At 53.9% G+C, this 69,663-nt stretch overlaps 3 protein-coding genes across 6 annotated transcripts in view; 2 read left to right on the top strand and 1 right to left on the bottom strand.

The window, feature by feature from the left end:
• Positions 1-4,539: 4,539 nt before the first annotated feature.
• UHRF1 (ubiquitin like with PHD and ring finger domains 1) lies at positions 4,540-35,530 on the bottom strand. Of its 3 annotated transcripts, none has more exons than XM_025861068.2 (17): positions 35,408-35,530; positions 33,946-34,112; positions 25,207-25,470; positions 24,546-24,706; positions 22,383-22,598; positions 17,236-17,336; positions 16,938-17,124; positions 16,462-16,585; positions 16,266-16,373; positions 15,861-15,965; positions 14,944-15,050; positions 12,860-13,022; positions 12,636-12,773; positions 11,102-11,243; positions 10,860-11,014; positions 9,021-9,125; positions 4,540-6,014 (listed from the first exon to the last, which is right to left on the bottom strand). In XM_025861068.2, exons 2-17 carry the CDS (start codon positions 34,096-34,098, stop codon positions 5,868-5,870), a joined length of 2,376 nt encoding a protein of 791 aa, XP_025716853.1. In that variant the 5' UTR covers positions 34,099-34,112; positions 35,408-35,530; the 3' UTR covers positions 4,540-5,867. The 3 variants fall into 3 exon arrangements, with proteins under 3 accessions (XP_025716853.1, XP_025716854.1, XP_073743384.1); XM_025861069.2 differs by lacking the exon at positions 35,408-35,530 and adding an exon at positions 34,774-34,891; XM_073887283.1 differs by lacking the exon at positions 35,408-35,530 and adding an exon at positions 34,542-34,680.
• Positions 35,531-36,808: 1,278 nt separating this feature from the next.
• ARRDC5 (arrestin domain containing 5) lies at positions 36,809-49,168 on the top strand. Its single transcript, XM_025861071.2, has 3 exons — positions 36,809-39,231; positions 41,090-41,295; positions 48,600-49,168. Exons 1-3 carry the CDS (start codon positions 38,880-38,882, stop codon positions 49,125-49,127), a joined length of 1,086 nt encoding a protein of 361 aa, XP_025716856.1. The 5' UTR covers positions 36,809-38,879; the 3' UTR covers positions 49,128-49,168.
• A 12,103-nt stretch (positions 49,169-61,271) lies between these two features.
• The window catches only part of PLIN3 (perilipin 3), a 21,307-nt gene continuing 12,915 nt past the window's right edge, over positions 61,272-69,663 (top strand). For both annotated transcript variants that reach the window (XM_025861395.1, XM_025861396.1), the window contains exons 1-4: positions 61,272-61,344; positions 63,771-63,851; positions 67,665-67,863; positions 68,026-68,108. In XM_025861395.1, coding sequence (XP_025717180.1) covers positions 63,789-63,851; positions 67,665-67,863; positions 68,026-68,108 — 345 coding nt within the window. In that variant the 5' untranslated portion in view covers positions 61,272-61,344; positions 63,771-63,788. The remainder of the gene's footprint in view (positions 61,345-63,770; positions 63,852-67,664; positions 67,864-68,025; positions 68,109-69,663) is intronic.

A 69,663-nucleotide genomic window follows, 5' to 3' on the forward strand; every position in this document is an offset into this window, starting at 1 on the left:
ACCAACCCGACGGTGGCTGGGCCTCGGATTGACAAGGGCGCCTCGGGGACCGCCCAACGACCGCACGGGAGCAAGTGAGCATTGGCTTACGGGGTGAGCCCGAGGCGCGGACTGGCTGACGCGAATGCCAATCAGGGCCCGGGCCCCGCCCCGGTTATCAGGCTGCAACTGAGTACGTGAGACCCAGCACAACATCAGCACCAGGCCCTGGAGGCACGGGAAAGGGGTTCGAGACCGGTGGCCGGAACTTGGACGCAGAGTTCCCCAGTTCATTAAGTCCTGACGTGGGAAACAGCTCTGGTGCAACCCCTTTTGCAAAACAGGAGAACTAAGAACTGGAGAAATAAAAAGTCACGCAGCAAGCGTCCCTCCTCTGCCCCCCCCGCAAAAGCCAAATTTATTCCCATCACAATCAACAAAACTTTGCAAATCGGCAAGGCCCACCGGGTAGTTAAGTGCGCGCCCCCGAGTTCCCTAACACGAGGCAGTCCCTAACACCACGGTTCCAAGCTCAGCTGGGCCCCACGCCTCACTGGAACCTCGCTGGGCCTCAGTCTCCCCTGTGAAGTGGATAGGATGGTAACACACACACACAGCCGACCCTGCCGGCCCCTCCCCAAGGGATGTTGCAAGGATGAGTGGGACGCCACACACAAAGGGTTTGAGCTGGTGGCTTCATCCGAGTGGGTTCACCACTGTCTTCATCGTTAACTACTTGAGCAGTAGGCAACAGTGGGGTGCGCCCCGGGTAGCGGGCAGTCGTGTGAATCGGCAGCAGGGCGTTTCCCAGTAATATTTGTGTTATCCACATTGTACCCCCCAGGGAGGTCAGGCACCCCGAGTAACCCCCCGGAGCTCACGCCTGCAGCGCCAAAGGTGTTGCTCTACACACCCACTTTCAGGGTCCTGGCCAGCTAATCTGTGGCACAGGGCACTCTGCAGCACTTCGAACTGTGTAGCAGTTTAACAAGAGGGCAGTCTCCAAACACTGTCCTGGAATGATCCCCTGCACACATTCGTGAGCAGGCTGCAGAATGGTCCAGAATTCGGTGTCCAGTAACCTACGATATGGGGAAGACACACCGAGACCCGAGTCGTGTGGTCTCCAAGAGCATGCATCCGAGGCAATGCAGAGAAGGGCCACCGCGGAAGGGAGAAAAGGAAATCTTTGGAGGGAGGAGAGATCCACGTGGGTAGAAAGGGTAATCTGGGGCGCCTGGACGGTTCAGTCATTAAGCCTCTGCCTTCGGCTCGGGTCACGATCCCGGGTTCCTGGGATCGAGCCCCGCATCCGGCTCCCTGCTCAGTGGGGAGCCTGCTTCTCCCTCTCCCACTCCGTCTTTCTCTGTCAAGTAAATAAATAAAATCTTTAAAAAGAAAAAAAAGAAAGGGTAGTCTGTGGGGACTTGAATCTGTTCAGGGAGATTGTCCCTTCTCGTGGGACCATATTCACAGACTCCTCATGTAGTTAAAATTAAACTTTAAAAATGGGAAAGAACATCTGCCCCCAAGGAACTCCCTAAGCTGTGGGAGAGACAAATGGCATTTGATTTTGGTAACACAGTATCCAACGTGCAACAATGGAGGTTCCCCCACCCCCAAAAATACACACAGGCCTTCTGTTCTCCTGTAACACAGTGAGTTCCAGGTATTTGGATGACACAGGCTCAAAAAATTTAAAAAAATTTTAATTGCAGCACCTAAATAGGTTGTCAACTTATTTTGTCTGGGGAGATTTTTTTTAATGCCATCTATTATGTAAAAATTGAACATTAACAATTGTACAATAAGAATCCAGACAAAGGGTGTATTTGAGGGTTCACCATACAATTCAACTTTTCTGTTTGAAAGTTTGCATAATAAGGGGCGCCTGAGTGGCTCAGTTGGCTGAGCGACTGCCTTCGGCTCAGGTCACAATCCTGGAGTCCCGGGATCGAGTCCCGCATCGGGCTCCCTGCTCAGTGGGGAGCCTGCTTCTCACGTTTGTTTGCTAAGGTGCTAGACAAGGTGGTCACTTATAACATGAACTGAAATGAATAGAAAACTGTGGTAAGGCAGTATATATGGCACTGTCCTCACTTTGTGTTTAAATTTGTATACACCTACGTATGTGCCCTGGCTTTGCCACGTCTTTGGGTAAGCCACTTAACCTCCCTGTGTCTCAACTGCAAAATGGCTAGGAGTCAAAACTATATTGGAGGGCTCTGTTGAGGTCGAACACCGTGGTACCTATACATACAGGCGCACAGCAGGTATAAATAAAGCCTGAGGATGTGAACCAATTTTATAACCTGGAGTGGAGGAAAAGAAGGAACACACTTTACACTAAAAAGTCAACTGGGTCGGGGCACCTGGGTGGCTCAGTTGGTTAAACCGCTGCCTTCGGCTCAGGTCATGATCCCAGGGCCCTGGGATCGAGCCCTGCATCGGGCTCCCTACTCACGCGGGAAGCCTGCTTCTCCCTCTGCCTGCCGCTCCCCCTGCTTGTGCTCTCTCTCTCGCTATCTCTCTCTGTGTCAAATAAATAAATAAAATCTTAAAAAAAAAAAAAAAAGTCAACTGGGTGGATTTTAAAAGGTGGTTAATCCAGGGGTGCCTGGGTGGCTCAGTCGGCTGCACGTCTGCCTTCGGCTTGGGTCAAGATCCCAGGACCCTGGGATCCAGCCCCGCGCTGGGCTCCCTGCTCAGCAAGGGAGTCTGCTTCTCCCTCTCCATCTGTTCCTCCCTGCTCTGCTCCTGCTCTCTCTCTCAAATAAAGAAAATCTTTAAAAGAAATAATAAAAAGGTGGTTAATCCATAAAATGGAATATTATTCAGCCTTTAAAAGGAGTAAAACATGGACAAAGCTCAGGGAGGGAACCAGACACGGAAGGCCACACAGTGTGATTCCACGTGCGTGAAATGTCCAGAACAGGCTCATCCATGGACAGGAGGGGGGCTTGAAGGTGCGGGGTTGGGGGGCCAGGTGGGGGAGGACTGCTGATGGTGATGGGATTTCTTTCTAGGGCAATGAGAATGTTCTAGAACTAGAGGCGATGGTTGCTCAACTCTGAACGTACTAAAAACCAGTTAACTGTACGCTTTAAATGGGTGAACTTTAGGGCAATGTGAAGTGTATTTCAATAAAGCTGTTATAGAACAATAAAAACCAAACCCAACCCAACCCTACCAGGAAACAAACATGCCTAATATTGTGATTTTTTTGCATAGCAATTCCAGGTACACTTTCCTGAGTTTTGCTAATTTTTAACAATGACATTGTTCTTAACTTTCCAAATGAGAGAAACATCCAAAAAACCCACAATCCCGAAGGCAGATATGCAGCCGACTGAGCCACCCAGGCACCCCTGGATTAACCACCTTTTTAAATCCACCCAGTTGACTTTTTTTTTTTTAAAGATTTTATTTATTTGACACAGAGAGAGAGATAGCAAGAGAGAGAGAGAGAGAGCACAAGCAGGGGGAGCGGCAGGCAGAGGGAGAAGCAGGCTTCCCGCATGAGTAGGGAGCCCGATGCGGGGCTCGATCCCAGGGCTCTGGAATCATGACCTGAGCCGAAGGCAGCGGTTTAACCAACTGAGCCACCCAGGCGCCCCGGTCTCAACAAGGGACCCACCCCCGTGTGTTCCGTTCCCGGGGTAGGGCCCGCCTGGGGACGTTCGTGGCATTTCCTCTGCTCCTCATGGCTGGGCATCATTCCTGTTTTTATTTCACGTTCACACTTGACATTTCTTTGAGACATAATTCATCTACCGTACAACTGACCCATTCAAGAAGTGTACAGCTCAAAGCATTTCGGTACATCCCCGTATGTGTGCAGCCATTAGCAGACCTAGAACATTCTTGTCCACCCCACGAAGCAGCGCCCCCCCCCCCCCACCCCACAGCATGCTTTCAACAGCACACTTGACACATTTGAAAGGACCCAGAGAGAGAGAACTTTTTCCTGGTTATCAAGTCAGATCTGCCCACATCGTTATTTAACCATCAATAAAAGGTGCAGGCAATAGGTGGATGTGAATAATGGCCTCTACAGAGCGTAGCTGCTCCCTTCCCTGGAGTCGACCGTTAAACCTGCCTCCTCCTTGGCCTCTGACCTCTGCGGAGCCAGCATTTCAGGTCGTCGGGACCCTCACCCCCTTGGTGCCCAAACATCCCCTGGCCTGCAGAGAGCTCTCCGGGATCATGTGACTCCTGGTTGCTGATTCAGGTCCATCTCCTAATGGAGATCATGGCTGTCTGTTTCCTCAAATATAAATGGGGAACAGCGCCACTCACCTAACGAGCATTAAGTGACCCCCATCCAAGATGGAAGGCTGGATTTGGCCCCTTGGCTCGGGTTTGTGGATCCTGCTAAGGTCAAAGCCTGGCGCCTCCCAAGTGGCACTTAGGGCCACGGCCCGTCACTCTGTCTTCAACCTGACCTGTCCTCCAAGCAGGACTGATGCCGCCCGCCAGGTCGGTGTCCCCAGGCTTTGGAGAAGAGGAACAGAGGTGCCACAAAACACCTCGCAAACAGAAGACACAACCCGATGCATCTGTAAAAGGCATTTATTCTGAGAATCTAAAATCTGGACAAAGAATACTGAACTTTTTAGAAAAAGCCTACACAGGATTTTGTTGTTTCTTCCTAATACATTAACAAACCTAATAAGGAGAAAAGAAAAACTTTTAAAACAGTATCGCTCCAGTTTGTCTGCAGTTATGGGATTCAAAATATTCCTGTTCTATTGAGGTAAAAGCTGCAAACTTTGGTAAAGTTAGAAAAAAAAAAAAAACCAACAAATCATTCCAAGAAAAAATACAAAACCAAAAAAGAAAAAACAAAAACACAACCAAACCCTAAGTTATAGCTTTCTTGGTACATATACAATAACTACAAAAAATTTCATTCAAAAAAGTACTTAAAACAAAAAAAATCCCCCTCTTAAAATTCTCAGTTGGTGAGCTGACAATTCAATTGAAAGGATCCACAGAAATGAAATCACCCCCAAACACTCACCCAGTATCAGGAAGAACTGGCTAGCCCCAGTTTTAGAATCTGGCTGGCGTTTTCAACAATTCAGTGCTAAAAGAGAGCCTCGTGTTTACAACAAAAGAAAGACCCCAAGGCACTTGAACATGGCTTCGAACGTGTGCTTCCATGGTGCGGCAGGCGGGCCGGCCCTTGGCCGCACGCCCAGCCCCGCGCAGAGCAGTCCGGTGGCGGCGGCGGCCCCCCACGCACCCGGGCAGAGGGCTCTGCGTGCGTAGCTGCAACACGAGAGCGGACTGGGGGGCATGGCTTCGGGACAGGCGTTTGAACCGGCCGGCCGGGACCTCTCGCCACCTTCCCGGCGGGCGACAGCAGGGCCAGGCACACCCGGGCCACCACCAGGCACCACCTTGCTGGCTTTTAGGCAGCAAAACGCCGTCAGGGAGATGCGCTCGCTTTCAACTTCGGGGGCCCAAGCCACACACCTTGAGGAGATGGTTCCGGGCAGCCGGGCGCCTCCTTGCTCGGCGGCGGCAGGAACTTCTGGGAACTTGGCGCTGGGAACACAAGCAGCCTTCGCGCCAAGGCGTTTTTAATTCCATCTTCAGAAAAAATTTTTTGTTTGTCTTTTGCTGATAAACTGCAGGCTTGGTATTTTTTTTAAAACCAAAATAAAAACACAGAGAAGTCCAACTTTCTTTCTTTGAGCATAATACAAACTCCTGAAAATTTATAGGTTAAAAAAAACAACAAAACAAAACCAGGAAGACAAGGCTTTTTAGGGAGTGCAGGAAAAACTACATGTTTAAGTTAAACCCACTAAAAACAAAAGAGGGGGCAGAGACCCCTGTGACACGTTTTTTAAAAACTGCCGGCGAGAAGTGCTTGAGGATCACCGCCCGCTGCCGTAGCCGGGGAAGAGCTGGTTGAGGATGGCCTGCAGCGGCTGGTTCACCTGCATGGCATAGCTCCGGCCCAGGTCGTAGCGGCAGGCCGGGCAGCTGAACACCTGGGCCCTGAAGGATCTGTCCAGGCAGTCCTGCAGGAGAGGGCTGAGTGAGAAGCACTGTCCCAGCCAGCCACCCACATCCCCCGGGCGCAGGGCGAGCAACGACCACCGACCCCCCCACTCCATCCCCCCAGATGCAGGGCGAGCAATGACCACCAACCCCGCATCCCCCCAGCATGTGGTGAGCAACAATCACCAACTTCTCACAGGGTCCAGAGGCCTTCTCTGACTGTCGGTCTCACTTTCTACCTCTAGGCTGACCTCCCTGGGGCTCCTCAAAGGCTCCAAGCCCATCCTGGCCTCTAGGCCTTGGCACTTGTAGCTCATGCCACCTAATAGGTTTGTCCTCTGGCTCTCCTGTCACTCATGCCTCGGCCCAAGTCACTTCCTCAGAGGACCCTTCCCTGATGACCCCAGAGTATCAGAAGCAGCCCTCACCCTACTTGTCTTAAAATAGCACCTTCCACCTTCTGGAATCACCTTGTACTAACGTCCTCGTATGAAGCAGGCCAGACACTGCCTGCCACTTGAAGAGGTCTTGCTGACCCGGCCAGCACCGAGCACCGGACCCTGACACACACATGTTCAACAAATACGCGCTAAGAAAGGACGGAAGGAAGGCAGGATCTCTCGCCTGCCTTCTGGGTTCATACACCACTCTGCACCACATGAGAGCTGGAGAAGCAAGTCAGGTGGGAACAGAGCTAAGGGGCAGACAAGCCCTGGACAGCCAGCTTCCCACTCACAGAAACAGGGAAGACGCCACCCGCAGACACAGGGCATGCACGTGCGCGAGCACCCGCGCAGGTGCACACACCTGAAGGATGGCGTCAGGCAAGCGGGTGAGGGGGGAAAGGTCAACAAGGCAGAAAGCCTGCTGATGCCACCGCACATCCAGCCACTGGACACGGGCTGTGGCTTCTGCTCCCATTTGGAAAAGTCCTCATTCCTTTTTCAATCATCTCCAGCCTTGATTCCAGAGACCAAAGGCAGTTCTTTCTGCTCAACACAACTAAGATTCAGGTCCACGTCCAAAAATCAGGTTCTGGACTGCTGCATTATTCACAACAGCCAAAAGATGGAAACACCCCAAGTGTCCATCCGCACACTGGAATGTTATTCAGCCTTAAAAAGAAAGGGAAGGGGCACCTGGGTGGCTCAGTCGGTTAAGCGTCAGACTCTTGGTCTCAGCTCAGGTCTTGATCTCAGGATTGTGAGTTCAAGCCCAATATTGGCCCCCACATTGGGAATGCAGCCTACTTAAAAAAAAAAAAAAAAGGCGGGGAGTGAGGACATCCTGACACCTGCCATGACGTGGAGAGACCCCGAGGACACCATGCTCAGTGAGAGGAGCCAGACCCAGAAGGACACATCCCGCAGGAGGACCCCACTCCCAGGAGGTCCCCAGAGGAGTCCCGTCCACACAGACAGAGAGGAGAGGGTGGGAGCCGGGGCTGGGGCAGGGGGTGGGGAGTCCGTGCTTCGTGGGGACAGAGTCTCCGTGTGGGGAGATGGAACGTTCTGGAGACGGAGGGTGGGGGTGGCTGCAGGACAGTGTGAGTGGGCTTCATGCCGCAGAGCTGTGCACTAAAAATGGTTACGATGGCAATTTTCACTGTGTGGGTATTTCACTACAATAAGTTTTTTAATAGAGTAAAAACAAAGTCAGGTGCTGGGATACGTAGGCCAAAGCCATTTTCCTAGGACGGCTCAGAGGCTGCGGTTCCAGCAGCGACCAGCGACAGACCAAACGCACAGGCCCTTCCCCGGCACCCGCGCTGGCTCTGCTGAGACGCTCTGAGGCGGCCTCCCCACAACCCGCCGGCCCCGCCGTCTGTCCCGTCTCTGCCTGCGTGCTGGCCCAGAAGCTGGCCGGGAGGGTGTCGCCCCCTTCCTCTGCACCAAGGCAACGGGGGGCTCAGAGGGCCTGGGTGGCTTTCCAAGGCCACACAACCAGGAGGGGCTGAGCCTCTGCTTGGGGCGCGCAGGCTTCTCTCCTGGGCCACACTGCCAAGGGGACTTAGCGGGCCGCATGGCAGGGTGGCAGGGTGGCAGGTTGGCAGGGCCCGAGGACAGAAAAGGGAAGGGCCTGACCTGCCACACGGCCTGATGGTCTCGGAGTCCCTCCCCTGGTGGGACAGCTAACACAGGAGCCTGAACCGAGATGACCCCAAGGCAAGAAAGGGGGCCAGCAGCTCAGAGAGCAAGGGTGGCTGGGAGGCAGGGACAGTCCCTTCCACCACAACTGCCTGCCTGCACTGCCCATAAGTTCCTACTGAGCGACTCTAACTAGAGGACACCGCCAAACAGCCGTTCCTGCTCACCAGCAGCACCCACCTGCGCAATCCTGCCTCCAGGGGACGCGGGGTGGTGTCGGGAACCTCTGCAGCTATCACAACTGGGGGTGATCCTGGCACGGAAGGGTCACTGCCCGCAGAGACGGACCCACCCCAGCGTCAGCACAGCTGCAGAGGAGACCGTCGCCACCCCCAGTCTCTCTTCCAGTCCAGCCCTCCTGATTGACCACTCTCCATGCCCACCTCCCAGCCCTCGTCCCCTACAGGCCCCAGCTGCTCCGCCCTGCCTGCCTGTCCAGGCTTCTGCAAACACCGCTCTGCCCACCTGAGCTGTCACCTCCGCTAGGAAGCCCTCCCTCCTGCTCCTCTAGGAGCCAAGCACCTCACACCTCACCGTCCCAGTCCACAGCATGCTCAATCAACATTTATTATAACCAGACCTCAGGCTGAGCCTGCCACCCATCCTCTCCTGCCTTGGACCCCCAGCCACCTACGAGGCTGGGGGAGAACGTTCCAGGGGAGGGAGAACCAGGGAATACTCCTAAAGCAGGTAGGCTATGGCCTGCGGGAGGGACAGGCGGAGGGCCAGGCGGAGGGCCAGTGCGCCTTAAAGTCACAGGGAGGGGGGCAGGGTGGCCCAGGTGCTGCGTTTTACTCTGCAGCACGGCGGGGGCACAGGAGGGGGAGGACAGTGTCCGCTGAGCAACCCCCGCCCCCGGCCCACAGCCGCCCTTCTCACCTTGCACACATTATGCTGGCACACAGTCGTGATGGGGCGAAACACCAGCTCCTGGCAGCAGATGCACTGGAACGCCTCCTCCACCTTACTCAGGAACTTCTGGAACTGCAGGAGCGCGCGTGAGAGTGGACCAGACCTCCTCCGACAGGGTCAGAACCGGCGCCCCCACCTGGGGGCCGGAGGCAGCTCTTGCCCCACGTGAGGACAAGAAAACAGAAGCCCAGAGAGGCAGGCCATGCCCAGAGTCAAGCCGAGGGGCACCCGCGGCCCAGAGCACACCCGGCTCAGAGTCAAGAGTGAGCTTATCAGCGGCTCTTCCCTCAGTACACGTGAGGCCTGGGCGTGGGGGCCCATCGGCAGGTAACACAGAAGAAACCCGGCCCACTTGGAGCATGGAGGCCAGCGGGGGAGACCGAAGACGAGACCGGTGGGAACAGAAACGTCTCGGCAGCGCTGGGGGCGTGGGGAAGACAGCAGGGAGCCGGGGGGGAGAGGGGGTCCCTGGAATGCCAGCGGTCAGGCAGCGCTCCGTGGAGGAGGTGACCTGGAGGACACATGGCTGGCTAGGTCATGGCCCCCAAGATGGCACCTCTGAACCCCGGGACTTGTACATGTCACCTCACGTGGCTCAAGGAACTTCACACAGATGGGATTAAGGGCCCTGAGATGGGACAATATCCTAAGCTACCCAGGGAGCCCACCATATGAGAGGGACAGAGGGAGGTCTGGCCCTCAGAGAGGCCCGTGTGACCACTGAGGCACAGTCTGCGAGGGTATGCCGGGGCCAGTGACGCAGCACCTCCAGAAACTGGGAAGCCTAGGAGCCTCTGGAAGGAACCGGCCCTGCCCACACCTGCACTGAGCCCCGAAAGACTCATTTTTGGCCTCTGCCCTCCAGAACTTTGAGAGAAGAAATCGGGTGTTGCTCGGAGCCACCAGATCTGTGGTCATTCGCCACCGGGGCCGCAGGGGACCCATGCAGGAGCACTGTGGGGGAGGGTACTCGGGGCCGAGGGGACCACGCGGGCCAAGGCCCCGAGACAAGATGACCAGGACCAAGAGCCCGGGAGAGGGCGTCAGAGTAACAGGCAGACTCCAAGGGGCCTGTGCAGGGGAAGGCACAGAGAGCCCGTTCCCACGAGGTCCGGGCGGTGGCCGGAGGACACCAAGCAGGCGGTGACCCATCTAGGTCACTCATCCTGCTCAGGGCAGGAGGATCGAAAAAAGACAGGCCTGGTTTAGCCGGTTCGCAGAGAGCTGAGCACAGACGGACCTTATGAGCCAGCAGTCCCGTGCCTGGGACTGTGCCCAGGAGAGGCAGAGCCGCGATGGTCACAGCAGAGCTGCAAGCCAGCCCGCGTCCCCCCACAGGTGCACGGACAAACCCGGTGCGGTCCACCCACGCGCTGGAATATTACTCGGCACTAGAAAGGAAGGGGCCCTGCCACCTGCCACGACGTGGACGGGCCCCGAGGACACCGGGCTCAGTGAGAGGAGCCAGACCCAGAAGGGCACATCCCGCAGGAGGACCCCACTCCCAGGAGGTCCCCAGAGGAGTCCCGTCCACACAAAGACAGAGAGGAGAGGGTGGGAGCCGGGGCTGGGGCAGGGGGTGGGGAGTCCGTGCTTCACGGGGACAGAGTCTCAGTTTGGGGAGATGAGAAAGTTCTGGAGACGGAGGGTGGGGGTGGCTGCAGAACAGGGTGAATGTGCTTCACGCCGCTGAGCTGTGCGCGTAGAGACGGTTACGACAGGGAATTACTTCTACATCACCACATAAACAAAGATGAGGGGAGAGGCCGCCCAGGCCGGGTCGGGGTGGGGGCGGTGGGCACTCACCGGCCCGTCTTTGAGCGACTTCAGGATCTCGCTCCACAGCTTAGTGTTGCTCTGATCCTCCTTGATGAGGCTGCTCTGTTGGGCCGTGAGGCTGTAGGGCTCCACCTTGCTCTTCTTCGGTGTCCCTCCCGGGGAGCCGATGCCAGCCTTGCCACCTACGGGGACAGAGCAGAGGGGGTGAGGGCAGGCGGCCGGACATGCTCACGGGGAGGCCCGGGGAGGCTGCCCGCAGAGACACGCACCCGCGGACTTGCTCTTGCGCTTGCCCTTCCTGGGGGACGTGAAGGCCCCCTCCTCTTCCATCTCCTGCTCCTCGGCCTCCCTCTGGCCGTTCTCCTTCTCCTTCTCCTTCCTGGCCCGGGCCTCCAGGTAGCCTTCCGGGTACTGCAGGAGAGTGGGATTGGCCGTAAGGAGCAACGGAGGGTCCGGGCGCCCTTCCTGCCCCCTCCCTCTACCCTCACCTCGTTGACAGTCTCTCCCCAGTCCCCACTGTCGCCTCCAGAGACTTGGGACTCCTTCTCCTGACTCAGCCTCCAGGGGATCGCTGGCAAATAAACCTCCACCCGGCAAACATACCAGAAATAAAAGGGCAAAGGGCACCATCTGCGCCCGACAAGGGAACAAGGGAATGCACAGAAAATGCTCACCATCAGATCTAGCAATAAGAGAGTCTAATCATTATCCTTATTTGTTCGTTCAGAGGCAGGCAAGCTTTCCCACGAGGGGCCAAGCCTCAGAGCTCTGCTGTAGCCCCAAAGCGGACAGGGCCCAGGGAGGAATGGATGGGCAAGGCTGGGCCTCCAGAGAACTTCCTTCACAAAGACATGGCCCCGAGGCCTTGGCTCGCCAACCCAATTTTGAGGAGTCTGGGGCTCCCCCGGGGTCTAAGAGGCATTATTTGATGATAACCCCATCTCTGAGGCACCTCCTATTACGTGGGATTTTCCAGTGTGTCATCTAGAAACCATCAAGTGTCTTCAGCAACACGAAGTCACAAATACTCCCACCAGATGCTGGTGGATCCTGTCCCACGACTATTTTTCTCCCCAGTTCCTCAAGCTTCTGAAATTCTCCGTGGTGCAAACATCATGTTCAAAAGACAACTTCATGACCCCCTGGGGGAGGCGCTATCTGATTCTCAGTAGCAATTAAGATTCCTTAAATAGTCCCACACTGAGTTATCAGCTGTAAAGAGACTCGCCATAATGAACAGAAACACCATAATTATGGTGCAGAAAAGGCACGCCGCGCACCGGGTGAACTCTGGGAGATACAGCTGCTGGGAGGAGGTGAGCAAGGGCTCTGAGGGAGCATTCCTCCCCACATCCCACCGGTTTTATGGGTTTGCCTGTGCGTGCTTGGAGGAGGCGTGAAGCCTAGCAAAAAGGAAGATCCCGGATTCCACGCTGATTTCACACAAACTCCTCCCTGAACACAACTCTAACAAGGAAGTCTGGCTCTCCACCCTCAAACTCTTGAGTGCAAAGACAACCACCAGCAGCCCACCGCCGAGATCTACTGGCTAAAGAATGTGAATGGCACAGCCAGCAAGGGGCGACCAGCTCGGTGCCTGGAAATCATGTAAGATCACAGAAACCCCGGAGAGCTTCTGGCCAAGAAAGCAGGCTCCCACAATCCCCAGTGACCGGCCAGGAAGACGAGGCTCAAAGCAGGCCAGCTCCTGGCCCGGGCTGTGCAGCACAAGGTGCCGGACGGGCCCGAGGAGCGCAGAGCTGGGCTCCCGGGCTGGCAGCGCCAGGCGTGGCCCGGACGCACCTGCATGGTCAGCCCCAGCTTCTTGATCCGGTCCTTCCCTTCCTTCGTCCAGGGGCCAGGTTCAGTGTCGTCCCTCCGCAGGAGATAGCGCCACACCAGGAAGCCGGACTTCCCCTTCTCCGGCCAGTACCTCACAACCTGCGGGGAAGCGTGGCGGAGGTCGGCGCCGTGCGGGGCCGGAGGGGGCCAGCAGGGGCCCGGCCGGGGCGAGGCCAGCCGCTCACCTTGTAGATGCCATCGTAGCGGTTGCCCTCGGAGGGCGCGTACTTGCTGTGCTTGCGACCCTTCACGTTCCGCACCACCCGCACCGGCTTCCCGGACCGCCAGTCCTTGGCCTCGGCCCCTTTGCGGTCGTTGATGGGGGCACTGCAGTTCAGAGCCAGCGCCCTGTGGGCAGAGCCGGGGCCCCACGAGGTGTAGGCCGGATCGCCTCCCCCTGCCCCCCCCCAGAGGAGAGGGTCCCACTCTCACCCCTAGAACCGGTGACTGTGACCTTTGAAAAGTGGGTGACCGCAGATGGGAGTCAAGGTCAGAGGAGACCAGGGGGGACTAGCGTGGTGTCCCTATCAGGGTAGTGGAGGCACGGGCACATGGGGAGAAGGCCCCGTGAAGGAGGCAGAGGCTGGAGGGACGCGTCCACAAGCCACAGGACACCAGAGACCAGCAGCGGCCACCAGAAGCTGGAAGCAGCAGGGAGGATCCCCCTCCGGAGGTTTCAGAGGGAGCACGGCCCTGCCCAGCCCTCAAGGTCAGAGTCTGGGCTCCAGAATTATGCGAGAATAAGTTCCACACCCCGGGTGGAGGTGTGTGAACCTGGGCAGGGCCATCCCACCGAGGGCCACAGAGGCCCGGGACAAGCAGACCGGGGCTCAGGCTCAGCACCTCCTTCAGGACGACTGCGGAGCTGTGTGCCCCTCTGGCACCCCTAATGTGAGCTCGGGGCAGTCCTCACTCACATCGGCCAGTGCTTCCCAACCGTGGGCTTTTAACAGCTACCGAAATTAAAATATTCCACTAGACAAATAACCGTACACTAACGTGAGCTCCCTGCCCCTTTCTGTTTCGTGTTTAGTTACTCTTGCCATTTTAGATAATGATAGAATACCACCACGTATAGAATTTTCATGCCCCCATATCTCCTGAACACATTCTGAAAGTCGATTCACAGGATCACGGGTAAGAACGTTTTGAAGGCTCTTCACACATAGAGGTAAAGAGCTTTCCGGAAAGACGGCACCTGTCTGTATTTCTACCAACAGTGGGACACTGGCCTGCGTCTTGGCATTTCTCAACATTTTGGAATTTGTGGCCGATTTTATTTTATTTTATTTTATTTTTTTAAAGATTTTATTTATTTATTTGAGAGACAGTGAGAGAGAGAGAGCAAGCACATGAGAGGGGGGAGGGTCAGAGGGAGAAGCAGACTCCCTGCTGAGCAGGGAGCCTGATGCGGGACTCGATCCTGGGACTCCAGGATCATGACCTGAGCCGAAGGCAGTCGATTAACCAACTGAGCCACCCAGGCGCCCCTGTGGCCGATTTTATAGGGGAAATAAACAGTATCTCACCATTGCTTCAATTTGTATTTCTTTGATGACCAGAGTTTAACTCAAGTTTTCCTGGTCACTGGAGATCTGCATTGTTCTTGTGAATGACCTATATGTCCTGTATGTCCTTTGCTTTTTCTCGATTAGTTTTTCTTATTGATTTGCAAAGCTCTTTATACAGAAGAACATTAACTATCATAGGTCATGTTTGTAGCAGACTCATCCCCCAAATGATCATTTGCCTGTTCATTTTACATATGGGTTCTATTGATATAACTTATAATATTTAGGTTATCAAATCTCTATCTTTTCCCTTTGGCTTTATGATGCTTTTTGTGCTTACAAACTCCGTCCCCAACCTGTGGTTTGGGGTCAACAATCTCTGGCCCACTGCTTGGTTTTGTAAACAAAGTTTTATTGGAACACAGCCATGCTCCTTCATTTATGTGGGCTCTGAGGCTGCTTTTATGCTATGCTAGCAGAGTTGAGTGCTTACAACAAAGGCCAGGTGCCCATAAAGCCAAAAATATTATCTGGCCTTTCAGGGAAGTTTTAACACATTCTGAACGACTCACAAGTCTTTAGCAAACAGAAGGCAAGAAACGGATGTTCGTCATCTCTACATTCCATCACACTCCTAACGGGACTCTAACTTCCTGGACGTACACCCCAAAAAAGAACCAACCCCCTTCCCATGTAGCTGCCAGAGGACGAGGCAGAAGCCCGCTGGTGAAGAAAGAAGAAAACCTGCTTCTGCAAACCTGTTGGTGTTGGTGAGCTTCTGGTCACAAGACTGTTCCGCAGTCCGCTTGTTGCCAGAAAGATCTCGACCACCACTGCCCGTGTAAGTGAAAGAGTTCCCGTGGTCCTGAAACAGACAAGCAGGGCAGGCTGAACCCTCCACACAGAGGAGAGGAGAGACTCAGGTGAAAACAACACCGCACACACCTGCCAGGAGGTCAACTGTCAAATACCCAGAATGAGGAGAACCTGGGCTGACACGTGCTAGCAGAAGGCGTGCAAGCTGGCGCAGCCACCATGGACAACGGCACGGAGGCTCCTCAAAACATTAAGAACAAATTACCATTTGCCCCAGCAGTCCCACTTCTGGGTCTATATCCAAAAGAAGTGAAAACAGGGTCTTGAAGAGACGTTTGCACACCCATGTTCACACTAGCATTATTCACAACAGCTAAACGTAGAAACAACCCCACTGTCCATTGACGGATGAACAATACACACAGTGCGGTCCATCCACGCACTGGAATACGATCCAGCCTTAGAACAGGACATCCTGCCACCTGCCACGACGTGGAGGGACCCCGAGGACACCGTGCTCAGCGAGAGGAGCCAGACCCAGAAGGACACATCCCGCAGGACCCCAGTCCCAGGAGGTCCCCAGAGGAGTCCCGTCCACACAGACAGAGAGGAGAGGGTGGGAGCCGGGGCTGGGGCAGGGGGTGGGGAGTCCGTGCTTCGTGGGGACCGAGTCTCCGTGTGGGGAGATGGAACGTTCTGGAGACGGAGGGTGGGGGTGGTCGTACAACAGTGTGAGTGCGCTCAACTGAGTTATGCACTTAAGAGTTAGTTGAGAGAGTGCAAATTTTATGCATATGAAATTATTTTATACACAAATTTTTTTTTTAAAATCTGGAACCGCCCCCCCGCCCCCACTCACCACATCATCCTCATATCCCCCAGCCAGGACCAGGGAGTAAGCCCCATCGTTGCTCCGGCCGTGGATGCCTGCCACGTGAGGTCGATGGACCCCTGACTCGCTGACCTGAGGAAACCACCAGGAAATAAACGACACCTTTGGGACCGGCTGCCACAGAGCAGCTCAACGCCACCCTCCTTGCTCCCACTTCCAAAGCCAGCGGCCTGACTTTTCTGCCAAAGGCATCACACCTGTTACAGGAGCCTCTCCCCCAGACACCCCAAGTCTGAGCCACACCTCGGAAGGCGCCGGCCTGAAGTCCAGCCTTGCCACCTGCCCCCAGGGTGGTCCTTGCCCAGGCTCCGGGGCCTCTGGGAGGCCAGCCCCCAACGGCCCAGCCCCAGAGCCCAGGGAGTCTGGGGGTACCTGGACTCTGAACCTCCACATGGTGCCCACAGGGATCCCCGGGATGGGTCCGTAGTGGTTGGACGGGACGATGGTGCACTCCTTGGTACGCCCCACACACGCCATGCCCTGTCCATCCAGAAACAGAGGGGCGAGCAGGGTGAGCGCGTGCAGGGCAGGCAGGGCGGCAGGGGCGCAGGGCGCGGGGCCGCCTCACCTTGCCCCAGTCGCGCTGTGAGGAGGATGTGGCCGACGCCATCTTCGCCTTCTTCTTACTCTCCTTCAGCTTCTCCCCCGCCAGCACCACCTCGCTGGCGTCATTGCGACACTCGGGGCAATACCTGGGACAGCAGGGACGTCACCTCCTGCCCACGCCTGCCCTCTCCCCGGGCTCCCTGGCGTCCAGCGCGGTCCGGGGAAGGGGGAGCATTTCAGTTTCAACTCACTAATGGTGAGCAGGAAGTCCAGGCCCTCGGCTGCACGGGCCACGTCTGACGTGCGCGGCAGCCACGTGTGCCCTGGTGGGCAACGCTGAGCGAGAACGTTCTACTGGACGCCAGACGTTCGCCCCTCTCCCGCGGGAATTTCACGGCGCCCCCCCCCCCAACAGTGAGCGTAAATCCAGCCGGGATACGGGACCCCCCCCCCCCGGGGGAAACTCGATGGGCGGCGAGGAGGAGCCCGTCCACTCACCACTCGTCCTCCTTGGGGACACTGCTGAGGGGCGGGCGCAGGCAGTAGATGTGGAAGGCCATGTCACACTCGTCACACATGAGCTGCTTGTCAGGGTCCTGCTTGCCCCCGCACAGGTGACAGGCGCACACCCGGCACGTCTTGCTCTCATCGTCCTTGCAATGCTTGCATGAGGGCCCGCTCTTCCCTGGACACGGGAGGTGGGCTCAGCTCCGGCGCGGCCGGCCGGGCAGAGCGGGGACGGCAGCCCCCACCCCACAACCGACGTGGGAGTCAGAGGGGCAGAATCAGAACTCACTTCTCATCGGGTTTTCGATGATGGGGCTCCCCTCACCCGGGCGCTCAATCTTGAACACCTCGTCCACGAAGATGATGCGACAGTCATTGAGAGAACCACCCCTGTGAGGCAGAAGCCATTAGAACATTCCAGCTGGCCAACCTGCCAAGGCGCCTCAGCGGGGACGCGGTCACCTAACACGTTTCTCAGAGCACAGGAACACCTCAGGTTCTATCTAGTTCTATCAGGGCCTCACGCATTCACTGAGCTTCTCCCCTGGCCAGTTCAAGTCCTACTAAGACAAAGACAACATATAAACCACAGTTTCAGTACATGATGCGTTTGAGAGAATCATTTCTAACCTTTCAGCAGGCAACACTGATGAAACAAGGCCCAACACACGAAACCTAAAGGTGAAGTCTGATCAGTCTCCCTCTCTCAGAATGCAAAACTCCTCCAGGGTCAAGTGACCCCCCCCCCAACCCCGGGATCAATCCCATATCTCCATCAACAGCATACAATGGCAATCCAATGGGAGTCCCAGACCCGTGCCACCTGTGTGATTCTGCATTTTCCAACCACCATGCTGATGAAGTAAAAACGGATGGAATCCGTGCTGGGTTTTACGTAACCTGATGTACACAGATACTATTTCCATGGATGACGACTAGGACCAAACTATGTACGAGCTACTTTGCGTTCTTTCCCAGCACAAAGCTGTTGACGCCGGTGTGTGTGTTACACTTCCGGTTCACCTCGGCCCGTGCTGGCCACGTTCCGAGGGCTCGACAGCACAAGTGGCCGTGGCCACAGACCGGGGCCGCACAGGCGCAGACAGTCCCACCAGCTCGCAAGAAACCCGGGGGCAGAGGCGCAGAGGACGTGGCGCCATGAGGTGTGCAAGGCAAAAACCCAGGCCGCGGAGATTCCGTGGGACGCACGACCAGGCTTCCTCAATAAGTAACCTGGTACGGAAAGGGGGAAGGAGGAAAGGATGGGAGACCAGAAGATAAAAGGGGCTTAAATGATACAGATTGACCTAACCGAACTCTGTGCATGCTCCGTTCATCCCGACCGAACAAACGGTTAAGAAAAACAAGTGAGGTAACTGGAAGACAAACCAGTGACTGAGTGCGTCATTAAGAAGTTATGACTAAGGCATAGAGAGGACTTAAAGTGAATACACAAACTAAAATATAAAAAAAAAAGAAATTATGACTAATCTTTACATTGTGATACCATCATAACTGTTTAAAGAAGAATCACTTTAAAGAAATGAATTGTGGAGCGCCTGGGTGGCTCAGTTAAGTGTCTGCCTTCAGCTCAGGTCATGATCCCAGGGTCCTTGGATGGAGCCCACGTGGGGCTTCCTGATCAGAGGGGAGCCTGCTTCTCCCGCTCCCCCAGCAACTCCCCCCCACTTGTACATGCTCTCTCTCAAATAAAATTTTTTTTAAAGATTTTATTTATTTATTTGACAGAGAGAGACACAGCGAGAGAGGGAACACAAGCAGGGGGAGCGGGAGAGGGAGAAGCAGGCTTCCCGCCGAGCAGGGAGCCCAATGTGGGGCTCGATCCCAGGACCCTGGGATCACGACCTGAGCCGAAGGCAGACGCTCAACGACTGGGCCACCCAGGCGCCCCTCAAATAAATAAAATCTTTTTTTTAAATAATTTTTTATTACATTATGTTAATCACCATACATTACATCATTAGTTTTCGATGTAGTGTTCCATGATTCATTGTTTGCGTATAACACCCAGTGCTCCATTCTGTACGTGCTCTCTTTAATACCCATCACCAGCTAGCCCATCCCCCCACCCCCCTCCCCTAAATAAATAAAATCTTAAAAAAATAATTAAGAAACTAATTGTAAAGCATGTATGGATGAAATGCATCAATGCTTGAGAGCCACCCCAGTACGACAGGAGCAGTAGCACTCTTCAGTGAAGGACAATTAACAGAAACCATTGCCAGCAGACACACCCTTACAGGATAAGGGAGAAAGCTCCTCTAACAGGTAGGAAATGATACAGGAAGCAATCTTAGGAGCAAGAGAAGAAAAACGGAAAAAGCAGAAACGTGGGCACATACGACAGATTAACCTCCTTAGGAGTTTTTTTTTTTTTTTAAGATTTTATTTATTTATTTGAGAGAGAGAGAGAATGAGAGATAGAGAGCACGAGAGGGAAGAGGGTCAGAGGGAGAAGCAGACTCCCCGCCGAGCAGGGAGCCCGATGCGGGACTCGGTCCCGGGACTCCAGGATCATGACCTGAGCCACCCAGGCGCCCTCCTTAGGAGTTCTTGAAGTCACAGGTGAAGACTGAAATAAAGATCCGAACCCTGTCTGCTACCCCGTGAGTACAAAGGGACATAAGTAAAGATAGGTTTCCGGCAAAAGGGACAACCGGTAAAATCCAGAGGAGCCATTAAGAAACCTATACACAGGGGCGCCTGGGTGGCTCAGTCGTTGGGCGTCTGCCTTCGGCTCAGGTCATGATCCCAGTTCCTGGGATCGAGCCCCACAGCGGGCTCCCTGCTCGGCGGGAAGCCTGCTTCTCCCTCTCCCGTTCCCCCTGCTTGTGCTCCGTCTCTCGCTGTCTCTCTGTCAAATAAATAAAATCTTTAAAAAGAAAGAAAGAAAGAAAGAAACCTATACACAGCAGTACACTCAAAAGACCATACACAATCAGGACAGAATCCCAAAATGTGTTTAGGTAACCCACGGGAAAGATGGAAAAAGAGAAATGGAGGAAACAAAAAGAAAACAAACGACAAACTGGCGGCTGCAACCTACCAACGATTGCCTAGTGTGAACGGTCTGAGCGCGCCGACCAAAAGACAAGATGCCGGGGTGGATTGAAAAACAACGCACCCAGTTACGTGCCGCTTACAAGCAGCTCACTTCAAATTCAACTACACGGGTTGAAAGTAAAGGAAAGAAGAGGATACAGCCTGCAAACATTAACTTGAAGAAGCAAAGCAGGTGTGTCCGTACACGCACACAGGGAGCCAAGGAAACTGCTAGGGAAATCGCATGATGGAAAGGTCTCTCCACCAGGAAGATATAACTGCCCTAAGTGTGTGTGCGCCAGACAACCGTGCCCTCCAACTGTGAGGCTAAGAGGAGAGGTAGACACATTCACAGCAAAGATGGGCCTCCCAGCACCCCCTCAGCACCTGATGGGGAACCGGAAAGACAATCAGCAAGAATCCGAAGAAGGGAGTATCACCAGCCAACATTCTGCCCAACGACAGAATATACTGGTTTCTCCTCAAGCAACTACAGAATAGTCACCAACTTAGACCCTACTAGGGGCCATAGAAGAAACCATAATCAAGTCACATTAGAAATCAGTAACAGAAGGACAATGCACAAGTCTCTAAACACTTGGGAATTAAACACAATACTTCTAAAGAAGCCAGGAGCCAGAGAGGAAGCCTCGAAAGAAATTAAAAAAAAAAATATATATATATATATATACACATACATATATACATATAGAATGGTGAAGAAAAAGAAAAATACGACAGCAAACTTTCACGTGGAGATCAGTGAAGGCAGTGCTGAGGACTAAATTTATAGCACTGAGTGCAGGCGTTAGGGAGGGAGATGCCACAGATTGACAGTCTAAGTTGCTACCTCAAGAAACTAGAAAAAAAAAAATCATATCGTATAGTGACTAACATAATAAAAAAAAAAAAAAATCAACCCAAAGAAAGGAGAAGGGAGAAAATTTAGAAGAGGAGACCAGAAATCAATGAAATTGAAAACAAGAAAACAAGAGAGAAAAGCAATGAGAGAAGACATTAAAAAGAACATAGCTGCAGCCTGGTCTGAGCCCCAGGACCCTGCCCCTAAATGCCTGCGTGGGTTTCCACCCTGGTGTCCCTGTTCCCACGCTGCCCCCTGCAGTCCATTCCCCTCTCAGCTGCCAGAGCTAAAATTCTTAATTGTAGGTCAAAGCATGTGGCTTCTGTACTCAAATGCTCCAGGGGCTGCCAGCAAAAGAGAAAGAACACCAGTTCTGAACCTCTCTGGACCATGCTGCTTAGAAGCTCCCCCAGTCTCAATCCCTCCACTTCACCCCACTGGCTTCCTTGCTAGAAATGCACCAGCTATGGCCCTGCCCCAGGCCCTTTGCACTTGCTGTGCCTGTACTCATGACCCTGTTGCCCCAATATTCGTGTACATATGCATGATACACATGATGGACTATTACTTGACCACAAAAAAGGCCATTCTGACACCCACCACAACATGGAGGGACCCCGAGGACACTGGGCTCAGTGAGAGGAGTCAGACCCAGAAGGACATATCCTGCAGGACCCCACTCCCAGGAGGGCCCCAGAGGAGTCCTGTCCAGAGACAGAGAGGAGAGGGTGGGAGCCAGGGCTGGGGCAAGGAGTGGGGAGTCCGGGCTTCATGGGGACAGAGTCTCCGTGTGGGGAGATGGAAAGTTCTGGAGACGGAGGGTGGGGGTGATTGCATGACAATGAGAGTGTGCTTCAAGCCAGAGCTGTGCACTTAAAAATGGTTAAGACGGTTAAGTTTTCTGTTATATATATATATATCTTAGCACACACACCCAGAGGCAGGGTAGAATAGGGCTCGGCAAATACCTACTACAATGGGCCAGGCAGTATTTTCGGCTTTGTGGGCCACACAGCCTCTCTCTCCGCTAGTCGACACCAAAGCAGCCACAGATAATCAGTAAAGAGATGGGCATAGCTGTGACCAATAAAACTTTATTTGCCACAACAGGCAGAGGGCCGGATCTGGCCTGTGGACAGCAGTCTGCTGATCCCTGATGTGGAGTACATCCTACATGTGCTTTGCTTCTGTATGTGTTTATGCTTGCTTACACACAGAACATCCCCAGAAGATGACAAGAAGAGAGTGGTCTCCAGAAAGGAGTACTCGGTGACCAAGGGATAGATAAGGGAAAATATTCCTCCTTCAGTACTTTCTGGATTTTGACACATTTGAGATTATTACCTATTCACCAAATTCAAAACAACACAAAAAAGAGAAAAAAGCATCTTAAAATCTCACTGTCAGGGCCTGGGGTTCAGAGACAGTCCCTCGGGCGGAGGGATGTGAGGGACTGAGGGCCTCACCTCCGGAGCCCTGGCTGGACAGCCTCAGGGCCGTGTGCCACTCACCCAAGCCGGACGTTGGCGTACAGCTCCCGCGCCGTCCGGGTCTCACGCTTCCGCAGGATCTCTGCATCGTACCAGAAGCCACGCTCCTTGGGATTGTCAGGGTTATAGTTGAGCATAACCTCCTGGCCCACCTCTAGCTCGTGCCACTTGAGAATGTTTCGGGCACGAGCCCGGACGTCACGGGAACTCATCTGGACCACTCCATTCTCCGGGTAGCTGGGAGGAAAACCCCATCCTTATCAGATCCCGGGGCAACACCCAACTTCATTCCCTTGACGGGAGATAGAAGCCGAGGCAGAAAAGGCTGTGCCGACTTGGGTTCGGGTTACTTGGTCACCCCAAAGATCTCATCTCCCAGTACGGAAAATAACCAGGCCGAGAGGACGCAAATTACAGGTGTTGTGGGTTGAACGGTGTCCCCCAAAAAGACATGTTGGGAGTCCTAATCCTTGGTACCTCACATGGAAACGGGGTCTCTGCAGATGTCATCAAGCTTAGATGAGGTCGCACTATTGGGGGGGGACCCTAAATCCAGTGACTGGAGTCCTTAGAAGAAGAGTGAATGAGACAGATGGAGAGCGACACCTGAAGACAGAGCCAAAGAACGGAGGGATGCGGCCACAAGCCAAGGACTGCCAGCCATCACCAGAAGCTGTAGGAGCCAAAGAGGGAGCCTTTAGGGGGAGTGGTGCCCTGCCGGCCCCTTGATTTTGAACCTCTGGCCTCCAGAACAACGAGAGAATAAACGTGTTATTACAAGCCACTTGATCTGAGGTCCTTTGTTTTTGCAGCCCTGGGGAACGAACATATGGGACATGTGTGGAGGCCAAATCCTGCACTGCATCCACCGGTCTGTACCGGAAGGGGCTTTTGGATAGGGGTTTACCACCTCATTCCACTTATATAACCTACTGGATATTAGAATACAATAGGAATTCATTATTCCAGATACGCAGGAATGTTCTAGCAGCCTCAAAAAAGGCATAAGATACTTGGACTGAAAGAAACATTCTCTGAACAAGTTAAACCTCTCCGCTGAGGAGGAATCCCTAATCTACGTCAACTCCCCATAGGGTTGAGCACTCCCCTTTCCCCCAGGAAATCACCAAGAACAAGGGTTGCCGAACTTTTCTTGTAAAGGGTCAGATGCGTTGTGAGCTGGAAGGTCTCTAAGTCCTCAACTCTATAACCAAGGAAAACAGCCACAGGTGGAAACAGAAACGAATGGGCGAGATGGGCTTTGATAAAGCTTTCTTTACAAATCCAGATCCCGGGATTTGGCCCCGAGGCTGCAGTTCACAACCCCAACCAGGAGGCTGGGAGTCCTGCGTGGACTGGCTCATTCCTCCAGCTACTCCGATAATTTCTGCAGAGCTAAGCTGAGGAGGTGCCAGAAACTGGCAGGGAAGCAGCCCCTACAGCCCCCAGAACGTGAGCTCTCAGTGGCGAGGTCCACTTGCCCTCTCTTACGGACTGAGTTGTGTCCCCCAAAATCCCCATGGTAAAGCCCGAACCCCTAATGTGACTACATTTGGAGATGGGGCTTTTGGTGAGGTCAGTAGGGTTGAACTAGGTCATAGAGGTGGTGCTCCAGTGCAATGGGATTGGAGTCCTTACAAGAGGAGGAAGGAACACCAGGGCGCTCCCTCTCTCTCAGCCATGTGAGGGCAGCAAGAAGACAGCCAGGCTGCAAGCCAGGAAGACAGCCCTCAGCAGGACCCCGCCAGCACCACGATCTGGGATTTCCAGCCTCCAGAACCGTGAGATCTAGCCACCTAGCCTTTAGTATCCTGTGGTGGCCATTGAGCCCATCCAAGACCTCTTCGACACACACAGACAAGGAGTCCCTGTGCCCGGCACACGGTTAAGCGCTAAGTACTTGTGCATTCCAGTAAAGGGACAGACAACAAACTAGAGGGGCTTCATGCAGTGGCGACACACAGTATGAACAGAAGACGACAGGCAACGGGGTGGGGGGGGCACATTTCCAACTAGATGACCTGAGGAGGGGTTCAGCCTAGCTGTGGGTCCCCATGACGTCAGTCCTCTAGGGGTGACCTCCCGGGTGGTTAAATCCTAATCATAATCTCCAAGCCCGTGCCAAACTCCAGGTCCCACGGACACAGCCAACACCCCGGCCCACCCAACCACAGTGACACTCACTCGTCATATTTCACATGATAAATGACGTCTTCTTCCGGCGTCAAGCTAGAGGTGGAGCTGCAGGGCTCGTCCTGAGACGGGGCCTTCCTCGTCACCCTGACAACCTGGGCCTCGAACCACGCTCCCATGTTCGTGTCCCGAGCATCCACATACTCGTTGGCCTGCCAGGAACAAGAAAACACTCTCATCCAACCCAGAGAAGGCAAGTCCGACCAGCAGCACGGACCAGAGACTGCTTGGGTTCTCAGGCGTTGGATGCTTCAGGATCGGGACACAAACCCAAGTGACTGTAATAGGATTTCCTGGCTATGGCACTGCTGACATCGGGGCCTGGTGATTTTCTTATTCTCCTTCCACTGGGAAGGGCAGAGAGATCCCCGCAAAACCCAGACACGACACTTGCCGTCAAGGATCACGAAGGGATGCTGGAGTACTCTGTCTCCACAGAGAAGCCTCGGGAGCCCACCCACTGGCGATTTGCACAGCAGGACCAGGGGGCCCAGCCAAGAGAAGGAGGGCAGCTCGCCTGACCCTGCAGTTGGGCACCTGGAAAGCCAGTGATGATGGAGGGGCACGGGGCAGGCTACCCGGGGCCCTGGGGGGGGAGAGAGCGGCCACGTGGGGAGCACGCTCCACCCCAAACCTTCTGCGAGAGACCCACCTTGTACAGACCCAGCTCTGTCTCGTCCCATGTGTCTTCATCTGCCAAGCTCGCCTTCCCGTCTGCCTCCGAGGCCGCCTCACCGCTGTTTGAGGACTTGTCGGACTCGCTCTGGCCCAGGCAGCAGCCCGAGTCCGTGTCCGACAGTTCTGAGTCCCTCTCCTTGATGCTGCTGGCAGGGAGCACAAGGCTCTGGCGGACCAGGAGCTGGATGGTGTCATTCAGGCGAACGTCATAGTCAAAGAGAGTGTGGCCGTCCTCCATCTGCAGAGACACCAAGACAGAGGTCACCAGCCCGCCAGCCATTTAGCGCTCGCCTTCTGGGTGACAGCAGGAACAGGCGGCGAGCAAAGGACCAAGTCTGCCCTCGTGGAGAACAGGATCTAGAACACAGCAGATCTAGATCAATACTGCCGGGGGCGGGGTACACACAGTCCCCCCCATCCTCCGGGACCTTTAGAGCCTCTCGAATGAGGATTCCCTGCGTCCTATGGAGAATGTCCTGTGAGCACCCAGCATGACCAGCCGTGCTGGGTACACCCATCACATGTCAGGGGAGGGTTTCTTAATATTCCGCCTTTTGTCACTTTTACAATAACAATACACTTTATCACTGATGCCAATCTGGGGACAAGCCTGCCCTCCAGGGAACACTGGGTGATCTGGCTCAAAACGTCTGCAGTGTCAAGGCAAAAAAAACTTTGCATTAATTATTTACGGAAAAAAAAAAAATTAAGTCCAGTCCTTGCTCACACCAGACACCAGAATCAATCCCCAACGGGTCAGACGGTGTAAACCAGAGTGACCCCAACGTGGCAGAGTCACCCCTCCCCCCAACTCAGTGTGTATATTCCAACGTGTGCAACATCCCAGAACCTCAGCGCGTCAGGTGGTTACAGAACACAGACTCCTGGGGGGAAGGGGGATGATCAGTGGAATCCCCTGACCCAGGGGGGTCTCACCCAGGGTGATCCTGCCCCCCAGGGGACACTTGACAACACCTGGATCATTCTGGTTGTCACGACTGGGGCGGGGCCAGGGATGCTCCCCAGCCTCCCATGGTGCCCGAGACACGCTCACATCAGGGAACGATCCAGCCCTGATGTTCACAGTGCCGAGGGGGGAGAGACCCTGGCCGCTATGAACCAAAGGAGACACAGACCCAACATTCGCCGGTTTCCGTGCCGGCTCTGGCTCTAGCTCCGCCCCTCTACGAAGGCCTTTCTCCGAATCCCACCCACACACGAGTCACTGACAGGATCCTGTGTGCTGGCACAGCCCAGGTCTGCCACCCTGGCCGTGGCCTGGCAAGGTTGTGCGAAGGAGTTATGTCATCTGAGCCGCATCCCGGTGGCAAAAAGGCCGAGGACTTATCTTTTATTAGAAACTGTCCCATGGCACCCAACAAGGACCCTCAAGTGCATCTTGTTCTCTCCCGATGTCCCTAAGGCAGGTCTCTGCCCTCAGCACTGGGGGCATACGGGGCCGGGCTGTTCTCCGGGGGGCTGTCCTGGGCACTGTGGGGGAGCAGCATCCCTGACCCCACACACTCGATGACAGGAGCACTCCCGGTCATGAGGACCAGAGATGTCCCCCAGACACCGCCCAGTGTCCCCTGAGGGCAGCACTACCCGGTTCAGAAGCAGCTTCCTAAAGAAAAAGAAGCGAAAGGGAAATAAAGACGCGAATAGTCAACTTTCCTTCCTTCCCAATGTTTACCAAAAGTTGCTGGTTGGAAGGCCATCAATATGCAAGCAGCCCCTGGGGTCACAGGGAAGCGAGCTCCAGGGTCCAAAGCTCTTCACTGCGGTGGCTGCTAGGCTTTATTCAGCACAAACCTGAGCATCGGATGAATGGTCACCCCGCTCCCCGAGAAAAAGGCATCTGAACACTCCAACACTTGCCTACAGCCACGGGGTTTCTAGGGCCCGCTCCACGGCTTTGCCCAGGGTGAGGGGGGAGCCTCCGATGTGCCCAGCCCTGCCCACGAACCACGGGGAGGCCCGGGTGGGGGAGACTCAATGCCAGCCCCCCCCCACAGGGCCAACACAGGACAGCGGTGACAACGGGTAGAGGGGACACAGACGTGAAGGAAGAGACAAGTCAACCTGCACATGCACGTTCACAGCAGCAGGACTCACAACAGCCTAAGGGTGGAAACAACCCAGCGTCCATCAACGGGGGGACACATACACACGTGTCCCCCATGCACGGGAGCGTCCCTCGGCACGAACAGGAGAGGTGCCCCACATGTGTCCCTGGGGACGGACCCCGAGCCCAGGACGCTCAGGGAGGAAACCAGACACGGAAGGCCACACGGGGTGTGCGTCCACGTGGCTGACACGTCCAGCACGGGCTCATCCACGGGCAAAGCAGGTGACTGGTTGTCTGGGGCTGAGAAGGGGATACTAAAAAGTATGTAGGCGAAGAAAATATACTAGCATTGCTTACGGTGACAGCTGCACAACTCGGAAGACACTGAAAACCACCGAATTACACACTGGAAGTGGGTGAGTTGTAGGGCATGTGAATTACATCTCAATAAAGTTGTGTTTTTTTTTTTTCCAAAAGAAAAAAAGGAGCCCAAGACAGGGGCATACCATGTGATGCCAGCTCCGTGACGTTCTGGAAAAGACAAAACTGTGGAGACAGAAGGATCAGTGGGGGCCAGGGGCCGGGGGACGAGACGTGACGGACAAGGTGGGGCACCGAGGACTTTCGCTTCAGGGCCGGGAGGCTCCTCCCTCTGTCCAAACCCACAGGAGGCACACCACCAGGAATGAACTCTAATGTCAACTATGGGTCAGGGTGGGTTCATTGAACGTTAACACACGCGCCACTTGGGTGTGGATGCCGGTAGCTGGGGGGACTGGGTGTGTGGGAGGCAGGATATAGGAGAAATCACTGAACCTTCCTCTTGATACTGTTAAGCACCTAAGACTCAGAAATAAATAGATAAATATACGTAAGCCTATAAATATGTAAGTTCACAATAAGTATGTTAATTTAAAAAGAGGAAGAAACGCGAGCATTCCCAGTATAACTGGGACAAGGAAACCAGCAGAAGGCAGGCCAAATGGCCTTAGAAAGGGTGAACAAGATACATGTACCCTGGGGCCCAGCACCTCGTGGGGCAGACACCCCCTCGGCACTGCAGACATCGGGCCACATCGCTGTGGGGGGCCGTCCTGGGCCCTCTGGGGGGCTGAGCAGCATCCCTCAGCCCCGGCCACTCCATGCCAGGAGCACCCCCAGATGTGACAGCCACAGACGTCCCCAGACACCGCCAAGCATCCCCAGAGGAGCAGCATCACCCCCAGGGAGAACCACTGAGCTAGAGAGAGCCTCACGTGTGTGCCCAAGAGACACGTACAGGGACCTCACAGGGCATTCACAGCAGCCTTACCTGCGGGGCAAACAGTGGCCTCGTCACACAGCTGCACGTGACAGGGAAACGCAGCAAAGCAGACGCAACTCCCGCATGTGTCAAGGGAAACAAGGACAAATGAGGGGACGGGAAATAAAGCATAAACCAAGGCAGCTGGACAACGGAGAGGCAGGGGGACAGCTGGAACAAGGGGCATGACCGGGCCCCTCACACCCACGACGGGTCAGGAAGCCAGCCTCCATCAGCTTACAGATTTGCTCAGGCACAGGCTCCGTGGAGGAAGCCAACGGGCCCACCGATGCAAGAACGCAGACAGAGGCACAAACGGGGCAGGGAAGGGGGCATTCAGGCTGGGGGAGGCTGGCACAGGGCTCTGCCTCCCGGTACAGCTGGTCTGGCTGCTTCCTGCGGCCATTTCTAGAACTTTCCAGAAGGGCCCCTGCAGTCAACAGGGAGGCTGCACAACTGTTTTGCTGTAGGAGAGGGTGTGTGTTGTGTCCCCCTATCCCTCCACCCTGCCTGCCCAAAGCTGTGCACAAACGTTTGGGAACCACGGTGGGGGAGAGGCTGGGCCCAGGCCTGCCCCACACCAACGTGTTCTACATTCAGATTCATTATCAGTATCCGAAAGTTCTCGAGCGCCTGGCCAGCTCAGTTGGAGGAGCATGCAACTCTTGATCTCAGGGTTGTTGAGTTTGAGCCCCACGTTGGGTGTAGAGATTACTTAAAGTCTTAAAAAAAAAAAAAAAATCCAAAAATTCCCACCAAGAGTAACGGTATTAATAAAAGCTACAAACACTGCACGACAGATGATCTGTACCTCGTGTTAGAGGTCCTGATGTTAAAATTAAACCTGAAGTTGACAACTTGTAGAAGGAAGCTTTGCATGGAAAATCCCTCAAACCTAATAGGACACATATGTATGATTTGGGGCACGTAACCCTATACAGCAGATTCAGGTCAAAAGACAAAACTGCCCACAGTGTTTATGTCTTCCTCTCTGTTTTAATCCAAGTATGCTTTCTGGACATTTCTGGACGTTTGGAATTTTTGGCCACGCGCACCGTGTAAAAGCGAAGTAAACACGTATACGATCTGACAGCTAGGCATGTTGGTTCCTGGTGGAGACCGAGATTAAAGCTTGCCATGTCTACCGTTTCTGTCCACGCTCTGCCCCCTCGTAACATTTTCAAGGGATACTTTACAGGGTGCCGGGTGCTGCCCAGAGGCAGGAAACACACGTCCCTCAGTTTGGCAAGTGGTGGTTCTTGGGTCGGTCGGCTCTAAGTAGCCGTTTTGGCAAGAGGTGGAGGGGACAGTGAGCCTCATACCAAGAAGGACTTACAGCTAGAGGAGAAGAGGGGGCATTGACGAGGGCCTGTTGGGCTGAGTTGGGAGGCTGAGAGGGAGGAAGCAGGAAACGGCTCCACCCCCCTTCCTGGGGGTGTAGCCCTGGCCCCTCACCTGTCCTGCTCAGCCTCCAGGCTCGGCAGCAACCCAACATGCAGACAAGACAGACGGACAGAGATGGGAGAGAAGAAAACTGCATGAAGCAGGAGCCCAGATGTGGCAGAGGGAACACAACTTCCCACCTTGGGGGGAGCGAGCAGAGTGGACAGCACATCTAAGCCACATGTGACCCCTCCACATCAACAGAAACTTTATTGAAGATTTTATTTATTTATTTGAGAGAGAGAGAGAGAGAGAGAGCACGAGAGGGAAGAGGGTCAGAGGGAGAAGCAGACTCCCTGCTGAGCAGGGAGCCCGATGCGGGACTCGATCCCGGGACTCCAGGATCATGACCTGAGCCGAAGGCAGTCACTTAACCAACTGAGCCACCCAGGCACCCGTCAACAGAAGCTCTTTAGGATCTTCAACTGGTTTTGGAGGGGGGAAAGGAGTCCTGAGACCAAACGCCTTGTACACCCTGCCACACAGTGCTCTAAGGGACCTGTTCTAGTACATTCCACAGCAGTGCCGTTCCTCACAGTAAAACCTGGATCACCAACTAAGGACGCTGGATGGAAGCACGATAGGGCGTAACTGGCTAGCTACAGTCAGTCTGAAGGTCTAGTCTGCACCTGTTTTGGTAAATAAAGTTTTATTGGACTGGGACATGCCCATTCATTTGCATACTGTCTGTGGCTGCTTCCCCCTCCAATGGCAGGGGTGAACCGTCCTCGAGGACACAAATATTTACATAAAGGGTTTGTTGACGCCTGGCTTAGAGGGCAAGCCCTCCAGCTGGGAGCCCTCCCAGGGGAAGGGGACCCTCCCTCACACAGCCTAAGGACAGGACCCTACTGCCCCGCTCTGCCCTTCGGGAATTCAGGGACAAGCACTCGGGAAAAGCCACTCTGAACTGGTGGTGTGCTAGGACACGGGTGACCCTCACGAGGCCGTTCCCAGGACACCATTTCAGCCTGATCTTTCAGACGGACCTTAACATGGCCTTTGAGGCCAGTGAAGCCGATTTCGCTGTTTTCCTAATGTCAGTTACCTACTAAATTAGTACCTCTCAACTGGGGGCAATTCCAGACAATGAGCCGGCCTCCCACGTCAGCAAGGCCGACGGGGAGAAACCCGGAGCTGATTCACGGTGCCTTTACCTCGAGCTGGCTGCGCCCAGCCCCGCACCAGCCACACCGGGAGAGCTGCTCGGAGCTTGGGCCGCGGCCATCTGGGCAGGGGACCCGGGGAAGATTATGTAAAGGGCAGAGCCCGGCACCTGAACGTGCTGGAGTCCCCACAAATGACAGCTATTGTTATTTTTATGGGCAGCCAAGAAAAAGGCGCCAGATGCCTCTATGCCCTTGCCCAGGCTGGGCCTGCGGCCCGGGTCCCTGCCCCCATTCGGCTCCTTGCATTTCCGCCAATCAAACGACATAACCGCCAACCTATTCAGCCCAAACAAGCCGGCCTCGAAACCCTCCCATATCCTGAAGAAAGGCTCAACTATGTTCTGCTTTATCATCTCAATCAACCTCACTGCAGACCTTGGACTGCGATGACATGTTTCTTTAAAAGGGAGGAAGAAAAAAAAAGGGGGGGAAAGGATTGCGAAGACACTCTAGAACATTCTGTAAAAACAGCTCTCTTGCCCCGCCCACTGGAAACTAGGCTGCTTTCTATCGCTGTTAGCCTAGTCTGTTTGCAGACTCGACTCACTGGCTCACTGGGAGGTGCCGCCATAAGCCTTGTCTGTCCGTGCCCCCCCACCCTCGCCGTCCCACCTCCCCGCAGCCAGGCCAGGGCCTCGCCAGCAGCCCCGGGAAGTTGCATCACGCTCTAGGCCTGGCTTCCTCGGCCGGAAGACAGAGACGACTGCACGTTCCCTCACGAAGCTGCCGAGTGGGGACGGAGCGCCAGGCGGGGGATCGGGCGGCGGTCACAGAGGTCACGGGGGAAGCAGGAAGCCTGTGCTAAATGTGAAAGCCGTGTTGTGAGCAAGCAGCGCCAAAAGCTCCAACTCTCATCGCTGATGGCCCGCCAATTAAAGGTACACCCTGCGTGTCTCCCGCCCCCAGGTGTTCCTAGAATCATCGGGCTTTATAACTTTCCAAGGGGGCATAAGGGCTTTTGTATGGGTTGGATCTCGTGTTACAAATGAAGGGAGATGGGGGTTTGGTTTCGTGGGTGTAGACATTTGTCCAGACTCCAAATGGTCCGCCTGATGTGTGCATATCTCGCTATATATGTGTGTTACCTAAAAAAGACGAGACCCACAAATCCGTACTGGACCCTAGTCAATGGCAGGCATGCTTAAGTGCTCAGGGTTGGCGTGAACCTGCGTCTGCAACTTACTTTGAAACGCACTCCAAAAACTACAACGGACTGGCGGGCAGACAGGAGGACAGAGAAAGCGTGCTAACTGGAATGTGGCCGAGTGTCAGGGGGAAGCTCTAGGGGTAGGTGCTTGGGGGTTCGTGGCTCTTGCAAACTTTTCTGCCGGATGGAAATGTGACAACAGTGCCTGGCACGTGGCAGGCGCTCCCAGATCCTCCCACTTTAGAGGACTCGATCGGATCCACCTCTGAAACACACCATGACCTGCTTAGCAGGCACACCCGAGGGTTCTCAGAAACTCTGTGAAAGGACCTTCTGCTGAACAAAGAGATTGAGTGGCTAATCGAAGTCAGTCTGGATACCACAAAAGATGAGCCCTCGGAGGCGGCGGGAGAGAGCACCTCGGCAGAGCTTACTCACAGCCCTGCCTTTGCTCACCGCGCAGGCCAACGAGTCCGCGGGACCGGCTTCCCCTTCCCAGGCAGAGCGGGTTAACTCAGCTTCTAAAGACATTCAAGTCATCGCGTCTCTCCCGGGAAGGAGGTGAAAGGTCCCCAAGGGCACCACGAGCCCAAGAAATTAATCATCAGGTCTCATTTCGAGTTAAGCAAACTGGATCCTCCCAGCCCCCAAAAATCCCGGCCGGGCGCAGAGTGTTTATTTCTCAGTGGAGACACCAGATGGCGGCAGTACCCAGTTCAAAACGCAACAACAACAAAGTCAGGCACGCGCAGCCCAACTGAAGACTTTTAATCCAGGGCACAGTCCCCAAGCCACCGCTGTCCCTACGGTGCACCCCACTCCACGATGGCCCCTGCAGACGGGACCGACACTTTGTGCCGTACCATCTTAGCTTACCAGGGGAAATCCCACTCACAGTAGGATGCTCCGTCGCCCCCCACAAAGACACAGACAAAAACGGAAACCCCCCACTACACCTGGAGAAAGTGTCCCAAATGCGGGCAGCTGAGAAAGCAAGGGTGACCATTTTAAACGCTACCAGGGGCCAGGGAGAGAGCAAGGAGAGAGGACGCAGAAAAGCGGGGCCCGCAGACCCCAAGGAAAGCACGAGCTCCTGGCAGAAATTCCTGACCAGCAAGCGCCATCTCCAGCCTCTGAACAAGCTGATCCAAATTTCTCGAAAACAGACCCTGTGGGGTCAAACTCTAAATAGGTGCAAGCTGTGGGGCCATCGGTGTGTGTTTCAAAGGAAAACCTGGTCCCTTCCGTCCTACTGAGAAAGGATTCTAGGCTCTTCCTCGAAATTCATCAGTCCTCCATTGGCCACCTCCAACTTCCTTTTCTAGAAATTATATTGAGAGAAGCTTCAAAAAACCGGGGAGGGGGGGCAGACTTAAAAGCCCAAATGCTAGGGACTGGAGTGCCAGCTTCCTGCCCGGTATGTCGATCTGCGAGTGGAGCCTTTGTTCCTGGCTCAGGCATTTGAGGTTTCTGTGGAGACGTGAAGCGGGACCGGACGAGGGGCGGGGAGAGTATATGTACGACGCCTGGACCAGGCAAGAACAAAGGTGCTGGGCGGGCGGCAGCCGACAGGGCGGGTTTACCTGCTTGCCCCTGTAGAAAAGCCTCTGCAGGCCTGGCTCCACGTGGAACAGCTCCTGGATCTTCCTCCTCAGCTCCTCCACCTTGGTCAGCCTGGACAGTGAGTCCACAGTGTGGGCCACCTTCCCGTCCATGGTGCGAACCTGGATCCACATGGTATCTGCTGGTGCTGAAGGCGAGAGAGCGGGACCCCTGGGTCAGTGGTGCTGCTGCCGCCACCACACCGTGCCATGCTCAGGTCATCTTGGCTTTTGTCCAGTCTGTGGACACTAGAAAACTCCCAGGACGCCCTCCCAGCGCGCTGGTCCGCGGAAGAGCCGCAGCTGACCAGGGCCCCGCGGAGTAAATGAAGAAATTAACGCATTAACGACCAGCAACGGCGCAGGAACGAGGAGGGGAGGGTGAATGAGGGGAAGGCAAACGGCATCTTGGACCACTCAGTCCAACCCACTCCGTCTTTCACGGCGGGGGCGTGGGGGGGGAGACACACAAGATCCAGAGAAGTAAGGAGGACACAGCCAAATAGCGAGGAACCAGGTTTCTTCGTTCGTTCATTGATTCATTCATTCATTCATTCATTCCTTGGATAAATACTGACGCAAGAGGAGAACCCAAAACTCCGGCGCGGGTTGGAACTTCCGAAGTCCCAGTAACTCAACTAAGTGTGACCGAAGGCGAAGGACCACCCCCCCGACCCTGGAGCCCCCAACCCTGGGTGCCCGCGGCCCCCGCCTCCCCCCGCGCGCGTGCGCGACACTGCCGGCCCCCGCGGTGGCCATGGCAACCGGCCGCCCCGTCCCGGCCGCCCCCGCGCGCGCCGCGCTTCTCACCTCGGCCCGGCGGCGGCCACACGCGCAGGCTCGCGTTCCCGGGACCCAGACCCACGAGCCCAGAGCCCCTCTTATTCTCCCGCCCGCTCGCTCGGGCCACGCCAACTAGCCCACGCCCACCCCCACCGCCGGGACAGGCCGAGGGGCCCCGCGCGCCAAGTCCCGCCCCCTTCACTTGAGCCGACTCGCTCACTGGCTCCGCCGCGCCCGGCTGCCCCGCCCCGCCCGCTCCCCATTGGCCCAGGCGCGCCCGGGGAACGAAGGGCGCGCGAAATCGGGCTCGGGCGCGACAATTGAATCCCAGGGCAGCCCGCGCGCAGGCGCGGAGCCTGACATCCTCCCCTGTGGCTCGCCAGGCCCTCCCCCACCCGGCCGGCGCGACCCCCGCGGGGCTCTGAGTATGTTCCTCTCGCCCCTGCCGGCGCCCGGGCTGCGGGGGACGATTCCCAAGGGCCGCAGGGCGGGGGCAGAGCCCGAGACGGCGTGGAGAACAGCCACGCTACCGGGCACGAGTGCGCTGGTACTGGCCGCGCGTCCCCGGGCCGCTCCCGAAAGTTTTGCAAAGTCTCCGCGCCCGGTGCCGCCGGGCCCTTCCCCCGGCCCAGGATGGCACCCCGATCAGTCGGAGGCTCACCTCTCCGGCCGCCTCGATCCACTCTCCTGCCTGCGCGCCTGGCCCGGCTGGGGATGGCGATAGAGACGCGTGCGTGGCCCCGGACCCCGCGCGGACCTGCCTGCGACCCGGAGCGCCTGGACGGCCACCACTGCCCGCCGCGCTGCCAGCTGCTCTGATTTTTTTTCCCGCGAAAACTCGGCGTTTGGGAGTTGCGGGGCCGCGGGAGGCCGCGCCAGGGGCGGGCTCCTGCTTGGTGATTGGCCGCCGCAGTGGCGGGAAGCGAGAAAGGGGGTGGGGGGCGCCCCCTCCTCCATCCACCCCCACTCCGCCCAGCGGGCCACGGCCCCGCCCAGCCCTATGCGCTCTGCTGGGCGCACCCAGTGTGCGACCCGACCCAGTGGCGGGAGCTGGCCCCCCCCGACTCTGCGTGTCCCTCAGGAGCCCTAGGGATACCCCTGGGCAGGGACCCCGGGTAGAGTCCCCCTGACCTTTTAAGTCCTTTTCCACAGCCCCTCTCCCGGGGCACGGGCATGCGCTGACCAGGAGGGCAAGGAAGGCCGGAATCAATGTTTAAACACTGCAGTAGAATGTGGGGGCCCCTCTCGAGACTGTACCCCGATGGCCAGCCTGATGGCCCCAAGCTCCATTTCCTGGCATCAGGGCCTGCTAGAGCTCCCCACCCTACCCACCCGCAGGGCTTGTTTGCTGGGTTTTCCCGCCTCGTTTTCCCGCCTTCTCCCGCTGTCCAGGCGGGCAGGACTGCCCTGCCCCCTCCACCCTGCTTGCTCTGCTCTGGCCAGTCTTGGCGGGCACACAGTGACCCATGCTGGGCACCTACAAAGCGCCTGGACACAGTGTTCGGAGCTGGGGGGTGGGGGCGGCAACAATGGGCAAGGCCAACCCTGTTGGTGGTCTCCAGAAGGGTAATTTCTTGTCTGGAGAGACAGGCAAAAAATGAATCAGTAAAGCAAATCATTTCAGATACCACTGTGAGCGATGAAGACAGGACAGTAGCTGGAGAGGCATGTGTGGGTGCGCAGAGAGGACATTCTGGTTGAGGTGGAGAGGTGGGCCTCTCTGAACGGATGACATTTGAGCTGAGATCTGACATAGAAACCAAGGACAGATGGGTCGAGGAGGGACGGGCAAGCTCAGAGGCCGGAAAAGGCTTAGAAATGTAGGGGGAGCAGCCAGGAGGCCAGTGTAGCTGGGCAGAGAGGGGACGAGGTCAGAGAGGTGTCATCTAAGGCCTCAAGGGGGCCTTTGGTCTTTTATCTCTTGAGAGCAGTGAGCAGCACGGGAAGGCTGTAAGCAGAAGAGTGATGGCCTCCAACTTCTGTGTGTACAGGTTTCTCTGGACCCGAGCAGAGTCCCTTCTAGGCACTGGTCCTTCTGCTGTTCTTCCAAGTGGTAGGCAGAAGAATGTCCCCCCTCTAACAAAGCTTGTCATATCCTAATCCCTGAGCCTGTGAATATGGTAGCTTCCGTGGCAAAAGGGACTTTGCAGATGAGATCAAATTAAAGATCTTCCGGTGGGGGAGAGTATCCTAGATGATGCAGGCTGGTCCAAAATCATCACAAGGGTCCTAACAAGTGAAAGAGGCAAAAGGGCCAAGTCAGAGAAGGAGAAATGACAAGGGAAGTAGAGGTTGGAATGATGAGACCCAACAGACAAGGAATGTGGGAAACCTATAGAGGCCAGAAAAGGTGAGGGACAGATTCTCTCCTAGAACCCTAGAACACCTTGATTTTAGCTGCTTAAGACCCATTTTGGACTTCGGACCTCCAGAACTATAGGAGAATAAATTTGTGTTTTTTAAGCCACTAAAATTGTGGGGATTTGTTATAGAAGTCATAGGGAACAGATAGAGTCCAAAATCCAAAGTCCAGAATTTGCTATTAACTTTCTCCAACTTCAGGACTCCGTGTGTGCTACTGAGTGTCTTTCTGGACTCACAGTCATCAGCCAAGTATAGACCACAATCTCAGGGACGAGCAGGTATCAGGCAGGCCTCCCTGAGTCTGGGAGGCAGATGAGATCTTTCACATTGAGAATCGGCCACGGGAACCTGGCCTATTCCTGGTGAGAGCACATCATTTGTTTGCACGTACTATTGCAAAAATCCAACAGGACCAAAAGAGGGACTACGTTCTTCAGGTGTATTTGGAGCAGGGCTCGGCCCAGGCCCCTTGGATATCTCAAGTAACTCAAAAAGAGGTCTGGTTTTCCCTGCAGAAAGAAATGAGGGCCCCATTTCTCCAGTCATTTTGAGAAAGTTGGAGAGGTTGCCTAGGTTCGTTAACAAACATGAGTGAAAGACTATGCCAGGCCTCTCCAGAAGAAGCTTACAAACCACTCAGGGAGACAAGATGGCAATGTCTACAAAAGACATCACATGAAATAATAAAGGGAGATACAACAAAGACAATGAAGGAGGCCTGCTAGAGTCTGGGGAATGGACACTTCCTGCCACCTCTTCTGCTCCAGTGGTCCTCCTGCTTAGGCATCAGCCCATGGGCGAGTTAGGCACCAGGAAACCCATTAGAGGGCAAAAGGCCTCAGTTTCCTTTTTGCAAAATGATATATTCCTGAAGGTCGTTAAGTCACTCAACAAACCTATTGCCACCCCTCTTGTCTGAACCAGGCCCGGAGTCAAGCAGACGTTGGTGGGCACAAAGCTTACAGAGACTAAGTCCCACCCTGCAAGGACTTCCCATTCAATGGGGGAGACACAGGTGTAAAGAGAAATGTCAGATGTGTGAGGAGATGGTGTTCGTGTTTAGATGGAGGACACAATGCTCTAAGCATTCAGTCAGGACACACCAGATTTCATGTCCTGGCCATATCTATAATTTTTTTCTTTTTCTTTTTTTTTTAAGATTTTTTAATTTATTTGACAGAGAGTACAAGCAGGCAGAGCGGCAGGTAGAGGGGGAGAGAAAAGCAGGCTGTCCCCCGAGCCGGGAGCCCGCCATGGGGCTCGATCCCAGGACCCCGAGACCATGACCCGAGCCGAAGGCAGACGCCCAACGGCTGAGCCACCCAGGCGCCCCTCTATAATTTTTTTCTAACAGGGACTGGTTGGTATATAGAGAGAGCCATTAAAATGACAATGACTGTGTATGAGCTTAACCAGTGTATGAACCCTGAGAAGCGCACATACCACATTTGGGGGCCATCTGATAGAGCAGAAAAGACCTTGGGGCTCATTCCTCATTCCTCCCCATCTCTAAGTAGAGCTCATAAGGAGCTCTTCTCACCCAGGCCTCTAACCTCCCGGCAAGATGACAGGTGTTCCCTACGGGGCAGGAATGCTAGGGCCTTGCGGTTGGTTTGGCTTATTTATCTGTTATATCCTAGGAAGAAGGGGTAAGGTATCATTTCATACACCAGTGAGGACTTTGGAATTCCCAAGCTGTCCCACCCCTGCACAACAGCCTCATCTCCCATCCCAGCCACTAGGGACCCCCTTCCCAGAACCCTGGCTGGATGATGTCACAGACAGGTGACTTCACTGCGGCAAAGGAACCGGAAATCTCAGTGGCATGGGGGAGGAGGGAGGATGTTTCTCTCCCATCCCAACCCCCCATGTCTGTGGTGAAGTCGATCGAATTAGTGTTGCCCAAGGATGCAGTCTACCTAGCCGGCTCCAGCATAAAAGGGCAGGTGGTTCTAATCCTGAACAGCACCCTGGTGGACCCTATTGTGAAGGTGGAGCTCGTGGGAAGGGGTTATGTGGAGTGGAATGAAGAAATCGGGGCATCCCGTGATTATAGCAGAGATGTTATTTGCAACAACAAGGCCGACTACGTGCACAAGATGAAGACATTCCCAGTAGAGGGTAAGGACAAAGCCAGCCGCCAACTCTAGCCATAATAGGAACCTGGGTCTGGAAGGTAAACACATCTGCTAGTGGATCAGCAAACCCCCAGGGATAGCAGAGGCCTGGTTCCTCCCCAGGAGGGAAGCTATGTATAACAATGACCATCAGATACACTTTAACACGAAAATAATAAGACATGAGGAGCTGATCAGAACCCACATATTCGAAATCAACTTTCAAAGTCGTTTCCCTGGGGGGAAAAATGCTATCCTTAGCCCAATGACCACTTGGGAAGGCCAAAAAAAAAAAAAAAAAAAAATCTGTCTTGGGCGCCAGGGTGGCTCAGTTAGTTGAGCGACTGCCTTCGGCTCGGGTCGTGATCCTGGAGTCCCGGGATCGAGTCCCACATCGGGCTCCCTGCTCGGCGGGGAGTCTGCTTCTCCCTCTGACCCTCTTCCCTCTCGTGCTCTGTATCTCTCATTCTCCCTCTCTCAAATAAATAAATAAAATCTTTTTAAAAAATCTGTCTTATTATTTGACAGATAAATCTCCCTCTGGCAGTGAAATGCCAAGGAGACAAGGAGTCCTATGGTCCCAGGGAAAGAGAGAGGAGGCAGGGAAGACGTTCCAGGGAGAGAATAACCAGGCCCCAAGTCCAGCAGGTTCAGTCCCACGGTCTGGACAAACGTCAGGGAGGCTGAGCTGCCTGTGAGCCGCATGTCCTTTCCAAAATGTGCTCATGGGAGTGTTCCCAGGTATGCCACAACTCTCGGCCAACGCCTGGCTGAACAAAGTTTAATTTTAGACTTTTAAAATTTTTAGATCGGGAGGTCATGGAGAGGTCTCTTCGGAGAGGGAACTGAGCTCAGATCTGAGTGATGGGAAGGACACCAGCCGTGCAGATGTCTAGGGGAGGAATGGCAACATACCAGCCCTTACTGCTCTGCAGTCCTGTTGCCTCTCTGTGTCCCATTAACCCATCTGGAAAATGGGAACCAGAAGAAGGGGTCACTCATAGATTGCTTTGAGGACTTAGTGACTGAATGGTATATAAAGGGCTTAGAATAGTGTGGGGCATACAGTAAGTGTTCTGTAAGTGTTTTTTCAACCCAAACACTCCCCACCCTAACACCCCCAGCATCAGGTACCACCCTTTCCCATTGCCAAGCATTTCCCCTCAAAAGCATAAGCCCAAGCCTCTGACGGATTCACTCATTTATTTCGCAAACATTTATTGAGCACCTTCTGCACATGGCCCTGGGCCACGGGCTGGGGGTGGGACAATGGATAAAACAAACAAGGTCCCTGGAGTCACTGGGATTGCCATCCGGTGGGCAAGACACCATAATGAGAGGCTTTTGGACGAATGAAAGAAACAAATAAAACAGGGGAGGTTGCAGAAATGGGGGCCGTGTGAGCTTCTCCCTGGCCCTCAGTTGCCACTCAACCAATGTTAAGCACCTACTGTATGCTGCGCACTGAAGGCCAAGCTCTGTGAGGGCAGGGAGCTGTGCTGCCCTGCTCACTGCTGAGAATAATGCCTAAAACAGCCTCTGGCCCACAGAAAGAGGTTCAAGAGGGGTTTGTTAAACCAATGTGCTGGACCTCCAGTTTCTCAGAGCCAGAGTAGGGGTGAGCACCCCAGCCACCTCATCCACCCAGGCATCTCCCTCCAGCCCAGCTGAGGCCTAGGCCGAATATTTATGGATCATGCAGATCCCTAAAAGCACAGAACTCAGCCTAGCTCAGGGACAGGTGGGCCAGGCCCAGGACAAAGCCCCTGCCAAGACAACAAATAAAGAAGGGGGGGTTAAAAAAAAAAAAAAGGGAAAAGATTCTAGAACCTTCTGATGGCCTCGGTGTGTTTTGCTTTCAGATAATTGGTTAAGTGCAGGCAGCCACACCTTTGACTTCCATTTCAGCTTACCTCCCAGGCTTCCTTCTACCTTCGTCAGCAAAATTGGCCACGTCTTCTACTTCGTGCAAGCCTCCTGCATGGGCCGGGAGCACATACTGGCGAAGAAGAGAATGTACTTGTTGGTTCAAGGGACTTCGGACTTCCACAAAGAAAACCCATTGCAGGTAGTGATGGGGGAGGGGCAGCGGTGGGGCTTGTCCTCCAAGCTCACCAGATGCAGGTGGGAGGGCAGGACACAGAGCTGGCCTCTACCAGGAAGAAGGAAAGGTGCTGATGGCTCCTCCGGGGGGTCCAGCGAGTTCACAAAAGGTGAATCTGAAACTGGGGTAGGAACTAAGCCAGCGGGGGGGCCCCTCAACCAGGATAATCCTGCCTCCCCAGGGGGCACAGCGTGGTGTCTGGAACATCTACAATTGACAGGACTGGGGGGGGTGCTGTTAGCCATGGAGGTGGTGGGGGCCAGGGGTGCTGCTCAATACCCCACAGTTCCCAGGACACCCCCAGAGAATGACTGGGCCCCAATGTCCTTGACCCTATAGTAAGTCAAGGCTGTTCAGAGGCCTCCCCTGTGACCTGGGAGGCCTGGATGCCCGGTGACGCTCCAGGGTCTTTGAGCCCTCAGACAACAGAGATGGTGCCCCCATCAGAAGAAGCAAGGAAAAGGGTTGGCTTCTGGTCTGCTGAGCAGAGGAGGAGGTTTTCTGGATGGTTCCTGGAGGCCCAGGTGCAGAGATAGAAGTCGAGGTGGGTGGAGTGACGTTGGCCCCAAGTCACTCCCCTGGGGACTCTGTTATCAGAGCATGGTGGCTGAGACGGGGGTGGGGGGGGTTGGATTTTAGTTTTCAAGATCCAGGTAAAAATCCCAGAGCCCCCACCTTCCTGTTGTGCGATCCTCTGCAAATGACGTTGCCTCTCTGTGCCTCTGTCTCCTCATCTGTGAAATGGGCAGGGAGATAGTGCCTAGCTTGCCGAACTTCCCACAGTGCCTGGCACGGGCTGGGGGGTGGGCCCCAAGAATCTTGCTGCTTCCACCACCAGTGTTATTATATATGTCACAGGGATCGTCTCGAGCCCGGCCAACCTCCTGGGATGGTCCTGGAGGGTTCCAGGAAGGGCAGATGCTTGGAGGGGTGGAACAGCCCTGGGATGACCAGACCTGAGCTCAAGGCCCACTTGACCACCTGCTCCCTGTGTTACCCTGAGCAGACTATGGCCCTTCTCTGGCCTTCCCGTCAGAGCTAATCTAGAGTGCAGGGGGCACGAGGCAGAAGCTGGGGTGAAATGTTGGGGTTGGGTGAGACCCAGCCTGAGATTTCGTTGACAGATACTTCATTAGCTAGATGGCCTTGGGCAATTCACAACACCTCCCAGAGCCTTGACTGTCCTGATCTGTACAATGAGAAGAATAATACCTCCCTTGATGGGTGCCCATGAAGACCGCAAAGTGCTCAGCGCGGTGTCTGCGCACCCAGGAGGTGCCCCCGTAAGTGGGAAGATCTAAAAATCAAGATCGTAGTAGCAACAGGAGTTATTACAGATAAGTTTTGAGGATATGAAAATAGCGTGTTTTTTCAACTGCTCAGTACTGTCTTAACCAGACTGGGCAAGGGAGGCCCTTTGGAGGAGGTGACATTTTAGCAGAGAACTGAAAGAGCAGAGGCGGGGAAACCATGGGGATATCTGGGGTGGAGGGTTCCAGGTGGTGGGAACAGCCTGTGCAAAGGCCCTGGGGCAGGACTGTGCCTGGCGTGTGGGATGAACAGTGAGGGGGCCACATGGCTGCAACAGAGTGAAGGAGAACGTGAGAGGGAAGAAAGTAAGGGCAGGGAGGTAATAAGAGGCCTCAGGAAGACTTGGACTTTCACCTGATGCAGGTAAGAGCCCTGGTGGGCAAGGGGTCATCATTGGATGCCCTCTGGCTGCTTTGGGGAGGATAGATAATCGGGGGCAGAGGGAGGGCAGGAGCTGGGGGACCAGGACAGAGGTTACCACTCTGGTGCAGTGAGCCATGATGGGGCTCAACCAGGTAGAGGCAGAGTCTTTTAAGATTTATAAAAATTATTTGAGAGAGAGAGAGCGCGTGCAGGCAGAAGGAAGAGCAGAGAGGGAGAGAGAATCTGAAGGAGACTCCATGCTGAGCTCAGAGCCTGACGCAGGGCTTGATCCCACAAACGCCAGATCATGACCTGAGCTGAAACCAAGAGTTAGACACTTAATCAAGTGAGCCACCCAGACACCCCTGGGTAGAGGCAGAGTCTTGACCTCCAACAGTCTGTCCTCAGAGCGGCCAGAGACCGTCAGGTGATGACCTTCCTCTGCGCCCACAGCCCTCCCGGTCTCCCATTTCATTCAGGGTAAAGGCCAAAGCCCCCCCCCCCCCCCCCCACAGAGCCCTGCATGATCTGCCCCCTCTCCCCTCCGCTTTCTCTGCTCCCGCCAAACAGGCCTCCTCACTGTTCCCTCCAATATACCAGGCCTGGTCCTGCCCCAGGGCCTTTGCACAGGCTGTTGCCTTCCCCCTGGAACACTATAATATGACCTTCCTATCCTTCCCCCACATCCTTCAGATCTTTGTTCAGAAGCCATGTAGGCACTCACCTGGCTAAGTAAACTCTCACAACCCCAACAGAGGGCAATTTAGCTGTATCTATTCAAATTAAAATGAACATGCACTTTGCCCCAACCATTTCCCTTCTAGAAATTTCTCCTACTGATATTCTTTCACTTGCGACCTCCCACAGCAATGTTTTCGCGGCAAGAAATTGGAATCAGCCTAAATGTTCGTTGCTAAGGGAATTAAAAAGTAGCAAAGGAATATTCAAAGGAATGCTCTATAGGTAAGTTAGAGAGAAACAGAGGCAGAACAAGGCAGCTCTTAGCATCAGGACCTCTACTAAGTCACTGGGTTGAGTGAGCACAGCAAAGTTCAGAACAAGTGAGAAATGTACTTCCTTGCAGGTGTAACAAACGTGTCCGGAAGGAGATCACAGAAACTAGCAACAGACATGCCCCCCCGGGAGGGGAGCCGGGGAGCTAGGAGGAGCAAACATTTTCTCCTTCCAATTGTTTTCAACAGCTTTATTGAGCTATAATTCACATATCTTGTAATCTACCCATTGAAAGTGTACAACTGAATGACTTCCCGTGTGTTCACAGAGTTGTGCGGCCATCACCAACTGTCGATTTTAGACCACTGTCATCACACCAAAAGGAAATCTTGGATCCCTTAGCTGTCACCCCTCGAATTCCCCATACCCCCTCCCCCAGGCCGTGGCAACCACGAATCCCCTTCCTCTCTCTGTGGATTTGCCTGTTCTGGACATTTCATGGAAATGGAATCATACGATATGTCCACTCACCTCCTCGGTCAGTGTCTCATCCCTTTTTCCGGCTGAATGACATTCCATTGCCCAGCTGGACCCCATTTTGTGTATCCATTCGTGCACTGATGGATACTTGGGTTGTTTCCACTTCTTGGTTACTGTGAATCACGCCTCTGCACATTCCCTTACATGTTTGCATGGATGTATCTTCTTGTTTCTCTTGGCTAGATACCTGGAGTACAATTGCTGGGTCAGATGATCACTCCCTTGAACATTTGAGGAGCCCCCAGCCTGTTTTCCACAGTGGCTGGACTGTTTTTACGTTTTCTCCAGCACTGCACATGAGCTCCAATATCCCCACCTCCTCTCTACTCTTTGTACCTTTAGAATCTTGAAAGACAGAGCTGTGTTGTCTCTTTCAACAGCTGGTACCATTTGGGAAAGGAGCTTGTCCCAGAGACATTTCCTAACCATTGGCTCCAAGGGAGCCTCCACCGCACCTCTCCCTAGTTCACACCCCTGGTTTGCCTCCAGCCACAACCTCATCACTGTCCCTAACAGAAATGACCTGGTTCATTTTCAGTGAGCCGACTGTGTGTCCATCTCCCCACCTCCCCCCAACCCCGCCAGAGCAGGGACCAGGCTCGTCTTAACAGCTATGGGTTTTCCTTGGACTTGTCACCAAGCTGATGACAATAAATACTGTTTGGATGAATCCCCCCAAAGCTTCACATATGCCAAAGGAATGCGGGGCTCCCAAACACTCCCAGATCCAGGAAATCCAGTGTTGGGTGTATATCCCCAACATTACTGGGAATCAGGGCGCTTTGGCCACCCTGCCTGACCTCGTGTGGGAGTCTCCACTGGGCACTGTTGGAATTGTTGGGCCCCTCTCTCAGGTACAGGCCGGGACTACCGGCTTGGCCTTGAGTTAGGGCAGCAAGTTCCTCAATGCCCGCAGGGTCCTAACGCATGCGAGGAATTTTCGAATAAGACTGGAGGGATTTAGAATAAAACTGCCTGCAATTAGCCTCCTGGAGGAGAGGGGGGGAGGGGACGGCTGAGGAGGCCAGGGGGCCAGAGGCAAGGGTAGAGGTGAGGTCACCTGGTGTCAGGGGTCAGCCCCAGGTCTCCCAAGAGGAAAGGCATCCAATCTGGAGCAGTGTTTTTCAAACCTCAGGTCACGACCAGATCATGGGTTGCAAAATCAGTTTAGCGAGGTGCAAGTATATTTGTATAAAATGAGAGAATATGCAAGACTAAACTAGAAAATATCAGAAAAAAAAGTCAATTTGTGGGTTGCAAACATTGTGTGTGTTTTTTTCAATAGAATAAGAAAACAGAACAGAGAATAAAATAAGTAGAACAGGAAGTGAAGAAAATATGGTTGGTGGCTTGCAATCGACTTTTTTTTTTTTTTAAGATTTTATTTATTTATTTGACAGAGAGGGAGACAGCGAGAGAGGGAACACAAGCAGGGGGAGCGGGAGAGGGAGAAGCAGGCTTCCCGCGGAGCAGGGAGCCGGACGCGGGCCTCGATCCCAGGACCCTGGGATCATGACCTGAGCCGAAGGCAGACGCCTAACAACTGAGCTACCCAGGCGCCCCTTGCAATCAACTTTTTTTAAAAAATGAAAGAATAAAACAAAATATAAATATGGTGGGTTACAACAGCTTTGTTTTTTATAACATCAATGTGTTGGACAGGATATAATAGTTGTGAATAAGTAGAATATAGAATTTATCAGAACAAATTTAATTTGGTGGGTTACAACCAGCTAATGTTTACAAAATGTTGGTTTTATATAAAGCAAAATAATAGAATAAAGAAAGACTAAACATAACAGGAAAACAAATCCAGAGGGTTGCAGTGAATATATTTTTAAAGATTTTATTTATTTATTTATTTGATGGAGAGCACAAATAGGGGGAGCAAATCAGCAGCTGACTGGTTGATAGGATGGCTGCATTTTGAGGGTCAGAGGGAGAAGCAGGCTCCCTGCTGAGCAGGGAGCCCGCTGTGGGGCTTGATTCCGCGACTCCCGGATCATGACCTGAGCCGAAGGCAGACACAACCGACTGAGCCACCCAGGCGCCCCGCAATGAACATTTTTAAATGAATACAATAAATGGAATAAAGCAGAATGTACCAGCAGGCATAAGTAGTAGTTCATGAAACATATTTCTCTTTCATAGATCTAGGTGAAGATGAAAATACAGATTTGTGTTCTTTGCCACGATACTAAAATCTATGTTTTAACCATGAGCGGTGATTTAAAAAAAAGGGGGGGGAAGAGTATATGACACATAACTGTGTGTGGCCTGCAAAGCCTAAAATATTTGTCATCAGTTCCTTTCCAGAAAAAGTTCACCAACTCATGGCCGAGAGCAACCCCATGATGGGGCTCAACCAGGTAGAGGCAGAATTTTCTGCCCTCCTGCTTGTGCTCACTCTTTCTCAAATAAATGCATAAATCTTTTTTAAAAATCCAGATATAATAAACCCCCAGTTCAGGATAAAGGGAGCCAAGGAGTATGAGGGGATGGCATTAGGGAGGGGGTCCCTGGGGCCTTCAACCAGATCTCTCATGTTTTTACTTTAAATTGTGGCAAAATATACATAACATAAAATTTACCATCTTTTTTTTAAGATTTTATTTATTTATTCATGAGAGACAAAGGGAGAGAGAGAGGGGGAGAGAGAGAGAGAAGCAGAGGGAGAAGTAGGCTCCCCAGGAGCAGGGAGCCTGATGCGGGACTCGATCCCAGGACCCTGGGACCATGACCTGAGCCAAAGGCAGACGCTCAATCATCTGAGCCACCCAGGCGCCCATAAAATTTACCATCTTAACCATTAGTGTTGAGTACATTCACATGGTTGTGCAACTCTGCAATCTCATTTTGTAAATGAGCAGAGGTCTGAAACAAATCAGGAGAATTTGTAAATGCTGATGAAGCGGGTCTTAGGAATATGGCCGTGCTGTACTAGGAAATGGTTAACAACCAGCCGTGATGTGTCATGTTTCCCAATTTCCCTGGTGAAAATAACACCCATCAGGGCCAATTTCAAGTGAACAACTTGATGTCACTAATGGGAAGTGGGAGGGGAGTTTGGGCAGTATTTTTCACACTATTTTCTCTCTCTCTCTCTCTCTCTCTCTCTCTCTCTCTCTCTCTCTCTCGGTATGCTGAAAGAGAACACACACACGCACGCACGCTTGTAAAAGTATCAAGTTTCTCTACAAGGAGACACCGGAAGCCAGCAAAAGTGGAGAGTGATCATTCTAAGGCCCCCCGCGCCCCCCCTGCCACATCACATCAAATCCTTTAAGATGTTATCCACAAATAAAAAGTAAAATGTCACCGAAGCCACTCATTAAATATAATGTATGTGCGACTTTATTTGCACATCAGCAGCTGACTAGTTGATAGAATGGCTGCGTTTTGAGGCATTTATTTAAACACACTACATACTTTCTTTTTTTTTTTTTTTAAAGATTTTATTTATTTGACAGAGAAAGACACAGCGAGAGAGAGAATACAAGCAGGGGGAGTGGGAGAGGGAGAAGCAGGCTTCTGCCGAGCAGGGAGCCCGATGCGGGGCTCGATCCCAGGACCCCGGGATCATGACCTGAGCCGAAGGCAGACGCCTAACGACTGAGCCACCCAGGTGCCCCCACACTACATACTTTCAACGCTACGGTTTTCCTTTCATGATTCAGAGCCCGTAATATTTTCTCCTAAAGTCTGAACTGCCTGGGTAAGCCCCAAGTCTTGGGCTTAGACTGTGAGACATTTCCTGTCTTCTAGAAAACCAAGGCCCAGAGAAGTCAAGGCACTTGCTCAAGGTCACACAGCAAGTGAGCATGGGAGGTGGGGGTCAAGCCAGGGTCTTGTGGATTTCTTAGGCTTATGATGAGGAAATTGGTACTCAGAAAGGCAAAGGGTATTGATTAAGGCAAGCCGGGAGATCATGCCGGGCTTTTGGCTGCCAAATCCCCAAGGCTCCAGATCCTGTTTCAGTGCCTCTTACTTAGGAAAGTCCCAAAAGCTCGAGGTTTGCAGGAGCTATGATGGAGGAATGTCAGGCAGGCGAGCAGATCTTGTGTCCACCATCCCTCACAGTTGTCCATCCCCCCTTCTAGACCCCTCTCTTGGTGGAGGCTGAGAAGAAGGTCTCCTACAACTGCTGCAGCCAGGGCGCCATCTGCCTCCAAATCCAGATGGAAAAGAACACTTTTACTCCGGGGGAGAGGGTCGTCTTCACCACGGAGATCAACAACCAGACCAGCAAGTGCATCAAGATGGTCACCTTCGCCCTCTACATCCACGTGCAATGTGAGGGCTTCACCCCCAGTGCAGAGCGGCGGTCTCGGGTGGACAGCAGTGAGCTGCTCCGGCAGGAGGCCAACACTCAGATCACGCCCTTCAACACCACCAAGATCGTCAGCACCCTCAACCTCCCGCAGGTGCTGTCCGTGAGCAGCGGCATGCGGGACGGCGAGATCATGAGTACCCACTACGAGCTGGTCAGCACGGTCCACCTGCCCTGGTCCCTGACCAGTGTGAAGGCCAAGGTTCCCATCATCATCACCAGTGCCCCTGTGGACCCAGACAGCTGCCCACGGCTGGAGGGGGCAGCATCACCCGAGAGCCAGGAGTACCAGAATTAAGTGCCCCAACTTCTAAATATTAAAAGCTTTATCAGACTCTACGGGCAGCCCTTTTTTTGTCTGGCACAGATGGGCTTCAGATGGGTTGGGGTGTGGATGGCACGTGCCTAAAACTTCCCACAATGCAGCCACTTAGGCATCAGTTTCTCCCTGCCCCAGATAGTTTACTGAAGGCCAGGAGAAGATGAAGGGAACTGACAAGGTCTTCCAGGAGCCTCCTCCCTGGTTAGGGCTCCAGACCCATTTCCGTACTGGGGTCTTACAGTGCCTCGACCCGGGGTCCCCAACTGCGGCGATTCTGCCTTCCAGCCGCACTAGCAAAGTCTGATGGTCCTGGTTCTCACCACCGAGGGGCACAGGGGCTGCTCCTGGCATTGGGTGAATGGGGGCCAGGGAGGGATGCTGCCCACTGTCCCGCGATGCCCAGGCTGGCCTCACCCCACAGAATGATCTGGCCCCAAAGGTCCATAGCTCCAGCGGGGAGAAAACGTGCATTCATTATCTGGGGGAAAAATTCAGTTTGATCCCTAGCTCACACTAAACACCAGAATAAATCCCCGATGGATCAAGCGAAGGAAACCAGGGTGACCCCCCCCCCAGCGTCTGTGAGTTCCCTCCTCTCCCTCCCACTCAATGTGTGTATTTAAATATATGCAGTATCCCAGGATATCCTCAGTCGGTCAGATGGTTATAGAATGTAGTCTCCTGGGGGTCCACAGAATCCCTTAACCCAGTGGGTTTCACCCAAAGGGATCCTGCCCCTCAGGGGACACTGGGCAATGTCTGGGGACGTTTGTGGTTGTCATGACTTCGAGTGCTCCTGGCATTGAGTGGGTGGGGGTCAGGAATGCTGCTCAACATCCCACAGTGAACAGGACAGACCCCCACAATTAAGAATGATCTGTCCCCTTGGGGCGCCTGGGTGGCTCAGTCGGTTAAGTGTCTGCCTTTGGCTCAGGTTATGATCCCAGGGTCCTGGGATGGAGCCCTAAGTGGGGCTCCCTGCTCAGCTGGGAACCTGCTTCTCCCTGCTTGTGCTCTCTCGCTCGCTCTTTCTCAAATAAATAAATAAAATCTTAAAAAAAAAAAAAAAGAATGATCTGGCCCCCAAAAGACCCTTAACTACAGAGAACACACAGATGGTCACCAGAGGGAAGGTGGGCCGGGGGATGGGTTAAATAGGTGATGGGGATTAAGTCATGCACTTGCTGTGACGATGTATGGAAATGCTGAATCACTGTATTGTACACCTGAACCTAATACTACACTGTATGTTAACTAAGTGAAATTTAAAACAAAAACTTAAAAAAAGAGAATGATCTGGCCCCAAATGTCAGCACTGTTGAAGGGGAAGGACGCTGGGCTGGGGCAAACCACGGGGGCAGGTGATTGCCAAGTGCCAGGGTTGGGTCTGGGGGGGCCTCTTACCCAAGTCAGGGCACGGCCCTCCTACACTCACAGCCTCTCAGGGCTATCTCACCTCACTCGGGGTAGAAGCCAAAGTTCTCCCAACACAGGGCTTGCACATCTGCCCATGTCTCATCCATGATCATCAGTCACCTGCACCTGACCTGTCTGCTACGTTCTGTCCTCCCTGCACATAAAAATCCAGGATGCCCTGTTAAATTTGCATTTCAGATGGACAATACTATTTTAGCATAAGTATGTCCCATGCCATGTCTGGGATATACTGAGGCTTAAAAAAATCATTTGTTGTTTATCTGCTATTCCAATTTAAGTGGGTGTCCTGTATTTTACCTGGTGATCTGATTCCTCAAGCAACTAGAAGGCTCTCAGCACAAATCAGGCCACCTCAGCCCATTGGGTCCCCACGGCACTCACCCTGGCCTACAAGGATCTGCATGGTCAGGGATGAAGGAATGACTTCCCTGATGCCACACCGTTCTTATTCTCCCACTTCTCAGATTTTTAGCGTCTGCTTTCTTCAAAGCCACATCATCCATGCCTCCTCTTTCCGGAAGCCTTCCAGCCATACCAGGCAGCACCTCTCACCCTCCTCTACCAGGTCCTGAAACATGCATGACTTTCAAGGGTCATCGCTGCAGATGACAGGTCCAAATAATAACAGAAATCATGAGGACAGTAACACCACGGCAAGGACTAGCTCTAATCACATCACACTTTCCTTCTTCCTCCTGGGCACATGGCTAGACTATATTTCCCAGCATCCCATGCAGCCAGGTGTGGCCATGTGATTGATCGGGCCAACGGGACATAAGGTGATCGTGGCCAATGGCCATGTGACTGATCTGGCCCAGTGATGGAAGTCACTTGAGGCCGGATCCATTAAAAATTTGCCACAGGAATCTTGTTCTCTCTTTCCCTTTTTTGCCAGCTGCTTGGGGTGGAATGTTTGAAGGGGAGCTGCCCAGGAAACTTGATCTGCACTTGATTGTTGCAAAGACAAGGAATAAAACTTTATTGAATAAACAACATCTGCTGAAATTGACTATTGCTCCTTTCAGCCCTTGGTCTACCCTAGGATTCCTCCAGCTCTGCACATTGACATTTGGGTCCAATGTTGCTTTTATGGGGGACAATCCTGCCCATTGTAGGAGGTTGAACAGCATCTCCTTCTTTTACCCACTAGATGCCACTAGCATCCCCCAAGTTGTGACAACAGAAATTTCTCCAGATGCTGCCAAGAATCCCTTGGGCGGGCAGAATCACCCTGAGTTGAGAGCCACTAGTCTAGTCTTTTCATACAAGTAGCTACATTTGCGGAGGCCTTTGAACATTTCAGGGACGTGGACTCGATGCGGCCACACTAAACCTGTCATCTTGTCTTCTCCCCACCTGTACCCCAGCTGTTCTGCCTTCAGCTCCCCATGTCTATGAAGACCCCACCTCAGCCTTTTATTCTCCCAAGTCCTGTTTGTTTTATTTCCTAAGTAATTGCTTAACCTGTCCACTTCTCTCCATCTCCCCTGCCACCCCCTGAAGCCAGGCCACCATCAGCGCTTACCTGCATGATCACGGTAGCAGCCTCCCAGGGGGCTCTACTCTCACCCCTCGCCCCTTAGTCCATTGTCCACACAGCAGCCAGAGAGAGTGACTACAGGCTTGACTGGGGCTGGAGAAGCCCCTCCCCGAGAAGCCCCAACCACACAACTCTTGGCGCCTCCTGGGCTTCTTGGGTGTCCTCGCAACATGGCCACTGGCTTCCTCTGGAGCAGGTGATCCAAGAGAGAGCAGGGAGGGCAGGATGACTTTTATGACCTAGTCTCAGAGGTTTTTGACACAGTCGCTTCTGCCGTGTTTTGTTTTTAAGAAACAAGTCGCTCAGTTCAGCCCACACTCACAGGGAAGAGAATTAGGCTCCACGTTTTTAAAGGAGTATCAGAACATTTGTGGATGGTTTTTTTTATTTTTTTTTTTTGTTCTGTTTTTTACTTTAAGTAAGCTCTCTGCCCAACATGGGGCCCAAACTCACAACCTGGAGATCAAGAGTCACATGCTCTACTGACCAGGCCAGCCAGGCACCCCTTGTGGGTGTATTTTTTTTTTTTTAAGATTTTATTTATTTATTTGAGAGAGAAAGAGGGCACAGCAGGGAGAGGGGTAGAGGGAGAGGGAGAGGCAGGCTCCCCACTGACCAGAGAGCCGGACGTGGGGCTCGATCCCAGGACTCCGGGATCATGACCCGAGCCAAAGGCAGACGCTTAACCATCTGAGCCACCCAGGTGCCCCATGGGTGTATTTTTTAAAACCACATTCCCTAACCAATTCCTTGACGAATCCCATTGGATCCACCTTTGTTTATTTATTTATTTTTTTTGAAGATTTTATTTATTTATTTGAGAGAGAGAGAGAGAATGAGAGAGAGAGAAAGCACATGGGGGGGGAGGGTCAGAGGGAGAAGCAGACTCCCTGCTGAGCAGGGAGCCCGATGCGGGACTCGATCCCGGGACTCCAGGATCACAACCTGAGCCGAAGGCAGTCGCTCAACCGACTGAGCCACCCAGGCGCCCTGGATCCACCTTTAATATCCTTCTAGACTCTTACTCTTTCCATTATCATCACGCTGGTCCCACAGCTTGAGTGTCCACAGGTGGACGAGCTGATAAACAAACGTGGTCCATCCATGTGACGGAATATTACTCAGCCTTAGAAAGGAAGGAAATCCTGATACACACTACAACATAAATGAACCTCGAGGATGTTACGCTAAATGAGGTAGGGCAATCTCAAACGGAAAATTCCTGTCTACTTGTACTTCTAGGATGTCCCTAGAGGCGTCCCATCCACCGAGGCAGAGAGTAGGTGGTGGGCACCAGGCCTGGGGCAGGGGATGGGGAGTCAGTGTTTCATGGGGACTGAGTCTCAGTTTTGCAAGATGAGAATGTTCTGGAAAGGGATAGGTGGGGATGGCTGCGCAACCATGTGAATGTGCTTCACGCCACTGAGGTGTGCACTTAAAAATGGCTAAGATAAATTAAGGTAAGCTTATGTATGTGTATTTTACCACCATTAAAATGTTTTTGATCATAGCAATATCCAAGCCTTATATGGTGCTCACCGTGCCCCAGGCACCAAGCTAAGCTGTGGACTGCTTCATTTAATCCTCTCCATCATCTGTGAGTTAGGACATGAATGCCCCATTTCACAGACAAGCCAACAGAGTCTCAGAGAAGTGCAGGAGGTGCCCAGGCTCGCAAAGCCAGGATGAGATCCCCTAACCACCCTCGGTAGTGCCTCTCTGAGCACCACGGAGACTCTTATTTTTACTGCTTCAGCTAAGGAGGGAGGAACCCATCTCAGGGTCACAGAGCTGAGGCAGGTGACACGGCCAGCCTGGACCCCCAGGGCGTGGCCACGCTGAGAGGGGCACCCAGGGAGGTCTGAGCCTGTCTTTGGGGCTGTGGGTTTGAGTCTTCGTTATATCCCCTCTTGGCACCGGGTCTCCTTCTTGCAAAGCTGACAGGGTGTTATGGAAGCAGCCAGGATTCATGTACCTGAGAAGGGCTGGGGGTCCAAAATACAGGCTCTCTGGAACTCAGTTTTCTCATCTGTAAAACCGGTAAATAATTATTATACTTAAAATAATGTGATTAATAATAATAGCTGGTATCGTTATGAAATGTTAATTACTATTATTCACCTTGGCACAACTCTACACGCCGGGGCTGGGTCACTCTATGTAGGGGTGTCCCGGGCACTGTGGGGGTCGGGGGCTGAGTAGCGTCCCTGGTCCCACCTACTCCATGCCAGGAGTACCCCCGGTCGGAACAACCAAAAATGTCTCCAGACACCCCAGTGGAGACAGAATCTCTGAGGGTTCTGGGAGCAGAATCGAACCCAGGTGGTAGGCCCTGTCCACATTATAGGGTTGGAGGTCATTGTGGAGTTAGTGTATCTGGTAGTAAATGCTAATGAGATTCCCAGCTCTGCTACTTATATGCTGTGTGACCTCGGGCAAGTCACTTGCGTCTCTGAGCCTCAGCATCCCCACCTGTAAAACTCAAATTCATCATTAGTCCCTCCTTCCCCAAGATGCTGCGGGGGTTGGGGGGGAGGTCTATAAACCCATTAAACGGTCTATAAATGCATAATCGCTTACTCCACAGGCACTGCTGTTACCACACCTGGGGGCTTCTGGAAGATTCTGACTCACAGTGGCAGGCCCCTGCACCCTCCCCACCGGCTGCCTCCCCTCTGGGCCCCAGATTCAGGAGGCCACACAGGCGGGACGTTGGGAACATTTCCTGTGCGGTGGCCTGTGGTGCCCACTGGGACAGGTGGGCCAACGGGAGAACACAGCTGGGACCACCCCACTTCCTGCCCTGGGGGGAGGCGCCTCTCACGTTCCCGCACCCCTACCCCAAAAATAACACCTCCCCCCAGGAACCAAAGCCACCGCACCAGCTGCAGCCTCCAACTCAGGGGACACAGGACAGGCGGGGGCCCAGCAGCTGCCACCACGGCGCCTGCCCCGCTGGGAATGTCCTCCCCCCCACTGCTGCCACCTCCGGCATTCCAATCCCAAGGGGGTGACTTGGCCTCCCCCATGGGCCAGGACACTTGAGCCCTGAGCAGCCAGGGCCGGCTGGGGGGAGGGTGCTCCTTTGCCCCCGCTGGGGAACAGGGGGCACCGTCCCTGGCCAGAACCCCCAGACCCAAGGTGCCTTCAATCCTCACCTCAAGGGATTCTTTGAGGGGGAAGGGGCTGGTTGCCAGGACAACAGCCCCCCACCTATGCCTGTGAACAAAGGGGCATCCAGGGGAGCCAAGAACGGCGTGTTCTCTCCCCGCCAGCGTGACTGGCACATCCTGGCAGCTGACGCTTGGAGGGCCGTGCCCTGGCCACCCCAGACAAGGCCACCCAGTGTGGGAGCGGTCAGGGGGTGGCCGTGGCGCTGAGGGATCTAGTTCCTGGTCATCCGCCCCCTTGGCCTCTGTCCTTCCGGTACATTCTGACGAGGAAGTTAGCCCGCTCTGCCTGCAGGACTTCACAGAAAGGCCACGGGGCCTCAGACGTCTGGCTCTGAGCTGGACGGGCCACCAGTGCTGGGGGGACAAAGGCCACGTGGAGCCCTTCCGGCTGCTGGGACCCCTGACCTGCCATTCTGGGACGAGGGGTGCCCAGGGGCACCTGCCTGGCCTGGGAGGGGCTGGCGCAGGGGCCAGACAGTGGGACTTGGAGCAGCTCCCCTCCCCCAAGCCCGTGCCTCCATGCAGGGGACAGGGGGTAGCTGGCGCCACGAGGGCGGGGGGGGGGCGGTGAGGCGGGGACAGGCCAGGGCCTGCATGTTAAAAGACCCCCGGTTTCCCGCCGCGAGCCGCGAGCCAGCCCAAGAAGACAAAACTTTGCCTTCTGGCCATCGGGCCACCGTTGGTCAGATTGTCCAGCCGCTGGCCGGAGCTGCATCAGGTAAACAGACAGGTAAACAAAGATTTCTTAGCATAAGTATGTCTCTTACAATATTTGGGACATACTTATGCTAAAAACGGTTCATTGTGTATCTGGAATTCACATTTAACTGGGCATCCTGTAGTTTTATCTGGTAAATTTGCAACCCGAGGCCTTGGGCTCTCAAAGCGGCAAAACTAAGCCCATCGACACCCTCCCACACTTGTTCCTCTGCTGGTCCTAGCCCCGGGGATGGCCCAGGTGTCCTCCACCTCCCTGGGTCCCTCACCCGAGGCCCTAGTCAGCCTCACCTTCTGAAGCGTGGCCTGTCCACCCCCTGCTGGTGTCTCTCCCAATCTACCCCCACCTCCTGCAGGCCTGGTCATGGGCCATCAGCTCCCGTCTGCCCTGCCCTCACCCCTGCCTTTCTCTGCATCTTGAAGACTCCACCCCCCCTTCCCCAGAGACCTAAACAAGGCCTCCCTGCTCGGAATCCAACAGTTGCTCCCCACTGCTCCAACAATAAAGGCCCAAAGCCTCTGCTTGACATTCGAAGCCCCTTCCCCAGCAGGGCTCCAAGAACCTCTACTCCCCGTTCCCAGCCCCCTCTTCCAGAAGGAGACATGGTTCCCCCAAAAGCTTCCTGATCTTTCAGGACCTTTGGTACAGACCATCACCCGCACCTGAGTCAGATGCCCCCCTCCTCTGCCCACAGCCCTTCAGGCTACCCACCTCCCTTGGGGTACAAGCCCAAGTCCTCTCCTAGCCCACCTGCCCTGTCCCCTCCCTCTCTCCCCTTGGATCAATCTGCTCTGGCCACTAGGAACTTCACTGTTCTTCCGACACACCAGGCCCAGTGCTGCCCCAGGGCCTTTGCACAAGCTATCCCTGTTGCCCGGAGCACACCTCCTCCAGAGAGCCTTTTTCTCTGTTTCACTGCTGTATTCAGCAGATCACACCCAAGGTGTTTAATAAATACTTCCTGAATGAATAAGTCATCATGGTTCTCGGAATGTCTTCCTGCACCCCCACTTCTTCCATCTTTCTATGACTTCCACCTTTTCTTTGAGACTTACCTGAGGCAAGTGGGCTCATTTTCTTCTCCCTGATTTCCTTTATCTATAGGGCAGCCCAAAACATCTTTCCAACTCTCCAACCTGCCCTTGCTGACCCTGCTTCAGAACCTTCTGTGGCTCCCTAATGTCCTCAGGGCTCATGACAGCCTGGCCCTTGCCAAACTGCCGATCTTGTTTCTCTTCCCTGACACCCTGCCCTCGCCACATGCTACTTTCCAGCCTCACTGTGCATGTGCGCACTCTCTGTTTCCCCCTGCTTGGAATACCGCTCCAGTACCTTCACCCTTCTGACGGTGATTCCTCTCTCAGGCCTCAGCTTAGACATTACTTCCTCCTGGAGGCTTCCCAGCATCACCCACAACCTGGGGCCAGCTCTCCTCTGGGCACCCCCATGCATGTGTAGCCCCCATCACAGTCCTGATCACCTATATTTTATGCACGTGGTCACCATAGCCAACTCATGCGTCAGACACAGGAGACCCAGGGCCCGTGACACTTTTAACGGCCGATGGAGATGGTTTGTTTTTAATTTAGCTTAAAATCAGAAGAAAATAATGAGTATAATACCAATGCAGTTGTAAAAGATCATTTGCGGTATTTTTTCATGGAGGGAGGGACCCACAATGACAAAAGTGCCTTAGGGCTGTAAAAGTCTTTTTTTTTTTTTTTTAAGATTTTACTTATTTATTTGAGAGGGAGCAAGTAAGTGAGAGAACACAAGTTGGGGGGGAGGGGCAGAGGGAGAAGCAGAAGCAGGGAGCCCAGCATGGGGCTAGATCCCAGGACCCTGGGATCATGACGTGAGCCTGAGCCCAAGTCAGCTGTTTAACTGACTTGAGCCACCCAGGCGCCCCAGGGCTGTGAAAGTCTTAAGGCAGTCCTGCTGGTCCCGTGCATGTCTCCCCATTGGATTATGAGTGCCTTGAAAGTAGAGGTGGTGGCTGAATCCTCAGGGCTGCCCAGCGTGGGCCTGGTAGACAGCAGGTGTTTAATAATTGTTTGTTGAATGACTGCATATCCAGTGAATCACTGGGTCCTCATGGCCAGGCGTGGCCTGGCTCACAATATTAGGAGATACTTGATAAATGGATGGATGGTTGGAAGGACGTAAGGGTCAGAGGGTAGATGTGGAGGGGTGGGTACGGGCACCTGGGTCAGGAGACCAATCTGGGAGCAGCAGCGCCCCCTTGTGGCACAATGCTGGTCTGTCTCTCCTTCCCCTCGGCTCAGTGGGAAAGAACTGGGGAGTTTTCAGAGCCCTTCCACTGGAAAGTGTGGAATGGAGGAGGAGGAGAGAGGAGGAAGAGAAAGGGGAGGTGGGGAGGAAGAGGCACAGAGGGGGAAGGAGGAGAGAGGGAGAAGAGGCAGGGTGAGGAGGAGGGGGGTACATTGAGATCTCAAACAAACTCAGGCTGGCTATTTCTGGCTGTGCGACCTGGGGCACGTTAATCACCTCTGTAATCCTCAGCTTCCTCATCCAGAAAACGGGGAAAATAAAAATGAGGCCTCTGAATCATGTAACAAAATAGCTCAGAAAACAATATGTTTCTTACATGCCATGCTGGGAATCCTGGACAGGTGTTGCCCTCAGGGAGCCCACCAAGGCTGGGAGGTGACAGTTTTCCAGGGGACACGGCTGGGGCAGAAAAAGGGATCTGAGTTTGGAGGTAGAATTGTCAGAGTTAGCAAAAACAAAAACAAGAAAAATTAAAAGGATCCCCAGCTCAATTTGAATTTCAGGTCAACAAGGAATAATTTTTGAATGTAAGTATATCCTGGACATCGCATGGGATATACTTATAACCCCCCCAATGTATTCCCTGTTGATCTGAAATTCAAATTGAAGTGGGCATCCTCTATTTAGTCTGGCAGCCTTCACTTTGGGAGAGACTGAGGAGGTAGGCAGGAAGACTTCCAGGAGGAGGCGGCAGTGGTGCTGAAAAGGAAGGGCTAAGGGCCGGTGGGGCAATGCCCTTTCTTTCCCCTCTCCCACCATGTGCACATGTGCAATGGCAAACGCCCTTGATTGCACTCACAGGGAGCTGGAGGTGGGGGTTGAGTGCCACACGAGGAAAGATGGTGAGTATGGCTGTTCTTCTTTTGTTGAAAAGATGTGGGGCAAAATCACCAGGACTTTATTTCGCAGATCAGAATTGAGTTACATCTCCTTGACCAGGAATATTTTGGCCACATCCCAGCACTGAAGGCCACTCAGAAACTCAAGGCTACCAGACATTTCTCCCAGTGACTTTGGAGCTGTGTGACCTTGGACAACTCACTTAACCTCTCTGAGCTCTATACATCCAAGAACTCACTCCACTCCAGCCACATCAACTTCCTGGCTGCATCTCCAACTTACTAGGCATGGTCTGCCTCCGGGCCTTTGAATGTGCTGTTTCCCCAGATCTCTAAGTGGCTCTCTCCTCTCCTCCCTCACTTTTGCTTTTAGATGCCAATCGGGGAGGCCTCCCTTGACCACCCCATTTTTTGTGGGTGTCCCACAAAAAAAATCACACCCCACATTCTCCATCCTAGTCCTTCGCTTTTCTCAGGAACCTGACGCATTATGCGTTTCACTCATTTCTCTTGTTTATTGTCTGTCTCTGCCACTGCCGGTGAGCACCACAAGGCTGGGATCTGTTCTACTCACTGCTGTGTTCCCAGCACAGCAGCTCAGTAAAAATTGCTGAATGAGTGAGTAGGAAAATGAATGCGTGAGTAGGAAAAAAGGCCAACAGCAAGTGTGAAATCTTTTAAAGATTTATTTATTTGACAGAGAGAGACACAGCGAGAGAGGGAACACAAGCAGGGGGAGCGGGAGAGGGAGAAGCAGGCTTCCCGCGGAGCGGGGAGCCCGATGCGGGGCTCGATCCCAGGACTCTGGGATCATGACCTGAGCTGAAGGCAGACGCTTAACTGACTGAGCCACCCAGGCGCCCCGCAAATGTGTAATTTTTTAACTGTTACAGCTAATTGCTTTAATCCTTTTGGCGCCTCAGACTCACTTGAGAATCTGAGTAGCTGCATGTGGTTGCTTAGATGTAAATATTCAGTTTCTTGATGTGCAAAAGCCCTGTGGTGCCAGTGGCCACCGTACTAAATGGCGCAGAATTCTAGAGCATCCCCAGCATCTCAGGAAGCTCTACTGCATGGTGCTACTGTAGCCACTGTCCAAAAAATGCACTTAGTCACAGACACCAGCTTTTCTTCCATGTTCTTTCCAGAGGTTCCAGAGGCCCCGCCCCGCCCCACCCCACATAATTTAGCAGAAGTGGCACACTGGTGGCTCCTGAGCCGAATATGGCCCCGGTTGGGTTTTATTCGGCCCAACGGTTTTCTAAAAGGCAGGACACTTTCTTTAGTCTAGAATCCCCATGGATATGGGAATCTCTGGGTGGGTCTTCCACAGAGCAACACTCTGCCATGCCACCAACACTTTGGAGGAGGCATTTACTTCCTTTTGGCCCCTGGGGCCATCTGAGTTTGGGACTTTGTTTTATAGACCAAGAGGACAAAGGATGGGGGGGAGGGGTAATCCAAGTGGTGTGCTGCTTCAGGAAGGGGTTGATCCAGGAGTCCTAGATCCGGGAGTTGATCCCCGCACTGCCCTAGGCCGACCGTCTCTGGGCCTCAGTTTTCTCATCTGTAAAATGGGAATGATAAAACAACAGTTTTGGGAGGATTAAATGGTGCCATGCAGGTCAGGGTGGGAGGAAAGCACTCCATTATCTGTTCACCGCTGTGGTGAAGGCTGCTCATATTGCTGGGTCGAGCTTGGCTGCATAACCTTCCCGCCCAGGGTTGGGGCGCGGCTCCTGACGTGCTGGGGGCCCCAGAAAACAATATGTTTTTCACATGCCACGATCTTACAGGCAACGATCTCTTGAGTTCTCACCGTCCCTGGAGAAAAGGGGGACCGGTGGACCTCAGAACTCGGATAGCACCTCCCTGGGCCGAGTTCATAGGATCCCTAGGTCGGGAGGGGGTGCCCTTGGCTGGCTCAGGCATCTTACGGGGTCCCCCGACGTCGGGGACCGCGCGGCCCTCACGCGCCGCCCGCAAAAGTCTGGCCCTTCCCGGACTTCACTTGTGGCTCCAACGTCCCTGACCGAGCGGGGGCGTGGCCCGGCGGCGGCCAGCCTCCCGATACGATTGGTCCTCCGGTCCGTCATTCCCGAGCGCCCGCCCCCTGACAATAAAAGCCTCCCCAGGGCCGGCCCGAGACGGTTTCGGAGCTGGCTGTCGAGACCCGCACGTCTCGTTGACCGCGGTGAGAGGAGAGGGCCCGATTGAGGTGGGGGGCGGGGTCCGCCGAGTCCCGGGGTGTCCCAAGGCAGGAGGAAGCGGAGAGAACCTTCCTGGGGGCTCTTGTGCTCTCTGCGGCCTGGGGAAGGGTCTCCAGCTTGGGCTGAACTTTCCTGTCTTCGCCCTCTGCCCGCTCAAAAAAGACAAAACAAAACCCGATTTCTGGAGCAGAGTCAAACTTTCAAACTCTCTCCTTTCAATTCCTGATACATTCGTTGGGGGGAGGCGCGTGAAAGAGCCCCCCTATAGGTGGCAATATCAAGAAGGTGGTAAATTCCCCCTCCTAAAAGTGTGCTTGCTTTGCAAACGCAGTTTGGAGGCGAGCCGCAGCCTATCCTGCACAGGAAATCGACCCTCTCTGGGTCCTCAGAGAGCCCAATCAGGGGGCTTTATGCCTAGCGAGGACCCCCCCCCCCCCGCCCTCGGCAAATGGGTTTGCCGCCCGGGGGCTTAGCTCCTCCCCCTCCCCCGCCCGTGTTTCTGGTCTCCCCGCTGAGTGTGGAGAATTCGCGGGCAGACCCCGCCCTCTTCCTTTAGGTGGGTGTGGCCAGCGGATTGCTCAAGGCGGCTGGGAAGGCCTGTCCCTTATCTGAGTCCTGGGGGACCTTTGTCAGGATCGCGCCGGAACTGCCAGGCCTGGGACCTTGGTCTCTGGGAGCTTTGGAAGTTGTATCTTAGCATGCCCTGGCTGCAGCTGGACGTCTACAACCGGTTCCAGCTAGCTCTCGTTCTGGCCGCTACAGCTTGCAGACCCCAAGGACTTCAAGGGGGTGCTGACAACTGCAGTGGCAGCCCTTGGTTAAACCTGCTTTAGGAGGGATTGATGGGCAAAGGGGATGGGAGAATGGGCCTCCAAGATGCCCAGGTGAGCTCAGGCTCCAGGGAGGGTGAGGGGAATAACTGGACTCCTGATGATCACCCCCCGGGCTGGGGTGTGCCTCCTCCCTCCATTTCCCGGTTTGGGGACCTTAGTACCAAGCAGAAGCACATTCCTGGCTGGCTTCACCCGTGTGTGAAATGGTTCTGTTTATTGAGCACCCACTATGTGCAAGGCACTGAGCTCAGCGCGCCATGTCGCTCTGCCAATCTGTAGGGACTCTGAGCTAGGAATGGTTATCCCCATTTTACAGGTGGGGCAAGCAAGGCTCTGAGAGGGTGCTGTTTAAGCTCCCACTGCTAGTGAGTTGCCAAGCTGGGATTAGAGCCGCTTTGGACTCTAGCACTGGTGCTCTCAAAGCTGCAGTTTGCTGGGCTCTGCTTGGGGGACGGGGCCCCCTTCCTCTAGAAGGAAATGTTCAGAATCAAGGTCAGGGGTTCACAACAGGTTCACCCTAGAATTACCAGGGGAACCAGCCCTGAGGGCAGGTTCTACCTTTAACTCCTTTGTACAGGTGAGGGGACTGAGGCCAGGGAAGAGGTGGCTCTTTGCCCAACGCTGTACAGCATGGGCGGAGTCTAGTCTGTTGACAGTTTACCCACCTCCTCCCACCTGGCCAGGAAAACGGAGCGCACCTCTGGTGGCTCCTATTGTACCTTATGAACGTGTGCCTGAGCCTCACCTGGGAGCCTCCCTTGCCTGCCCTCCCTCCTGAGTCTGACTCGATTGGTCTGCGGTAAGGCCAGGCATGGTCTCCCTGGCGTGCGTGGTTTTTGGGGTGTTTTGTTTTTAATGCTTAACCTTTTTTTCTTTTTGAACTGATAATATTATCTGCCTGGCTCAAAAGTCAGAGACCTGCCCCGTCTACCTGACCTTCCCTGAAAGGTGGCCACTGTTAACAGTTTCCTGTGTCTCAAAGATCCTGTGCAAACGGAGCACAAATGTTCACCCCGTGCACACTATTCGTCTCGGAGTAGCCTGGTCCAGCCAGTGACGCGTAGGTCTCTACTCTGTGGCCACTTGCCCTGGGCTGGGTCCTTGTTTCTCTGGGTCCCTCCTGCTGGGGAACCAGGTGTTTCCACACTCTTGTGGCCAACGCAGGGGCACACACCTCTGCCCACGTGGCAGTACAGGTGTGGGACCATCCCCTCAAGATTTCCGGGTCACAGGGATGATGACTCTTGAAAGTAGGTAGCCACTGGCAAATGTCCGCAGAGGTGTCGTGCTGCAGGTGTCTCCCCGAAGCATTGGCCAAGTGGAGCCCTTGGAGTTGGCCCTAGAGGTGTGGCCCTGATCACCTGAGAGCTGGTTAGAGATGCAGACTCCCCGCCCCACCTGGCCCTGCCGAATCAGCTCGGGCTGCTGCACGGGGCCCACAGGTGCTTGTGAATCATTGAGAGGCGGGGCTCCAAGAAGCAGGGTGAGGGGTCAGAGGGCAGCTGTGAACGTGCACTTCCTCCCGGAAGGAGGCACAGGGCACGCTGTACCCTGACTAGCCTGTCTGTCCACCACAGTGCCTGCTTCGAAGAAACATGTCTACCAACGGGACAGAAGCCACCTCCAGCACCCAGGCGACAGAAGAACCGGTCCAGCAGGTAAGAGAGGGCTGGGACCCGTGGGGTGAGGCTTCCCACACTTTGGGGAGGGGCAACCGATCTCTTTCTGCAGCTGATGTAGAGCCCTCACGCAGACCCCGGACAGGTGGGGGTGGGGGCAGAACTGGGAATCCCTGGAGGCTCTGGGGAGATCCGGGGTCCTCTCTGAAACTGCCTGCCTCCCCCTCCCCCACCGCTGTCCTGTCTGCAGGTGCTTGGAGGGTCATCCTGGGAAGTCAGCCCCCATTTCGTCTCTCCCTTCCCAACTTCGCTTCAGTAACAACTATGTGTAGTTCATAAACAACTCTATTAACATATCATTTACATATGATAAGATGCACCCTTGGGAAGGATGCTGCCCGGTGGTTTTTAGTCAACGACCCAAGTTCTGCAGCCATCAGCACCATACCGGGTTAGGACATGTTTCATCCCCCCCAGAGAGACCCCGCCCCATTAGTACTCCTTCCTCGTTCCTCGTCCCCCCTCCTCCGCCCCCAGCAACTGCTCATCGGCTGTCTGTCTCTGTGGATTTGCCTGTTCTGGACATTTCAAATGGAGTCCTAACCACCCGAGACCCATTTGTGTCTGGCTTCTCTCGTTGAGCATCATGATTTGGGGGTTTATCTGCTTTGTAGTGGGTGTCAGTGCTTCATTCCTTTCTTAAAATTATGGTAAAATAACACATAACAAAAAAAGTACTATTTTCGGGGCACCTGGGTGGCTCAGTTGTTAAGCGTCTGCCTTCGGCTCAGGTCATGATCCCAGGGTCCGGGGAGCGAGCCCCGCATCGGGCTCCCTGCTCAGTGGGAGGCCTGCTTCTCCCTCTCCCAATCCCCCTGCTTGTGTTTCCTCTCTCGCTGTGTGTCTCTCTCTGTCAAATAAGTAAAATCTTTAAAAAAGATACTATTTTCAGCGTTCAGTGGCATTCAGTACATTCATGATGTATGAACACCACCACCATCGAATTCCAGAAGCTTCTCATCACCCCAGATGGGAACCCCATCTCCATTACCATTTAGTCTCATTCCCTCCTCCCCCCAGTCCCTGGCACCCACTAATGTGCTTTCTATATGAATTTACCTCTCCTGGACGTTTCATGTAAGTAGAAACATAAAATCATTTTTACGAAAGTAGAACCTTTCACGTTAGGTCCCTCATAAGTGAGATCCTACAGGATTTGTCTCTTTGGGCCTGGCTTCTGTTACTGAGCACACTGTCCTCAAAGTCCACCCACATCAGGGCAAGTGTCAGGATGTCCTTTGTAAGGCCGGCTAGGATTCCATTATCTGGATGGACCCCGCTGTGTTCATCTGTTTATCCATCGACTGATATTCGGGCTGTTCCCACCGTTTGGCCATTGTGAATAATGCTGCTTTGAACATGAGTGTCCAAGGATCTCCTTGAGATTCTGTTTTCATCTCTTTTTTTTTTTTTTTAAGATTTTATTTATTTGACAGAGCGAGCAAGAGAGCACAAGCAGGGGGGAGCGGCAGAGGGAGAGGGAGAAGCAGGCTCCCCGCTGAGCAGGGAGCCCGATGCGGGACTCGATCCCAGGACCCTGAGATCATGACCTGAGCCGAAGGCAGACGCTTAATGAGCTGAGCCACCCAGGCGCCCTGCTTTCAATCCTTTTGTCTGTATATGCAGACGTGAAATTGGGGACTCATAGGGTAATTTCTATTTGTATTTCTTTGTAATTCACCACGCTGTTTCCCACAATGGCTGTGCCCTTTCAGGTTCCCTCCCACAAGGCCCGAGAGTTCCGACTTCTCCCCATTCTCAACATCATTTGTTAATTTGTTTCATTTTGATAGTAGCCATCCTCACCTGTGTTAGGGGGTATCTCGTTGTGTTGGCATATTTCCCTACTGATCTGTGATGCTGAGCATCTTCCATTTACCTATTGACCATTTAGAGGCTATAATTTTTTTTCTAACTAAACTCTGTGCCCAACGTGGGGCTCAAACTCAGGACCCTGAGATCAAGAGTCACGTGCTCTACTGAGTGAGCCCAGCCTGGTGCCCTGAGGCTATGAATTTTTAAAAACATACTTTGTACCACATTTTCTTTAATCCTCTCACCAAGCGATGGACATCTGGGCTGTTTCCACTTCTTGGCCATTCAGAATGAGGCTGCCATGAACATTCACTTTACTTCTTGCGTGGACGTGTGTTTCCTGTCCTGGGTTAAATTCCTAAAAGTGGAGTTGCTGGATTGCAGGGGAGACTTGGGATTAACTCCCGAAGAGGCCTTGGGGTAAACCCTGGAGGCAGATGGCCGGAGTCTGAAGCCCAGCTTTGCCACTGGCTGGGTTCGTGACTTGAGACTTACTCTTTCCATGCTTCAGTTAACTCTTCCATAAAATGGATGAGTGCTCCCCACCTCCAGGACTGACGATTAAGTGAGTTCACACACAAGTTCTCCACACAGCCCCTGTGAGTTGAGTCTTGCTGGCCCCTTCATAGGAGTGATCTCTGTGACTCCTGCTGGACAGGAATGACTCCCCATGTGATGGGTGGGGAAACTGAGCCTCAGAAGGGTTGTCTCGATGACTCTATTCCGCTCTGACAGGGTAAATGAATGGGGGTGGCTGTGTAACAATAAAACTTTATTTACAAAACCAGCCAGCAGTGGAATATTAGCCACATAAAGGAGTAAAGCAATGACCCCTGCCACATCGTGGTTGGTCCTTGAGGATGTGATCCTTAGTGAAATGAGCCAGACTCAAAAGGACAAATACTGTATGAATCCACTCCCAGGAGGTCCCCAGAGGAGTCCCGTCCACAGAGACAGAGAGGAGAGGGTGGGAGCCGGGGCTGGGGCGGGGGGTGGGGAGTCTGTGCTTCACGGGGACAGAGTCTCAGTTTGGGGAGATGAGAAAGTTCTGGAGACGGAGGGTGGGTGTGATTGCAGGACAGTGTGAGTGTGCTTCATGGCTCTGAGCTGTGCACTTGAAATGGTTAAGATGGTAATTTTTATGTGTCTTGTTTTATAAAGATTTTATTTTTGAGAGAGAACAAGCACGAGCAGGGGTAGGGTCAGAGGGAGAAGCAGACTCCCCACTGAGCAGGGAGCCCGATGTGGGACTTGATCCCAGGACGCTGGGATCATGACCCGAGGCAAAGGCAGACACCTAACAACTGAGCCACCCAGGCACCCAGTTTTATGTCTATTTTACCACAATTAAAAAAATTAAACACTGACACGCGCTGCCCCAGGGATGGACCCTGAGCCCACGACACTCGGAGGGAACCAGACACAGAAAGCCACACGGGGTGGAGTCCACATGTGTGACACATCCAGAACAGACTCATCCACGGACAGGAAGGGGGCTCGTGGGGGCTGGGGGAGGGGAGAATGAGGAGTGACCTTTTTTATTTTTTTTGGAGTGATGGCTAAGTTCTAGAATTAGCCATGACCATTGCACAACCTGACGAAAAGACTAAAAACCTTGGAGTCGTGCGTTGTAAAATGGTGGCATTAATGATCTGTGAACCTCTCGGTTCAGCTGTTAGGAAAAACCAGACCAGAATAAGAAAATCAGGTGTGGGCCCCGTGGGCTGTAGCTTGCGGACCCCAGTGGTAGACCCCAAGCTCTGTGAGAGTGGGGCTCTCGTCTGCCCGGCACGCAGTGGGTGTCAGGTGTACGTCCGAACAGGTGAGTGACAGGGTTAAGATAGTGCCCATGGGGCTTGTGCAACCACTTGGGTGCAAGGCAAGCATGGGCTGAGCCCTTGCTTGGCCAGGAGTGAAATCGAAATTGCAGGGCACCCGAGGGCCCGACCCAGCCCACTGAGCTGCTTGTCCCCGTAGCCGAGCGTGGTGGACCGCGTGGCCAGCATGCCCCTCATCAGCTCCACCTGCAACATGGTGTCGGCAGCCTACACCTCCACCAAGGGGAGCCACCCGCACGTCAAGACCGTCTGCGACGCGGCCGAGAAGGGCGTGAAGACCCTCACCGCGGCTGCCGTCAGCGGGGCCCAGCCCATCCTCTCCAAGCTGGAACCACAGAGTGAGTGAAGCCCCGGAGAGCCCGGGACCTACCTCTTGGCTGTTCTGGGGGGGGGTCTGCCCCACCCCTGGCCCTGTTCCCGCAAACCAGCACCGGCCGGCCTTCCAGGCCCCGAGGGGTGCGCACATGCTGGGACTGACTATTCCTGTCTTGCCCATGTAGTCGCATCGGCCAGCGAATATGCCCACAGGGGGCTGGACAAGCTGGAGGAGAACCTGCCCATCCTGCAGCAGCACACGGAGCAGGTAACTGAGCTCCGACGTCAGGAGCCCCTGGGGGACGGGGCTCAGCAGGGGTGGGGGCCTCTGGGGGGATGGAGTCTGTGGCCCCACCCCCGCCTCCACTAGAATAGACTCCTATGACAGCTTCCTCCCTGACCCCTCTTCGGTCTGTCCCCACCCCCACCTTGAATCTACTCCCCATTGGGCAGCTGGCGGAGTGATCGAAACAGCAGCCAGGTCTGTCCAAAATCCCCTGGTGTCTCTCACCTTGCCTGGGGCAGAAGCCAAGGCTGTCCTTACAGCCCACGTGCCCCGATCTGGACCCACAGCGCCCCAGCCCTCATTGCCCACCTCCTCTGGCCTGCTCCAGCTCGGCCAGCCTCTGTAGTCCGTGTTGAGGAACATCAGTACCTGTGTGGACGGGACACAGGGGTAGAAACAGAGTGCCTGCCGTTGTGGGACTTTCATTCAGGGGAGGCCTGGGGAAGCAAATTCAGTGAACACGTCCATCCCAGTCCTACTCCAGGCCCTTTGCATGTGCACTTCCTTCTTCATGAAGCAGACATTCAGGTCTCTGTTCAAATCCTGCCTCTTCAGAGGCCTTCCCTTCCCTCTTGAAGAAGGTCCTTCTACATCAAAAACTAATGACGTAATGTATGGTGATTAACATAACAATAAAAAATTATTAAAAAAGAAAGAAGGTCCTTCTAGCTCAGCTGTGTCCAGAACTGTCTCCGATGTCCATGTTCTTTCTCTGCACCGTCCAGTATGGAAGCTACCAGCTGTATGTGGCTACGGAGCCCTTAGAATGTGGCTGGTGTCACTGAGGAACTCAATTTACCAATTTTAAGAGCTGCACGTGGCCCGTGGCCAGCATTTCTCTAGCACACCACGACCGCTTCCCTGAGCTGTGAGTCACATACCGCACAATGAGCTCATTTAAAGTCTACAACTCAATGGTTCTAGTGTAGTCACGTTGTATAACCATCACCACCCGTTTTAGAACATTTCATCACCCCGAAAGAAACCCCACATCCCTTAGCTGTTAATCTCCTTCCTGCCAAACACTCCTGGCTACCACTCATCCATTTCCCATCCGTGGATGAGCCGTTCTGGACGTGTCACACATGTGGACTCACACCCCGTGTGGCCTTCTGTGTCTGGTTCCCTCCCCGAGTGTCATGGGCTTGGCGTCTGTCCCCAGGGCAGCGCGTGTGGGCGCCTGGCCCCCGTCCACAGCCGAGTGACACGCCCATGTGTGGGGGACACACTGTGTGTATCCGTTCATCTGTTGATGGACATTTTGCTTGGTTCCCACTTGGCTGTTAAAATATTGCTGGACATTTGTGTACCAGTTACATTAGTTCTTTTACAACATAAAATTTATCATCTTTAACGACATCTCCAAGTGCACAGCTCAGCAGCGTGAAGCACATTCACACGGTCCTGCGACCACCCCCACCCTCTGTCTCCAGAACGTTCCATCTCCCCGCATGGAGACTCTGTCCCCATGAAGCATGGACTTCCCACCCTCTGCCCCAGCCCTGGCTCCCACCCTCTCCTCTCTGTCTGTGTGGAC

This window comes from Callorhinus ursinus, unplaced genomic scaffold, assembly GCF_003265705.2.
Source record: "Callorhinus ursinus isolate GAN/ISIS: 27379988/994484 unplaced genomic scaffold, GSC_fseal_2.0 scaffold77, whole genome shotgun sequence".
Lineage (NCBI taxonomy): Eukaryota > Metazoa > Chordata > Mammalia > Carnivora > Otariidae > Callorhinus > Callorhinus ursinus.

Coding starts and splice junctions, on each gene's coding strand:
- ARRDC5 (XM_025861071.2), top strand. CDS start 38,880: ATGATGTCACAGACAGGTGACTTCACTGCGGCAAAGGAACCGGAAATC. Junction 39,232..41,089: donor GAAGACATTCCCAGTAGAGG/GTAAGGACAAAG, acceptor TTTTGCTTTCAG/ATAATTGGTTAAGTGCAGGC. Junction 41,296..48,599: donor ACAAAGAAAACCCATTGCAG/GTAGTGATGGGG, acceptor CCCCCCTTCTAG/ACCCCTCTCTTGGTGGAGGC.
- UHRF1 (XM_025861068.2), bottom strand. CDS start 34,098: ATGTGGATCCAGGTTCGCACCATGGACGGGAAGGTGGCCCACACTGTG. Junction 17,337..22,382: donor TACGCCAACGTCCGGCTTGG/GTGAGTGGCACA, acceptor TCTGCCTCACAG/GGGTGGTTCTCTCAATGACT. Junction 6,015..9,020: donor GCCAGCATAATGTGTGCAAG/GTGAGAAGGGCG, acceptor CCTCTCCTGCAG/GACTGCCTGGACAGATCCTT.